This window comes from Alosa pseudoharengus, unplaced genomic scaffold, assembly GCF_046254945.1.
Source record: "Alosa pseudoharengus isolate Yale_2024_CS ecotype anadromous, Long Island Sound unplaced genomic scaffold, YU_APseudo_1.1 YU_APseudo_1.1_scf_4, whole genome shotgun sequence".
In the NCBI taxonomy this organism is placed as follows: Eukaryota; Metazoa; Chordata; class Actinopteri; order Clupeiformes; family Clupeidae; genus Alosa; species Alosa pseudoharengus.
Window position 1 is genome coordinate 36,710,966 of NW_027468774.1, and position 71,494 is coordinate 36,782,459.

The 71,494-nt window shown below is 43.2% G+C and overlaps 3 protein-coding genes and 2 long non-coding RNA genes across 8 annotated transcripts in view; 3 read left to right on the forward strand and 2 right to left on the reverse strand.

Annotated features, from left to right (window-relative positions):
* The window catches only part of grapa (GRB2 related adaptor protein a), a 9,326-nt gene extending 8,584 nt beyond the window's left edge, over window positions 1-742 (reverse strand). Inside the window, exon 1 of the mRNA XM_076266134.1 lies at window positions 79-742. Coding sequence (XP_076122249.1) covers window positions 79-156 — 78 coding nt within the window. The 5' untranslated portion in view covers window positions 157-742. The remainder of the gene's footprint in view (window positions 1-78) is intronic.
* The window catches only part of LOC143102510 (uncharacterized), a 1,426-nt gene extending 305 nt beyond the window's left edge, over window positions 1-1,121 (forward strand). The window contains exons 2-3 of the long non-coding RNA XR_012982599.1: window positions 727-813; window positions 1,033-1,121. This is a non-coding gene — a long non-coding RNA (uncharacterized LOC143102510). The remainder of the gene's footprint in view (window positions 1-726; window positions 814-1,032) is intronic.
* A 9,519-nt stretch (window positions 1,122-10,640) lies between these two features.
* Window positions 10,641-18,081, forward strand: LOC143103269 (uncharacterized). 2 transcript variants are annotated; one of them, XR_012982760.1, is made up of 4 exons: window positions 10,641-10,970; window positions 16,823-17,024; window positions 17,563-17,653; window positions 17,801-18,081. It is a non-coding gene; the product is annotated as an uncharacterized LOC143103269 (long non-coding RNA). The 2 variants fall into 2 exon arrangements; XR_012982759.1 differs by lacking the exon at window positions 10,641-10,970 and having other exon boundaries at window positions 16,639-17,024.
* A 3,111-nt stretch (window positions 18,082-21,192) lies between these two features.
* Window positions 21,193-52,518, forward strand: epn2 (epsin 2). Of its 2 annotated transcripts, XM_076266135.1 has the most exons (10): window positions 21,193-21,407; window positions 26,206-27,104; window positions 31,855-31,896; window positions 35,460-35,572; window positions 39,085-39,180; window positions 40,191-40,314; window positions 46,575-46,739; window positions 47,275-47,361; window positions 47,936-48,136; window positions 48,627-52,518. In XM_076266135.1, the coding sequence occupies exons 2-10, from the start codon at window positions 26,510-26,512 to the stop codon at window positions 48,953-48,955; spliced, it is 1,752 nt and encodes a 583-aa protein (XP_076122250.1). In that variant the 5' UTR covers window positions 21,193-21,407; window positions 26,206-26,509; the 3' UTR covers window positions 48,956-52,518. The 2 variants fall into 2 exon arrangements, with proteins under 2 accessions (XP_076122250.1, XP_076122251.1); XM_076266136.1 differs by lacking the exon at window positions 31,855-31,896.
* A 136-nt stretch (window positions 52,519-52,654) lies between these two features.
* Window positions 52,655-57,753, reverse strand: b9d1 (B9 protein domain 1). 2 transcript variants are annotated; one of them, XM_076266137.1, is made up of 7 exons: window positions 57,574-57,753; window positions 54,798-54,866; window positions 54,601-54,709; window positions 54,376-54,472; window positions 53,954-54,016; window positions 53,460-53,527; window positions 52,655-53,049 (listed from the first exon to the last, which is right to left on the reverse strand). In XM_076266137.1, the coding sequence occupies exons 1-7, from the start codon at window positions 57,676-57,678 to the stop codon at window positions 52,898-52,900; spliced, it is 663 nt and encodes a 220-aa protein (XP_076122252.1). In that variant the 5' UTR covers window positions 57,679-57,753; the 3' UTR covers window positions 52,655-52,897. The 2 variants fall into 2 exon arrangements, with proteins under 2 accessions (XP_076122252.1, XP_076122253.1); XM_076266138.1 differs by lacking the exon at window positions 57,574-57,753 and adding an exon at window positions 55,227-55,493.
* Between the last annotated feature and the right edge of the window lie 13,741 nt (window positions 57,754-71,494).

The following is a 71,494-nucleotide window of genomic DNA, read 5'->3' on the forward strand; positions in this document are numbered from 1 at the left end:
GTGCCAGTGGGATGTGTGATGAATTTGAGAGGTGAGAGGGCTGCTGATGAATGCCGGCGCTGCAGGCCTCGTTCTTACCTTGAGGATGTCGCCCTTCTGGAAGCTGAGTTCGTCGCTCTCTGTGGCCCGGAACGTGTAGAGCGCCACCGCTTCCATCCTGGGACCCACTCCGGTGTGGATGCTGGAGTCCAGGGAGAGGGGCGCGGGGGTGCGGACACGGGAGTGGGACTGGGAGCAGCCTGACCTGGTCCTGGTCCTGGTCCTTGTCCTGTCCGATTCAAAAGCAGCAGGAGGGACAGAGGGGAGAGAGAACCGAGAGATCCACAGCCTCAGAGCGGTGCCAGGCTATGAGCAGCTGCAACAGCGCACACAGTGAAGAGAGAGAGAGAGAGAGAGAGAGAGAGAGAGAGGCAGAGAGAGAGGCAGAGAGAGAGAGAGAGGGGGGAGAAGAGAGGAGAGGAGGAGAGGGCATCCGCGCTGGCTTCGCTGATGAACTGGCGTCCGATCCGTCACACACCACACACATACATACACACACACTGAGAGAAAGAAAGACTAAGCCGACGGAGGCACATCTGACTGTGAGTGAGTATGTGAGAAAATCAGGGAGAGAGAGAGAGAGAAAGAGTGTGTGTGTGTGAGAGAGAGAGAGACTGACAGAGTGTGTGGGAGAGAGGGAGGGGGAGGCAGTTCCTGTCTGTGTTATGTGTGTTCTCTCTTACACAGATACAAGTGGTGAACTGAGAAACAGGAAAAACAGAACAAAGAGGGAGGAGAATAGAATGCACGACCCCACACAAAAACTTCCCTTACGTGAGTATGAGCACTAGGCTGGGCATCACACAATAAGACCATAAATCACTTCATCATATTAAGAATGTATTGTGTTGTATTAAGCATGTTGTATAATCATGTTTAAATATTTTTTATTTCATATTATGTACGTACATTACATATTACTCATGGTTTCAGATTTTTCATGCATTTACTTTTTATGCATTTTGTTTTGTTCTGTTTTGTTTCTATTTTAAGAAACCCAACCTGAAACATATTAAAAGGACTGTTTGGAGTTACGTCATTGATGTATGGCCAGAGACAAAAATATTTTGTTTTCAAAACAAAAATAGCTCCTTTAAGAGAAAAAGATTGATCCAATTACTGAATGTGTTTAAAACTACCCGTGTGAGAAAGAAAGAAGTGCACTGTTTTCTCCAGTAACTGTCATTTTCAGCTCATTTATTTGATTTTGTGAGGACACAATATTTGTGTTATTGTATTTTCATCTCGTGATGTCTGTATAATTGTATCTTTTCAGTATGTCATTCTTATTCATAACTATATGTGTAGTTTAAAGCGGATGCTTTTATTTATCAGTTGACAAACACATGTCCATGATGTTTGTGATGGTAACTAACAATGACTACTGTTGAAAAGATCTGGTTTAGTTACACTTGACCTATTACACACTTCTGCTTACTCCCCCAACAAAAAAGCCCTCAGTGTCTACAGAACTGTTCCATGTAAAATTCTGAACATCACTTTTCACACAATAACAATGTCTGACCCAAACAAACGTTTGTATTTGCTTTTCATAATACATGATATACAGTAGTTTTGATCTGACTGACTGATTGAGAGCAAATGCCCCTCTCATAAATGAATGAGAACCTAGCTGTCCAAAAAGCAACATTACTAAAATTAGCCACTAAAGTTATGATCTAGCCTACACAATGGCTGATAAGCACAATTTATTCCCATACTCACAATTATGACTATGTGACTATCCCTTGCTTTGGAGAAAAAATCTCCATGTAAGTATCAAAGAAAATGTATCTGCTCTACTTGCTAGGGCCCTCAAGGTAGACTGTCCTCCCATGTGGCATGACGTAATATGTTGAATAGTCATCCATAATAATTTCCCCTCTTTTAATGGATCCCAGCATTGGATGTCATCAATAAATGATCCTCACCTCATCTGCAGGAATCTGATTTGATCTATCCGACTCCATTTTAATCTGCCCACCTGGAACAGCATGCACAGGACAGCAAAGCCCTTATAATAGATAGATAGATAGATAGATAGATAGATAGATAGATACTTTATTGATCCCCAGGGGAAATTCAAGGTCACAGTAGCATACAGACAACACACACACACACACACATTCACTAACAGCAGAAAGTAATTAAAAGTATATAATATAAAAACACAACTAAGCAATAAGGACAGTAGAAGATAAATATATACTAAATACTAAATATACTAAAATACAAATTATACTAAATAACACAATTCTAAAAAAAAAAAAAAAAAAACAGTATCCACATAGTGGGTGATTAATCAAACAAGATGCGCTTGCAATGACTGAGGCAGCTAATGCTACATTCATTAATTAAATATGTAATAACATTTGACATTTCCCGTGCCAATATGGAAATCTTCAGAAAGAACTTGATTATTCTTTGAGTCCCTGGAGATTGTGAAGTTAATGCTCGCAAACCACTAACAAGGCCTGTTGAACCTTTCATCAATTCTCTTTGGTGTGTGCCTTGCAGGCACAGGAACGCAATATGATGAATGTGTGGAGCTATACTGAGCTCATCCTGAGGCTTTGCATCAGCTTGATTTAGTGCTCATATTAGATGGAATTGCTTGTTCAGTCCATGTTTGAACTGTAGAAATACTGCAGATATCTGAGTTGTGACATATACATCTACTTTCTTACTACTTATTGTCTGCAAAGCATTATGACTCAGAGGATTAGTGGGTGAAAAGGCTATGAAAAACCAGGATAATAAAACTGTTATGGGTAAAAAAGTAAAAAAGAGTTTAGAATCTGCAGTTAAAGGTTATGGGATAATTCATGTTCCATATCTTTGAATGAAGCTGAAGACTGAAAAACACCGGAAGCGTCTGGGGGACTAGAGGTCTGTCCCGAACCAGATCAGACATCAAAGGGCAGAATGTATGGGTAACTCTGATTCATTAAGTATTCAAACTTCACATAAATTACCAAGCAACCTACACACCCCACTAGAGGCGTCATGCAAATAAAATTGGTGCGAACTGGCTTGAAAAAAGGTTTCCTTCAAATAATTTGGCTTGGAATGGAGGGGCCTGTCCACAAAAAAATTGTTAATCTGTGAAGGAGGGTCTGTCAAATCATGGCACGAAAGTACTCTATCTGTGACACTTCTCATTTGCCACTGCTCTCTACCTCACTGTGCACTGTGACTCACTGGTGTGTGTAAAAGGATCAAACCAGTCAAAGAGTGAGTGTTCATACACACACACACGCATAACCCCCGCCCTCCCCCCCCCCCCCCCCCCACACACACGCATACCCATACACACACACACACACACTCGCACCTACACACTAGCACACACACGCACGTGCACACACACACACACACACACACACACACACACACACACACACACACACACACACACACACACACACACGCATTGTATCTGGACTGTAAAAGTGTGTGACTACTCACAGATGGCTGAACAATACTAACGTGTGCTCTCTCAGGTACAATGTGAATTGCTGGCTGAACAACGCAAGGCTGTCATGCAACAGTGATGGGACTTGCACACAGCGCGGGCAGTGACAATATATAGACATGTGAAAAATGCAGGGGGTGAAGGGAGAAAACCGTGTTTCCTGTTAAAAACCACATCCAGGGGAACATTAAAGGCTGCCTAAATACATCAAGTGAAAAACAGATAGTTTCTGCATCACTCTAGACTGTCAGGATTAGTCACTCACTCCTCTTCCTATTGGCTGACTTAGCCTGACATCAGGCCCCAATTTATACAGAAAGGAATCCGACATTCGGATTTAGTTTTTAAGAACGGCAGCAAATCAATGAGAACAGGGGTAACAATACATAACCGAACCTAGGCTTGCTCACTTAGCCTGTTGGACATTGATATATTTTGATGTCCTCGTTAGACTGCTACTGAGCTACATGCCAGACATTTATTTTTATTGCCTCAAAACAACCCAGTTTCCCCTATGATACGCTTAATGTGGGGGTGGAGGTGAAAAAGCCTGGGAGCAGGAAGCAGAGTCTGGTTTCTTGGAAATCAAGGGGAGGTAAATAACAATGCAGTCACATCCCATCCGTGAAGTCCTCTCCCACAACAAACTCCTCTACCAAATAACAACAAAGTCACAACAGGAAAGTTTGCTCAAAACAACAGGCGTGGTTGTGTTAGAGATGAAATAGACGCTGTACTATGTACAGCCATGTGTCAATAAGAAAATGTATACTGAAAAACAGCTCATCTTGAACACCATCGCACCAATTCTGAGTTCCTTTTCACAGAAGCAAATCAATTTTGCAAATGAACAATTGTGTGTTGTTTTTTGTGTGGTCTGTATAAGTGGGTGGATTGTTTCTCTGGTTTCTCATTTGACCTGTGGCAGTGTGTGTGGTGTGTTCATGTGCGCTGTTCACATCCTGTCAACAGAAGCGCTACGCCACCACAACTTCACCTTTCAATGTATCAAGCCGTACTCACAGTGAAGCCGGATACAGATCTGTAAGGGTCTCATAAAACTGAGGCATCAGTGGGAGTGGGAGGAACAGAGTTTTACTGCCCCCATATGGTAGCTGAAGAGTGTTCAATTGCAGAGGTATTTTCACCATTCAAAATATATAGTGCTACCAAGATATGGTGGTAGACATTACATACACTGTGCACCTTGCACTCTATGAATACCACAACACTAATTGGCTTCTCTGTTTTAGAGAAATAAACATTGCTTGGCATCCTGCCAGTTAACCATGTTATTCTCTAGCAAAAAACTGAGAGAGTACTTTGTGTGTTGCTCTCTTCTGGATGCACGACTTGTTTGGCTTCATGCTCCAAAGGGTCTGTCAGAAGATGAGCACCGCTCACTTTCCGAATCTCATGGCGCTACTCAAATGAATGTGTGCCGGGGAGAACAGAGCAGAAGAGGCTGGAATTTTCTGCACCCCCACCCCCTTTATGTTTTAGACATTAAAACAACAATAAGAAACCAACAAAACAACAGAAATATTAGCCAAGATATACATGTGTCATAAGAATGGTGGTAATGGAACACATTCTTTGAAGTGTTGCTCCATAAAAAGCTTTTTTTATCTGTTGCAGTCTATTTTTATGCTATTAATATGCGCCATTATTTCAGAACCACAGAAAGCACTGTTGTGCACCATTAAGCAATATAATTTTTTTTCAGTGCAGGCAGTACATGATGTGATACAAAGTTAAAGCTCATTGACACTAGTTTTCTTGATAATTCTTAACCATATTTCATCTATGTTGAATGATGCCTTGTCAACACTATCCACATATAATTCTAGTCAGTTTTTAATCTACTATTGAATTGGTTGATTACTACAACAACAGGAGTAATTGTAATCTTGTAGTTGTAGTAGTAGAAGTAGCAATAGAATTATTAACACATATGCATAACCCCTCCCTCCATGCCACAGCCGGCCACACTTATACCTTTTCTTAATATAGTTTTATATATATATATATATATATATATATATATATATATATATATATATATATATATATATATATATTAGGGCTGTCAAAATAACTGATTTATTTCAATTAATTAATTTGAGAAAAAATAACTGATTAAAAAAATTAGTGCAGATTAATCAATTCCGTATGACCTTTGACCCCGAGCCGTTCTAGTCAGTAAAAATTAGACTGTAAAATGAAGGAGAGAGAAGAAAACGTGCTGCCTGGATCATTGATTGGAACATTTACGTTTAAAAAATGGCCTGATGGTGTTGATAAAAATAAAGTGTTGAAAATAAAGTCCTCTGCAATGTCTGCAGCAAGGAATTGCATATCACCGGAGTTCATCAACTCTATAGTCGCACATCAATGCAAAGAAATAAGTGTTGACATTGAGGGGAGTGTTAATTTATTTTCATTGTATAAGTATATATACTTTTGGTGAATTAGTAAAACACAAACAGCACACAGTGAACACACAGTGAGTTGAAGCACACACTAATCCCGGCGCAGTGAGCTGCCTGCTTCAACGGCGGCGCTCGGGGAGCAGTGAGGGGTTAGGTGCCTTGCTCAAGGGCACTTCAGCCACGGCCCACTGGTCGGGGCTCGAACCGGCAACCCTCCGGTTGTGTCCCCTAGGTTATATCTGTGGCCTGAAATGCCTTGTATGTGAAAAAAAAATTTCTTCCCAAAGCACTGTTGAATTTATTTCCTCAGCATATTAGGTCATATCATAGATTATTATGGCCATTATTTGAACAGTGAAAATAACTAGATGTACCGCATAGCGGTACAAAATATGACCGCCGCTCAGTCCTGTACAGCTGTTCCGCGAAAATAAATCACACTTCAATTTGCCTCCATATTTTACTCCATCCCCCACTCTTGAAACTTTTGTGTATGCTTGTTTGGCATGCCTGAGTGTGTGTGTGCGGCTGCACAGAAAGTAGCCTACTGGTTCTGAAAAGTTGAATAGATTGTAGAATAGCCAAAGAAGATGTAGCATTGTTATAAAACCTTTAAAATCTCTAAACATTCACAAGTAGGGCAGTTCATCACAGTTCATCCATTGCAACTGATTGATGAAAGGTCATTTACACCTGTAGGCTACATTGTATTTGGGAAAAGCAAAAGGTATCAGCATAATGTTTTTTTGTGAATGTTTCTTCTTCTACATAAGATTTTAGTCATCTTTAGTTAATGTAATACTTCATTGTCAATGCAAAAATTAAGTAACAGTAGTCTGAAACGTTATTGTTAATGCACAAATTAAGTAACAGTAGTCTGAAACGAAATGCTGTTTTACATGTAACCAGTGGTGCAAATAACTGACATGTCCAAATGGGCCTTGATGAAATGCGTCGCTAGACTGTTCATACACATTTTAAAGTTTAAAATTTAAAGTTGAAGAACTGTTGTCCGTTATTGTTCGTGCAAATATAGGCTGATTCATTTTCCCTTGCATTGTGTAACTGAGGTCCATGGCTAGTCTGGCTTTCACCAGACCAAGCTCAATCTTTTAAGAAATCAAAAAATAAATAGCGGGCAGATCAGGCTGGGTTCACCCAGCCTAGTCCATGGCACCCGATATTGTTTAATTTTCCGATTGAGATATCCACGCTCTGGCTATTCTAAATGCAAAAATGCATCAGGGAGTTATGACAAAACTGTAACTAACAAACTAGATCCTAATAGAAAGCTGTTAGCTTCCCTAAGCAACAGGTAGGCTTATAAGGTAGGCCTATTTACAACATAAATTGTCAATAGGCTATGCTGGCGACACAAATAAAATCTCCTTTGGAAACCAATGGCTTACGCCTTACAGTATCAAGCGGACTTATTGCTGCCATATTGTGGCGAAAAGTTGTAATAAAATTCATGCAGCTCCATGAGTTAAGGAAAGCGCGAATGACGTAGCCACTTCTAAATGGGACCCACTACACAGTCGCTTAAGGTGTGTTGCTAAAGCAACCATAATGAAATGAAGGTGTCATTGTTTGGATACTTCACACACACGTGCTTTTTAATTTCACAGACTACAACTACCAAGCTGGAATCAAAGCACATCGATTCCCCTCTCACACACCCTGCACGCACTTAAAACGAAATAAACAGGCGTCTTAGTCTCACGCATGTATAGGCAAAACTGTATGTAAATCTTCCATTGCACAGAATGATTTTTGTAGCACGTGCAACAAATGAAAGTCGAAAGATACAATTACAGTGCTGCTATCAATTTGCTTGGTATATCCGCATTTCTAGTTTTCTACAAATGCAATCAATCAAATTGGCCTCCATCACTCAACCAACGCTAACGGTAACATTAGGTCCTTATTGATATTATAAGATTAACGTACCTGCAGTAAAAACCAAGCATGTCCGATAAACATCCTCAGATTTATGTCGGCTCCAAGGAGAAATGGGAATTACATTTCATGTGAACATCGTCCTATCCTTATTAGACGTTCTCTGCGGTAAATTACAGTCCTTGTAGGAAGCGTCCATTGTTTTTTTCAACCCACTTTTAACTTCCAACAAAATTACGTCTCACTGCAACGAAGCGCCATCTAGTGGACAAACGACTTCTTATCGCCAATACTGGAAATGCAGCCATGATGATGGTGATGAATATTTATTATGGCTTTCTTTTAATCCTACTGAATGTATCGGCCGTTCTAATACCGATAGTATGTGGGTGCCTGTGTGTGTGTGCATGTGTATATGTGTGCACCGCCATCTACAGGCCAATGAGTGTACAGTCACTAAATGTACACATAACCTAATTTTTTTAGACCCCCCCATGGATGAAATTCTACGAAACTTGGCATACCCCCAGAGAATGCCAGGTCAATCATACACATAAAATTTGGTGCAGTTCTGAACATCTTAACTGAAGATAGGGGCGATTAAAGCAGAATAATATTGCATTTTAATTTTTTACCGGGGGGGTGCAAATCACAAATGAGTGATTATGGGCCAGGTTGATGTGGGCCCTTGAGACCAACATACCATAAAAGATTCTTCATCCTCAGTGCCATGGTTCAGGTAGTTATTTAGGAAAAACTGCTTTTTTTGCGGTTCGGGGGGCCCAGCACGGGGGTGGAGTGGCCCCTGGGGACGAAACGAAATTTTTCCGTAAAAGTCTAGTGGGGCTACATACCCACCAAATTTCATGTGCCCCGGTGGTTCGGTGAGTAAGATGAAGGGGAAAAAAAAATATATATATATAAAACTTTGACAATCCCTATATGACCGCTTCGCTAGCTTCGCTAGCGGCGGTCATAATAATGAAAGAGTTTTTGAACTTTAATGTCAGTAATGCTGATTATTCAATGATTCATTTGAATTTAAATATTTTAAATACTTTCACAGCAAAGATTATATATGCGATTAATTTAGATTAATTAATCACAGTATGTAATTAATTAGATTAATTTTCTTAATCGATTGACAGCCCTAATATATATATATATATATATATATATATATATATATATATGTATATAGTTTTTTTATATTACCTTGCCTACTCTACTCTCTGATATGTCCATATTTACTTTATGCTGGTCTCTAGACTTTATTCTTGCACTGTTGCCAGGGTTGGGTAGTAACGGATTACATGTAATCTGGATTACGTAATCAGATTACAAAAATCAAGTAACTATAATCAGCCCAGATTACAATAAAAAAATTGTGTAATCAGATTACAGTTACATTGTTGGGGATTACCTGATTACATTTTATCATGCAAACAATGAAACTTTTTTATGATAGCCAAGCTATCTTTTAATTTGACAAGCAGTTCATTCGGATGTTCACATTTTTTAGACTTTTTTAAGATATAGTTAAGAACAAAATTATTCATACCCCTGGCAAATATTGATTTTCTCCTTACCAATATGTTTTTTCTTACTTAAAATGACACTTGCACATGCCAAAAGGTTGCAAGACAATGTGGTAAAAACATGGAATAAAAAAAGTGTTATCTTTTTTAACATTTTTATGAAAAATTGCGTTTTCAAAATTATTCATACCCTTTTTAAACAATCACTGGAAACATCTTTATTTACCACCACAGCTCTCAAAATGGTTCATATAATACCCACCAAGCCTCTTCATGTCTCCACAATGATTGTAGACTGCACCTTTTTAGCAGCAATCTGGAGTTTGAGGCAGGAACGATTATTTGCCATCACTTTGGCCTTGTGCTCACTTTTTTGACGGATTGAGGTCCGCTCTAAAATGTTGATATTGTTCTCTGTTAACCATTTCTTGCCTTGTTTGGCTGTATGTTTTGGATCATTGTGTGGTTTAATGTTGAAATGCTGCCTTTTGGGGCAGCCATGGCCTACTGGTTAGGGCTTCGGCCTTTGGTCTTGCTGGTTCGACTTCACTAATTCACGGATTGGGATAAATGTAGAGACCAAATGTCCCTCATGGGATCAAAAGATATACTAACTTACATACTATTGGGGCAGGTCTCTCGGTACACTGCCTGATCTTTTCCTCCTAATCTTAATGTAGCCTCTTGTGTTACCGTCTACTTGGAGAAAGTTACCAGGTCCCCCTGGTTGAAAAACATCCCAAAATAATACATTTCTCACCCCCACAATTGAAATGGACATGGTGTAATTTGGGTTTAATGCTTCCCTTTTTTATGCCAATCTCAAGCCATGTCCCTGGGTCACAAAAATCCAGTGAAAGCTAAATTCTTTGTCCAGCTGTGCCCTTATAAAGGTTAAGCTGAGTTGTGCATGTTTGGAGAAGAGTGGAGAAAAATAGAATGAGAATTCTTTCATCAATTCTGTGGTGGTGTCTTTTACTTAATGGGCATATTTATTGAAGCAATCCTAAAGTAATCAGATTACGTTACATGTTTTTGGTAATCCAACTGATTACGTTACTGATTACAAAAATTGCCATGTAATTTGTAGTCAGTAATGGATTACATTTCAAAGTAATCTGACCCAACCCTGACTGTTGCACTGCTGGACTTACTCATCACCATCATCATGACACTCACTTACTCATCACCATCATCATGACACTCACTCACACAGAGCACCTTACCTTACTATGCACAGAGAATCACAGGCTCAGTCCCTGCACTGAAAAAAGTGATTTTGACATGTAGTAATTTTTTCTTAAATGAAACTGTATTTATATACTCAATTTGTTTGTGTTTTGCAAAAACTCATTTCAGATAAGTAATATCTGCAAGAAAAAAAGGGGTTTGCTTCAGATTTGTTTGTGTTTTACAAAAAACTAATTTCAGTTAAGTAATATCTGCAAGAAAAAAGGGTTTTGCTTCAGAGGCAGTGCTGCGCATGCGTTTATTTGGCTGCCAAAAGATGATTGTCCTCCATTTTGCAAACGGTTCCGTTGGCTTGAAGGGATCTGCACTTGAAATCTTCGCTTTTGACTTTTAACGGTAAGTGGTATATTATTAAACGTCATTTGACAGTCAGTTTACCATTACAAATTTGGAGTGTCTTTAATTGCCTTATTTGACACGATAGAGCTGTTTTCTTGAATATTTAAGAAATCGTCTAGCAAGCTAGCTAAAGTTAACTTTACCTAGCAGTTCTACTCCAATATAATGTTAACTGGGCTAACAAGTTCATCTTAAAGTTTACTTTTATTACCTCCTCGACGTAATTGATTGAATAACTTCAAAATGAATATATACCTTAATGTTAGACAATTTAGGTCGTTGAAACTCAGTGGACCCATTAAAGTTTGTACAGTTAACATTAGCTGCTAACTGAATTGGAACCAAAGATTCTAGAGCGCTACGCGCAAGATGGATTACTGGCTGGAAAATACATTGGATATGTTGAAGTACGTTCTATGACTCCATGGGCGCCATTTTAATAAGCTCAGGTGGCGTCACAGACGCTGGCCACCGTGGGAAACATGTGGCGTTATCCTGACATCAGCATAACTTTTTATCGTTCAGAGATATTATACGTGATTATATTAGGAAAAACGAATTATATATTATACATATTCGTTATACATCATTTATCTACAGGAATAGTTCTCTAATAATTTTCGGTAACTTTATACTGAAGGTAAGTTGAGCTACATTCACTGCACTAAGCTCCCGTAGCCTAGGGCTAACATAGGATTTTGACGACTGATTATAGACTAAAATTGTCATTTAACATAAATGTACTTTCTTGAATAGCATAAGCAGTAATACAGAATCGTATTTGGACCATTTTAATATCTGGTCAAATAAATAAATGAACGGTGTTAAGTGTTGGTTATAGTATTTGTCCAAGCGATGGGCTTTAGACAGCAGCACGAGTCTGTTCAGGTTATATTATAACGTTAACGTTAACGTTAGTACAAACTCCAGAAACGTCTTGTTTATTGGCAGGAGCGGTTACGGTTTTAGACCTATATTAATCTAGAATCTAATTTAATCTAATTTAATCTAATCTATCCTCGATGCCGTCTTTTTTATTTGTTATCAACGGAAGCACCGTCTCAGCTGAGGTGCTTTCCAGAGATAGCCCAGCAATTTCGAGGGAGAGGCTTAACGTTAAAGTTGTCAGGCGGAATTCAGGCTTGGGTAAGGTCATTTAATAAAATCACTCTAGAGGCATACATGATAAATGTGCTTTCTCGGAGACTGTACATTTGACCATTTTAATATCTGGTCAAGTAAATAAACGAACAGTGTTAAATTGCTAGTATTTGTCAAACGATGGCGCTTTAGACCGCAGCACGGGGGGTAGCGTTAGCTAACGTTACTTCCCATGGGGTGCTAACGTTAGATGCACAAACTCCAGAAACGTCCTGTTTATTGGCAAGAACGGTTATGGTTTTAGACCTATATTAGTCTATCCTCGATGCCCTCTTTTTTATTTGTTATCAACGGAAGCCCCGTCTCAGCTGAGGTGTTTTCTAGAGATAGCCCAGCGATTTCGAAGGAGAGTTTTGGCTTATAAGGCTTAAAGTTATCAGGAACTGACTCAAGCTGAATTCAAGCTTGGGCCAGGCGATTTAATAAAATGACTAGACATACATTGTCAAATTAGTTTTAGCTAAGAACACAAGGCAGGCACAGACACCCAAATAGTTAGTGAGAAGTCAGTCAATCAAACATTTATTACATATTATTACACAAGTATTAATTCTAAATATAGATTGTACAAAAATATCTTGACATATTTACAGATTTAATGAATTAGAAACATGAAAACATGACATCTTATTTATGAGTAACCTTTTTAAGTTTTCTGCATTGTTTTTGTACATTTTTGTGGCTTAACTCCCTATTTTTGAATTTCAGTGCATACTGCACACGGACACTGACGAATGTACAGACAAGTTTTGATTTCACCGCATTACTGCAGAGTGGTAAACTTTTGTACGTTGCTTGACTATGAATGGCCTGGTTGATTTTAGAGCATATGTTTTCTCTTGTCATTTTTTTGTCATTGAATTCTTCCCTAAATACTTGTTCACATTCATTGCAAAATTGCAGGAATAGATCTGATGGAACTAGAAGTGAGCCGAAATCTGATTGTGTTGTGTCGTATGCCTTGTGGTGGATAAATAAATGTGCTGGGTCATTAATTTGTTTTTCAGGGGACAGGAGTACACTTCTGCATGTGTCACACTCATGTGCAGTTACACAGCGACGACACAGATAACCAGCAATGTAGGCTAGAGTGTTCTGCTCAGGGATGTCAAGGTAGACACTGGTGTATGGCGTGCTTTTTGTTTGTTGCAAGATAGAATTTGCAGATTTTAATTTACTCTGTGGTGTCTTGCCTATGTCTTTCAGTGTTGAGACATATTTGTCAGTGTCTGGGACACAGTTAGCCCCAACAACTGGTCTGATTAGTTCTGCCACCATGACCATCCTCAGTGCACACCTGAACTCCTTTGCCGAAGGGTTATCACGACAACCACCTTTCCTCCTCACTGTAGCAAACAGATTTTCGACGATGTCCTGATTTAATCTGGAGGTGAACATATATTGCAGCTTGTGAGTGGACTGTAGGTGGTCCCACAGCTGAGTGACAGAAGCTATAGCGAGTAACCATCCTTTGATGAAAAGGACATTTTTTGATCCCACTACCTCTAAGTTTTTAAGGACTGGAATGCATGCCTCAAAGAATTTCAGATGGCCAGATTTGTGCGAGAGTGGGCGCTTAAGTGGTTTTGTGTCCCTGAAAAACCTGCCATTAAAGGAGTCGAACAAGCTGTCTATGAGTTCTATAAACTCGGCTGTATGAACAGCTTCTCCAGGGATTCTGCCTAAGGCCACGTAGGTGTAAAGACCTGCTGCAACAGTGTGGCTCAGTACCTGGGCTGCTTTGTTTACCCTCATCTTTGAGAAGCTGTTTAGTTGAAAATGGCCTTTTGTTAATTTTGGTGCCTTTCGAATTGGCAATTGGGAATCAAATTCAAAAAACTTCCGGAGGTATGACCACCTTACAGTTTTGGGTGTTTGCTGTTTAATTCGAAATGTATACTTTTCAAGATTTGACCTTGTGTTTTTCAGCAGGTGTGGCGGATCATGCAATGCAAAGATTTTTTCTTCAGCATGTACAAAGAAAGGCTGCTCAGGGGTGATGCCCAGCAGCTTAAAAAGTGAGACATTACCTGACCCCTGGTCACAGACCACAACTTTTGGAAGTAGGCCTATTGCCCTAATTTTATCCAAACACTCTTTTAGAAGAGCCTGTAAAATGTTTGCTGGGGCAGCATCTTTAGAAAGGAAATACCCCACAGGCTGCTTCCACTTCCCAGTCAAACCCCTAACCATAAACACCAAAGCATGGTTTGCCATACGCGCCGTCTTTCCCTGGGAGCCAAAATCTTCGAATCCCTCCACACTGTCACTACTGATGTTGTATGACAAGCCTGATCTTAAGCTCATCTCATCGAACGTTACCACGCACAGTCGGTCCTGTTGGGTCATGTCATTGACACGACTGGCTAACAAGTCAAAGACAGTGGGAGAAAATCCTGGCCTTATCTCCATCCCACTGAGCCACCGGCGCAGAGATGGTACTGATGGTAGCTTAAATATACGTTGGCAAAATTTATATGCTCGTGGCCCTTGATGGTAAAGAGAAAGTGCAATGACTTTGTCGGAGTGTGTCCATCTCCTCCCTTTCAGTTTACAGCTACGGCTGGAATTCCGCAGCTGTGCAGCGAAGAAGGAGAGTGCTGGTTCCTCCAAAAAATACTGAGCACTTCTAATTAAATGATCTGGTGACATATCTTTTTCTAATTTTACCTTGTTAAGACACTGCTGTAATTTCTGCACTTTTTTTTTCAATCTAAATGTCCTTAGCCGTTCTTTCTTTAAAAGACTTAGATGTTTTTTAGGCCTTGGAGCTGCAGCAGTATCATTCCCTGTGTCAGGAGTTGGAGTCACAGATGGAGACTGAGTCAGACAAGCAGAGGTGGAGGGGGTGACCAGGTCAGCGTCAGTGATGGGCCGGCTGTAGGTGTGATCTGCCGGAAGACCATGCACTGAAAGTGCAAACATAAAGCACTTTCTATTTAAAAAAAACTGTTTATGTGAAAGCATCTTAAAATGTGTCTATGGAAGTGAGTTTAACATTGACATTAAATATTATTTTGAGTTCACCTTTTAGAGATGTTCCTTTTTTTTTTAATATCCTCCGTGTACTTTTAAGTAGTTGAGGTTGGTTGGGCAGATTGAATAAGGTGGGCAATGCATTCCAGTTTAGACGGTTTCTCAAGTGACTTCAGAACTGGCAGGCTTCAAAATGTTCAGCACATAAGCGGCAATTGGCATTTAAGTAACTAGCTGTCCTTTTCACCAAGTCTTGCCTTCGACAGTTTTGCACCCATTTCTGGCACCTAGCAAAAATGAACAGATGTGGATAGAGATGTCACGGTGTGATCAGACCGTAATGGTAACGTTACTTATGGTAATGATGTGTGTGAAAAAGAATATCCTTATAGGACAATAAAGACTCTATATACTATAGGCCTACTATTATTTTAAGCAGAGGTTTTTGGTAACTTTAAGGTAAACTGATGTTATGTTAGGCTATGTCTAACATCATGTCATCATGATGCTCAGTGACATCTCATCTCAACCTTACATGAGTGATACTATCTTATGTGCCTGTGTTTAAGCATGCTGTTAACAAAGGGTTAACTTATATGGGTAGAAAGAAGAATGATGTTAAAATGTAAGGTAAGCTATAACGTTAGTTAATTAGCCTGCTAGCTAACATTATATACGGTCTTGCAATGGGAATACATATGATCTACAATATATACATACAATATCTACATTATCTGTCTAAATAGTATACCTCTCCTTATTCAATGGGAACGTGAAAAATGATAAATCTGGCCGATCGCACTGCCTGTTCTTGCAGTTAATTGCTGAGCAAAATGCTCTGGATGTAACGGCCATTGTTGTTAATGACAACAAACAGCTGGCAACGGCAAAAACAGCTGTTCAGGTGGGCTCATAGAATTGGAACTCTGAAATGTTGCGCTGAGCTTATTAAAATGGCGCCCTGTCGGGCTCAGAGCGTACTTCATGCCTATGACGTGACTGATCTATCTTGCTCCGCTCTAGAATCTTTGATTGGAACACAGATCTTGCCTGAAATATGGTTGACCTTAACGTTGCTAGTTAGCTAACCGAACACGTTATGCAGCAGACCAAACACGTTTTCACCGACCCCTGTGGAGTCAACTGACACTTAACTTGAGCAATGCCGAGTTTGCAAAATACATTTGTTTGGAGACTCAGAATGCAGGCCAAGGTACATGTAAAAAGGAAAGAAATAGGACGCATGTTTTGTGAGTGATTAGGTCAGGTCATAACTCGACAATGTTGGGCAAAAGCCACATTTACGCTAGGTTTAGAAACGTGTTTATTTATTCTGTCAGTAATGGAGTACCACTATTTCATGTCATCGCCAGCGCTGAATATGCATGGTGGTGGCATTTCTCAAACTCAACAGCAGTGCAAGATCTGGACAGGCTGATGCTATGCACCTGTTAAGCAGATATTGCTTGAACATTTTATTTGTTCCATGGTGTTGAAATTCGAAATGTTTTCCCTTCAAGGGGACAGTCAGACCAACAAGCAGGTCTGTGTAGCTATTGTTGGTAGATTGTAAGATAATGTGTCAAATGTCAATTAAATGAAGTGTCAAAATCGTTTGATTAACTAGTACCATTTGTGTATGTATTAAATAAGTATATTTCATAAATGTATACTTTATATTTATATTATAAATGTGTTTCTATCCTCTTTAGTTACAGGTATTGAGAAATGTCCTTGCTTGATGACTGGATCAGGAAATGCCTGTGATGCTTGGGTATTCAGGCAAGCTACAGGTCAAAGATGCGTAACCTTGGATGTCCAGTGACCGCCGTTTTCCAGAAGAAGAAGGTCATAAGTTCCAGAAGAAGGTTTAAAGGACATAAAATGACCAAACATTTGAGGATTTTGCAAGGTGTAAGTTTGTATTACTATTATTGTTTACTTCTCTTACATATTACATACAATGATCACATTGGATCTGTTTCTGCTATTTGCAACTGCCATCACTTATAGTCACCCTACTCACACATTGCTCTTATGTTCCTTATTACAACATAGCGACAGATAGAGGCATTATAATTTTGTGTCTAACTATAACTGGACTCCTCAGGGTTGATACGACTACATGAGTCGTCATACATTTACCCACTCACTCATTTTCCCGTTGCTCACATTGTTCCTTCCCCAACTGGTACACTCACTTATTAGCCTGATGTCGTTATACTCAATTCCTGTCAGAATTTAAGTCTGGCGCTGCTTCGTTGGGACGTGATTATGGGGTGTGTTTCAACCAATACAGGGGAAAGAAATGCTTGCCAAATGGCTGTTTTCTGTTGCAAAGCACTCTGAACTGAATCTTCCGTATTAAAAGTGCTTTATAAATAGAGGTTATTATTATTTAGAGTATTGATTGTATTTTCACAAAATAATTAATATCCCTGTATCTGAACAGACAGAGACTGTACATCTGAGGAGGGAGGCAGCCATCAAGACCCCGTGCCTTTATTTTGGTGAAGATGATGATTCTCTCATACATGTACATGGTAAGTAACACTAACCAAGGGCATGTTGAAATTGCAATAAAAATTGCATTTTTATGCCAATTTTTAAGCCAAAAACCTTTAAGCCAGCTCCCAGCTCGTACCTTTTCTCAAGCATCAACCTAAAGCAGCTTTTTAACTTTTGTACAGGATATCCATGGCAAGGAGGTGTCAAGAGAAAACCACCCCTTGGAACATGAGGACATCGGCATCGTTGTGGATGGAGGCATCATTTTGGAGGAACCTTGGTCTGTTGCACAAGGCTGTGCAGTGAAGCCAGAGACTTTCTAATGAGGAGACACAGCACTCAAAAAATCCTCCAATCATGTGTTGTGAACTCGGTGCTGGAGTAAGGTTGGTGTCGTGAAGCCTTGCGCACGCGCATTTCTGCCAAATAGGATGCCCGATGAGTGCCAAAAAAGCATTGCATTATGGCTGCTGAGTGCAGGGACTTGCCTAAAAGGACTTTGGTGAAGCTAGGGGTCATATACACATTGAATCAATGTTGAACTCTTCAATACTATTACAAATTCATGCAAAAAGTTGTCATTCAGATGGATGGTGATAAGCTCCTACCCAAGGTTCTCAATCTTAAGAACCAAATCATTAGATGGGCAAGTGGGCCTCTTCTTTCTCTTCCCTGCTGTCTCTCTCTTTCTCTCTCTGTCTTTATCGTTCGTCCTCTCTCTCGGCACACTTTTACACACACACACAGTCATGATTGACTTGATTTGAAAGATTCAATAAATGGTTGTGAACCTTTCTTTCTTTCTCACTGTTTTTCTCTCATTCTTTCTTTCTCACTGTCTTTCTGTCATTCTGTCATTCTATCTCGGCACATTTACTTACACACGCACGCACGCACACACACACACACACAATCACTCACTGGTAAGGTGTTTGGCTTTGGTCAAAGGTTCACAACCATTTATTGAATCTTTCTTTCTCTCTTTTGGTGCTCACACTCTCTCTCTTTGGCACTACTGCCTTTGCTTTTGCTTTGGTTTGAGAGCGGGAAAATTATTATTTTTTAGAGCAAAGGGTCACAATGTGTGTTCATATGTGTGTTTCTGTGTTGAACATTTGTTTTAATAAAGACAGTTATACCATTTCTGTTTGAGATTTAAGTTAATACTATTTAACCTGAATTTGAAGTTTAACTTAATTTTTACCAATGAAATTATATACAAATATTAAGCAAATTCAACTAAATATATATGGCTGGATGTAGCTAAATTAAATTGAGTGCAAATGGTTACCTAAAAAAAATTAAGTAATTCTTGCATTAGAGAATATTAAGCAAATTCAACTAAATCTATATGGCTGGATGTAGCTAAATTAAATTGAGTGCAAATGGTTACCTAAAAAAAATTAAGTAATTCTTGCATTAGAGAATATTAAGCAAATTCAACTAAATCTATATGGCTGGATGTAGCTAAATTAAATTGTGTGCAAATGGTTACCTAATACTAATTTTTACTCAAAATATTTGATTGGAGTTTGCTTGGCTTGATTTAGTTGTAACTACTCAATTTAGTTTAGCTTTAATTGCAAGAAAATATTAAGCAAATTCAACTAAATCTATATGGCTGGATGTAGCTAAATTAAATTGAGTGCAAATGGTTACCTAAATAAAATTAAGTAATTCTTGCATGTCATTTTTTTCAGTGTGCCTCAGTCATTGAAAGCGCCTCTTGATTGATTAATCACCACCATGTGGATACTGTTTTTAGAATTGATTTAGATTAGGTGTTAGTTAGTATAATTTGTATTTTAGTATATTCATAATCTTCTACTGTCCTTATTGCTTAGAATGTTTTTTTTTTATATTATATACTTTTAATTACTTTTTTCTGCTGTTAGTGAATGTGTGTGTGATGTCTGTATGCTACTGAGACCTTGAATTTCCCCTTGGGGATAAATAAAGTATCTATCTATCTATCTATCTATCTATCTATCTATCTATCTAATAGTCTGAGCAAGTAGTCTCATCAACAAAGAGATAAGGAGTAAAAATGTAGCCTTCTGAAACTGGCTCGGTTACGCACTCTTGAATCTCGAATCTGAAAGTCTGTGGTGGGTCATTCCACGTCAATTCAACCAGGGCCCACACACTTAGGTCTCAAAAAATTCTGAAAATTACCAGGTGTACCTATGTTACCCAGGATTACATAAAATTACTTTTATCAATACTTTCCTAGATACAGCCAGTTTTACGGGGGGAAGGGGGTCGATTTGGTTCGGCCTTGTGAACTTTGACATAAAAAAGAGGCCGAACAAAATCGAAACCCCCCTCCCCCTGTAAAACTGGCTGTATCTTGGAAAGTATTGATCTTACATAAAAGTAATTTTACAGTGTGTCTCCTGGGTAACATATAGGTACACCTGGTTATTTTTTTAGATTTTTTTGAGACCTAAGTGCGTGGGCCCTGGTTGAATTGACGTGGAATGACCCTGGTCCTAATATCTAGAGCATGCTAATGAAGGAAACTAGGTTCATTATAATAATACAAATGTTAAGTCCTTCTAATTGTTTTTTTGTGTCTTATCAAAGGTCACTTGAGTTAATTACATGATGGGACTGGAGGAAATTGCTTTCAAGTGTTTAACTCATTAATTTGAATACAACACTGCCCTCTATAGGCTTTTCAAAGAACTTACTAGGCCTTTCCCTTAACTGGGGAATTTTCTAGGCCTATAGCCGACCCTGCACCAGGCCAGACACAATCTTACAATAATAGGCAATGAGTCATTGCTTGCCCTAACTTAATGTTTAATATTGTATTTACGTCACAAAAACCTAGCTGTTTAATAAGTTTACTTGACTTGTTGTTTGCAGTTGTTTGTTGTTGAAAATGCTGAAAATGTAGGCCCTTGTCACGTGCATCAATTTTGCTGATCAGTGTTAGTTTGGAGAACACTAACAGTATTGTTTTAACATACACTTAGGTCAAAGTCAGTGTACAAACTCAAAGTAGCTTAGTCTTTATTTGGCTAATCCATGAGAGTAGGCTACACAACACGCTAAAGCCAGTCTGACAATCTGACATGGCCATATTGATTTTAGTCAATGTTGCCATCTGCATGTCAAGAATCTTTTTTTTTTTCATTTGCTGTCATCAACAGTGAATTGCTATTGACAATTAGTTTGTGTTGACCGACAGGGTTATCACTCCTCACTTGTTAGACTCTATAGTCTTCTACGACAACCACTCGAAGATGCTAAAGAAATAAAGCATAATGGGGAAGCCTACTTTGTCACAGAGAATGTTTGTTTGTATTTGCTGTGTAAGTACAGTTAGCCACAACAAATAATAGGTTGCTCTCGGAGCTGCGGAAAGGACCAGTCATGTATAGTCACACAAGTCATGCGCTTTCATGTGTAGATTTAACATTTATGTTTCTAGCGAAATGTCTGACGATTGTTTCAGTCACCTCACCGTGTCTTGCATTAACGTCTATGGTCACACCCTTTGCCGCCTGCCCCCTCCTGGAGCGTATGTATCTGTCTGTCCGCCATGTTGGGCAGTGTGGGTGTCACAACCCAGTGCAACCGGAGACGTGTAGCCTTGCTAGCCCGCTAATCACATAAACACTAATACTGAGCGCCTATGATTTTTTCTCCGAACAATAAATAAGTTTAATTTGCAAGTAAACTTAGATTTTACTTGAATTATTTTATAGTCACTGAGCTACATAACTTATGCCGGGTTGTATTCCCGGGCGAAAACTGGTCTGAGTTTCTACTCGAGGATTGGTAAGTTACTGTTTTGCTTTTAAAGGGGTAACGTTAACATAGCTATGTGATGCTGTCGCTAACAGAAGAAGAGAGATTTGTCCAACAGGCGCAGTGCTGAACAGATTCAGCTAGCATACTGTTGGGTAGTTGTAGTTTTGGGAGATATGTGGGTTTCAAAATCTTCTTTTACTTTGCGTAGCCATGCAAGCGTTTATTCTGAAAGAAGTTGCTTTGCTAACGCTAGCAGGCGGTCCTAGAAATACATGATCAGCTAGCAACTATTGGCTAGGCTAGCTAACTTTTGCCATCGAAAGCAGCCGTTGAAGTGGATTGCTTATGTCGACCAGGTGACTGGATAAATCCACGACGACAGGTCTTAGAATCAATCAACAGATTGTTTTGTGTCGTTCAAGATGTACACATACAGCTGTATGTATTTATTAAGAAACGATTTTAAATCAAATAACTGACATGTTTTCCCTTCTAGCTAAGTTATTAGCACTGGGCAGCTAGCACGTTAGCACGCATCCTAATGTTAGGTCCTCTGAAGTTTTGTTCATTTGTCTTTTCCTAAGTTTCATTGCTTATGCAGTGTTTCAGCTGCGGCTAAGGAGTAACTAATTTGTAGATTATTCGATCTAAATCCATGCTGAACTTAAAGTAACTTAACTTTGAAATGAATAACTCGATGAATTGTCTTGTCTTATCGGACTGCATCTTTCTGAACTTTGATGGGAGTGATGTGTGAATACCCTTGCTAACTACTTGCTCGAGACCGAGCTAGCTAGCGCGCCTTATGAACCTTGGCTAACGTTAGCTAGTGTTGGCTTCCGACGAGAAATGCTGCTAACGTTAGCTTGCTAGTATGCAATCATGGTGTCCTCGCCCTTTCTCCTCCTGATAATCTTCAATTTCAAATAGTTTTAGTGTAGCTTCTAGTATAGTTGCCCAAGAGACATTAGCAGAGAACCTCTGACAATATGGTGATTAACCGTCTTGCCATTCCCAATTTATGACAGGGTCGCAAGGTTGGTTGTGCTTCAACTTGTTTTCAGGATAGTCTAGTATGGATTATCGTTAACGTTAAGTTGATGTGTTGTAAACAAACTAATACATGCCTTTTACATCTTACGATAATGTGTATCCCCAGTTACCAGGCATTTAACATATGTCCTGTTTCGTAATGTTTAAGTCTTTGCGGCTCACGTTAGGCTACTACAGTGTGTGAGTGCCCAGTGATCAATGTGAGCTTTTTAGTACTTCTGCGTCTTTCTTTGGAATGTCTGAACGCACCCGTGTCCGTGGAAGATCTTTGTCTATTGTATGGTCAGGGGGTGACAGATGCATCTCTTGCTTGATCCCGTCCCTGGCTCATTGGCTTTGTCTTGCAGGGCACACGGGTTCTCAGTGAGACAATGGGTAAAGTGAATGTTAGCTTGTAGGGTGGGTAGCCTATGTATGTCGATTCTTAGACACTAGCAAGGAATTTCTGAGAGCTAACAATACCTTGGGGGTTTAATTGAATATTTCAATCGAAAATCTACAGTTTGTAGGTTTACTGACTCTTATATTTATCCCTGAGTTTATGTTTCTATTTGCCAAATAACTGAAAATGTCCATCCCTTTATTGAGCAATAGCAAATCTGAGTAACCAAACCGGATAGATTACAACTTAGTAGTGAGGGGCCACCCAGAATATGATGCAATTTCACTGCAGTTTTTGGTCCTGTCTTCACTGACACTTGCGAATTTGTCTATTGCTGATCCTCTCCCAGTTCTGCCCCATTAGCATGACCATCTACAAGTATCCATTAACTGTTGTTACCTTTCATCTGAGAATGTGTAGGGTGTGGCTGCACACCTCAGCACCCCCTGCCGCCACATACACCAAGGCAAACTCACACACAGGCACAGACAGACACTCGTCTGCTTGATCCCATTCGCCCCCACATGTTGTTCTCGGCAGTAGTTTGCAGGCTTGCAGCCACTTGTCTGTCCGAGAGAGTGTGGATTCCAGCCTTATCAGGGCAACAGGGTCGCCCTTCACGCCTGTGCGGTTGTGGCGCATCAAGCTTTAGCGCAGAGTTGTTAGTATTCACAACAGAGACCTCGGGGACCAATACTGCTCAGTGCCAGATCCTCCTCTTATCTCCACATGTGACCTGTCGAGCCAACAGTAGATGTAGGTTAAAGCACTAGCACTAAAAGTTAATATTGAGTTGGTTATATAGTTTGATTAAATCTGTTGACTCTATAAAAAAAAATCACCTTAACATTTAGCTAAATTTAGCCCTGATAGGATTTCTAAAGATATTTTGAGTTTGTGTGTCCTTTAAAAAGTGAGCTAACTTTTGACCTCAGGGTCCATCAAGTTCTTCAACAATTTTGCAAATATGTTTCAGATTTATTTTGTCATCAGACTCTTATCAGGCTGTGGTTTAGAGTGCTGCATACCTATAAGACAATAGTCCGTGCTTGTTGTAGGCAAATGTGTGACTCACAATTTATTGTCAGTGGAGCAAGCACCCACTTGCAAACTGCCATTTCCCAACAGCCCATGTTAATGACTGGTGTCATATTTAAAGTGAGCCCATACCAAATGTACACCCCCCCCCAAACACTGATGCAATCACTTGCATGCAATCTAATATTTGTCATAACTCTATTGTCCCAGGGTGCACTTGTAGCACACTGTCTACTACATCTCTCTGCTAGGCTGGTAGTGTTGTGCCTTTTTCCCATGCTGTGCTTGGCCCGTGGAGCCACGCACACACAGATCCGGCTCTGTGTGCTCCACTAGCTTCCTGGGTCCCCTGATCCACCCTCCCTCCCTCCCTCTCTCCATCCATCCATCCACCCATCCACCTCCCCCTCCCCTCACAGATTTCTGGGCCAGTAGAGCTTTCTTTCTGCTGTGATATAGTTGCCCCTCTCTTCCTGTTATACGCTGGCTCTGAATAGGTGATTAAAGCAGCAGATGTTTCATTAGGGCCTCGTGGCATTCATGCGTATGCAGGCCCAGGGGAGCGGGATGGAGGGAGGGGGGAGCTAGGGCCCAGTGGCTGCCAGGCAGGGGAAGAGTCCAGCACTTGGTGGGAGTCGCCTTTCAGTGATTCTTAATGAATTTTTACGGGATGTGGCAGCAGACAGCTCTCTGTGTTGTCTTGACCAGAGTGCACGGCCCTGCTCGGGTACTCCGGCTCTGTATCCCTCCTCTCATCTATTTTTCTTTCCCTTGCCCACTTTGCCTTTCTTTTGGTCCTCCAAGCTTAAACACAGGAAGCACACAGTACCCATGGTCTGTTCAGACAGGGGGGTCGTGGCTCCCAGCTATTCAGAGGGGAACTGTGTGGGAGCAAGTTTATCAGCTCTAATATAGCTTTAAGGACAATGTGGTCGAGGTTTCGAAAAGTCAGACGTAAAATACAAGAACTAGGTGAACTGCTATACTAGGTTTGGTTTAACAGAGAACAGGGCAGAGAACACCGTCTAATTCATTGTATTGACATCATTGTACATAGGACAATGAAAAGGCAAACCAGACCATAAAATGGATCATTTTTCCATATCAAGATATTACTGATGAACGTTAATGCGCTGTCCTGTTTGATAAGGGAAGCCATTCAATTGGTTCTTCCTTTTACGCTGTCAGCCTTTGAGCCTCTTAGGCGATGGCACGACAGGGTTTTATTAGAAATTCAGTTGTGCTAAGTCATGCAATGCAGACCTTACTGATGTTCCTTCCCAGGAGCAGAATCAGAATCCGGAAATGGGCGTGTTTGAGCTATATTTAGCTAGCCTGTGCGATGACAATGAGGGTGTCTGCATCCGGAATCTCAGAAGATGCGTGACAAAAACATCAGAATATTCTTTATGCTTTTCATCACAAACACACACACACACACTTGCTCACTCTCGCAGCACGCAATATTGATGTGGTGTGTGCTGCAATCACAAGTGGTAAATGGGTGTCTATGCTCATACGCTGACTCTTGGGCAATGTCTTCACTTACCGTAACAATGCGTCACAGAAACCATGTCAAGCATGGAGCTTCCCCAGCTCTCTATTTCTCTCAGTATGTGTGTGTGGGTATATACACACACACACACAAAAAAATCACTAGGATACTTCAACCCAGATACCTGGATACAGGCCCACATGTCAAGTCTGTGCTAGCTTGGAGAGTGTGTGTGTGTGTGTGTGTGTGTGTGTGTGTGTGTGTGTGTGTGTGTGTGTGTGTGTGTGTGTGTGTGTGTGTGTGTGTGTGTGTGTGTGTGTGTGTGTGTGTGTGTGTGTGTGTGTGTGTGTGTGTGTGTGTGTGTGTGTGTGTGTGTGTGTGTGTGTGTGTGTGTGTGTGTGTGTGTGTGTGTGTGTGTGTGTGTGTGTGTGTGTGTCAACAGCTGTGACCTATTTCTCTTTATCTGACTGGTGGGATCGTTTTAACAGTAGTGAAGTGCAGGTGCAGACAGGAAGTCTGCTATATGCTTTCTTCCTAGCTGCACATATTCCAGTCCACACATTACCATAATTGCGCTAGGACCTTTTCTCTTGCTTTACAGCCTACTTCTGTTGGTTTGTTTATGTTTTCAGTTTTTAAGTGGAAAGCACGGGGGTTAAGACAGAAGTTTCCGCCAAAACTAAATGAACAAGCAGCAGAATTGTTGAGTCAGCAGTGCACTGGGAAAGTTAGATTTGAGTACCCGTGTGTGTGTGTGTGTGTGTGAGGGAGAGAGAGGGAGTAGTGCCTTCTCATGCAGAATGTGTCATTCTGCTTCAGTCAGTGCATCACCTCTGTGCTCTTGTCTTGCATTTCAGGTAATGGAGGAATTTGCTGCGCCGACCCCCTTCTCTGCGTGGAAATGATTTTAACAGGCTCTGCTACAGTGCAGGGATACTCTTAAAACAGGGAACACAGAACTGGACTTCTGAAAGCTCCCAAAACACACACACACACACAAATACATTTTGGAACTGTCAAACCCTTTCTTGTGAACTCCCTATAAAGAAGTCCTTTTTTAATATTTTTGGACAGACAGACAGACAAGCGAGCACTACTTTTATTTTTTTTATTTTTTTATTTTTATTTCTGCACGTACACCTACACTAAAAGACCATCACCATGCCGAGCTCAACCATCCGCAGGCAGATGAAAAATGTAGTGAACAACTACTCCGAGGCAGAGAAGAAGGTCCGGGAGGCCACCTCTAACGACCCCTGGGGCCCCTCCAGCTCGCTCATGTCGGAGATCGCCGACCTCACCTACAACGTGGTGGCCTTCTCCGAGATCATGAGCATGATCTGGAAGCGTCTCAATGACCACGGCAAGAACTGGCGGCACGTCTACAAGGCGCTCACCCTCCTGGACTACCTGATCAAGACGGGCTCGGAGCGCGTCGCCCTGCAGTGCAAGGAGAACATCTTCGCCATCCAGACGCTCAAGGACTTCCAGTACGTGGACCGCGACGGCAAGGACCAGGGTGTGAACGTGCGGGAGAAGTCCAAGCAGCTGGTGTCGTTGCTGAAGGACGAGGAGAGGCTGAAGGGCGAGCGCTCGCAGGCGCTCAAGACCAAGGAGCGCATGGCGCAGGTGGCCACCAGCGTGGGAAACAGTGGCAGTATGGGCTTCGGGCGCGGCTCCAGCCAGCCAAACCTGTCCACCAGCTACTCTGAGGAGTACGGCAGGTCTGAGGGGTCACCCGCCTCCTATCATGGATGTGAGTACACATTGTAGCCCTTAGGCTCTCAGTGTTTCCCAGACAATTGAATTTGTGGTGGTTGGTTTGCAGAATTAACTTGAATGCAATAGTTTTTAACAAATTAGCACAGCGTGGTTATGATGCTAACCAGATTTAAGCACAATTTAGTACAACCTGGAAAATCATTGTGTGGTGGTCAGTGTTGATATTGTGATGGGCCGCCACAAATAAGTCAATGTATGGGAAACACTGGGCTCTCCAGGTTAAGTGTGTCTTTTTTTAATGAAGAATTTTGTGTGTGTGTGTGTGGTGGTATAGTTAAGTGTATCGACTACATTGGCTTGTGTTATAAAGGTGAGGTAAGTAATGACAGAAAGAAATGATTATACAATCCCTGTTTGCTGTCCTTTTGTACTAGGCCTGCATTGGTAGTAGTGTTGAAATTGTATAGTTCTAATTAAGCACTAAGGCGATAGTTACAAACAAAAGACGGAAGTGTAAAGATGCTTTCAAGCCTTTGTATGTTTCGGGCTTTATTGTTACTTGTGGAGTGTGATTGAGGAACGTGGGTGTCCGCACAATTGATGCTGAGCAAAAATGATTGATGCATCAAAGAGAACGAGCCTGTCATTAATCCAGCCCTTGAGGCAGGGCATCCTACAAGGACAAGTGCTCAGACAGACCGGAGTATTTTAAGCCAGTCGCCTGTTGGGTTCAGGCTGTTGCAGACAACATTGTCAGTCATCAGTGCCTTAAAGCAAGTGTGCCTCAGCAGTCTCTGTGTCATTTCATCTGTGATTGATGAGCTCATCTCACTTAAATCACGTCGCATCAGCTTCTCAGACAAAGATAAAGCTCGGATCACAACTGGATTCTAGTTTTGTGATTGAATGAAGGGCCCTCTACACTGAAATCAGACACAGGTCTTTGCTCCGCAAAGGAATCAACAGACATGTCTGTGCTCCGAAACAGATTCGAGAGATGAATCTTGCTCCAAAACATCTCTCAGTTCAGAAGCTGTCCCATTGCGGTATCCCAGAATAAACGTGCTATTTTTAGATCTGGGATAGTTTAGCCTTTTCTGGTGAAAACGCCACGGTGGTTTCCCATGCTGCCATCATGATCGGTAATACCCTCCTAGCCACTGCAGTGCTTCAGATATGGCTGTTGGTTCAGTTTTACCCAACCTGTAACCTCCCCACTCTCAGCCATCCCAGTCTTCATACTGTCTGTTCTCCATGGGCCATGGCCATGACCACACCGGGCAGGCTTTGGAGAGCAGTTAGCTGCATGGGCTAATCCTTTAATCTGCAGCGCTAGGAGACCAGGAGAGACTGCATGTCTGTGGTGGTCTGACGGACTCCAGGGGAGGGAGTGGATGGTGGTGGAGGGGTAGGGGGGTGGAACACCTTTAGCATGTCAGCTGGTGTGGTGTGTGTCGTGTGCGCCCTGTGCTGGGCTAGCGCTGTGATTCGTAGCTCCCCCATCCATACACACTCCCACACAGCTTATGGAAACGGGAGACACTGCTGAAGGCATCCAAGGCTCATGTCTACATATGAGCCTTGGATGCCTTCTGCAGGCCTCGGCTGTCTCGTGGGTCGGTATCTCTCCCCGTCCTGCAGGAAGAGAACATTCCTGAACCCCCTGAAGGCACCGTGCTCTCTGCTCGGGGTCACTGTGCTGAGCCAAACAGGAGGAAGGAGGATCACCCCCCCCCCCCCCCACACACACACACACACACACATATCCCTTCTCCCCTCCATCCCCAGCAGACAGAGACACATACACACACACACACATGCACGCACACAGGCCCTACCCCCACTTCCTTCTCCAAAATCTCCAAGTTCCCCTTCCCCCCCACCATTGACTCCCTACATGACAAAAGAATTTGGTAATCTTTCTCATGGAGCCTCACCACAGATGTCTCCAAGGGTTTTGGCCATACGACGGTGGGCTCTCAGGAGGAGATAAGCATGGCAGCAGCAGGGAAGCAAGCTAGCAGGGGCTGGACTGAGTCCTTGATTTACCACTTCAAATGCTTTCACAAAAGTGGGCCCGTTCAACTGAATTATGCAGAGGCCTGAGAGTTAGTGGGGAGCGGAAAGTTTGTGTTGGCTCTAGCCGTTCAAACTCACCTCTCAAATCTGTGAATGGAGTTCAGAAACCGAGGAGAAAGTGAGAGGGAGTGCTGAAGTTGTCCCTGCACAACTTTTGGCCTTCCTTCCTCCTTCGTGCAACTCCCGAGTGTGTGTGAGAGGGAGAAGTAGATTGCCTGTGACAGCACTTTGGCAGTTGGGGAGGGGGTGGGTTTTGGGAGGGAATTGTTGGAGGGAGGGAGGGAGTGTGTGTGGAGGGGGGCTGGGGGTGCATTGGGAGGTGTTATTGTTGGCTCTGGTGTGTGTGGGTTTTAATAGAAGAGGCTGAAGCTGAAACGGAAGTGCAAGCAGCTGAGTCATTAACAAAGGAGAGGGAAGGTTGGTTGGGGGGGGAGCGGGGTTATCCCTGTGGAAGAAAGGCTGGGGTGTGAACTGTGGAATTTTTCTGCATTCCTGTAGAAGTTTCCGGGTATTGTTCTGCAAATGGCCCTTCAGTTACACGAGAGTCTTTTGGGAGAGGTTGGAAAAAAAGCTGTTTTGGCACACAGGGCTTTTTTTTTTTGGCCTGATCTTATCAGAATTGTTCTGCTCCATATATCAGGCAACAGGAAACTCAGCTGAGTGTGGTTAGTCATTTGCGATACTTCTGGAAAATTACAAAAATCACTTCCACTTCCTCTTTACAAAAGCAGTCCGCGTTTTCCAAAGCCTATTGTAGCAGTGACAGTAGTTCATCTCTCTGTAGTAAAGTATGTTAATGAGTGGATGTACAGTGTACACAAGGGCAGGTTAAAAGTAAGTTGAATCCAGCTTAGTGTTTCTTCCTTACTGTATAGGAGCAATTGGAAAGGCAACATTGTGCATCTCTTTGTCTGTGTGTGAACACAAGGTATGAGCCCACTCAGGGGTGCAGTTCCCAAAACCATAGTTGCTTACCTGTTAGCGACTTAGTTGGATGGCAATGGGAAATTGTATTGCAACCAACAAAGTTGCTGACTTAGTTAGCAACTATGGTTTTGGGAAACGCGCCCCAGGCTAGCCTTGATTTACTGGGTTGGCTGTCCTATGTGTTGTCACTTCCCGCCTTTCATGCTTAGACCATATAAGGTGAGGTGACACAGAACATGGAATGCCGTAAAGAATACTCAAGGTTCTTGGTTCATCACTCGAGGCAGATAAACAAACAAAGCTCACTCAGTCAGAGAGATCAGCGGCTATGTTTAGTTATACCACTGCAAGGGCTATTTGCGTTCCATGCCATTTGTCCTCTGGATAGCATGGGATGGTGACCGTGGGAATGCGATCAAGTCAAATTGTGTGGCCTTGCTAAATGGTGGGCGAATTTGTGACAAATGGAACAAAAATGTGCATATCTATGCAATGGTTGTTTTCTGTTTGAGATGTTGTCACGATCAGGGGAGGAGGTGTTAGTGGTGGTGGTGGTGGTGGTGGTGGTGCTGTTGCCTAGAGACGCCTTGCTGGCGTTATGGAAAGCAGCTGATGGAAACACCTGCACTAGTTGGCCACCGTTTACCGACAAGCCGCCTCCACGAATGTCCGCTCCACTTCCTCTACCCTCACAAAAAGTGTACGAAACACCTGTGAGAGAAGGAGCCACTTTCTGTCATCAGTCTTCCATCACGTTTGCTTTGTGCTTTCACTGCTGTGCTTTCACTGCCGTCTCAGTAGCAGTAGTAGTAGTAGATCTCCTAAGGACATCTTTACAATACCACTAATCCTAGATCAAAGGCCCTTGGCCTGCAAGCAGGTCTATGTTTTGACCACTTGCCAAAGAAAACCCAATCAGTTGTAATGCCTCTGTATTCATACAGACATGTAACAGTAGTTATCTCTCTTATCTAACCGCTACAGAGAGCCTCTCTCTCTCTCATTCTGTGCTATGAGGAAAAATGCAACATTGAGTTATTACGACAGACATGTAGACAAACTCGACTGCAAATGGAACCTTGACTCCGAGCCAAGTGTTATGGATTATAGAACTGGACAGAATGAAGTGCATGATGTTACTAGTACGCCCATTTAGATAACAACCATTCCAGATGACTATCTGTCTCCAGCGTGCATATTTTCCATGTCGCCTAGGTCTTTGTCATTGGTGTTGAACAGCAATGACAGGAGGGACACTGACTCTTGCTATGAGGTGTTCTCTCAAGGAGACTGAAACGAGCTCTGGCAGTGACTGGGGAAAGCAAGAGGGGGACGAAGGAATTTATAAATGGCCTGCTGTGAACTCTGTCTTCGTAATCTGTTACTTTGGCTGCACTTTGCTTTTGACTCACACTCTAGCTATTCCGCTGAACTGGAGGAGAGGTCGGATACAAGGAGACACCCATGACGTTTCACAACCATACATCACGTCACAGCGGTCTACCCCCCTTTTTCTTTTTTTTTTTTTCTTCTTAAACAATTTTCCTGGTTCTCAGACTCGGATGCTTTCAAATGGCCTTTGGCGTGGTTCTCACACTATCAAATGCTTACGTGTTTACTTGCTCCATTAACCACATGCCAATTTCACAGCATACATGCCCATGCCAGGAAGGTCCTCTCTTGCCACAGCTTACAAGTCCCCCTGTTACTTGAAATGGAGTGTTGTCAGGTGAAGCGTAGCTGGTGGGGATGATATTGATTTCTGTTCTGTTCCACAGCGCCCGAGGGACCAGTGGTGACTGATGAGGCAGCTTCTGCAGGTCTGAGCTTTGTCTAGCCACACTCCCCTATTCTCATCTGGTGTAGGGTTCTGCGATTGTCTTCCGAGAGATGGACTCCGATTGTTTGTTCTCTGCTTTCCTTTTCCTTTTTAAAATGGTCGATCCTCTTTCTTGTTTGGATCATAACGGTGTGCATATGGCCTTACTCAGTCTTTTTTTTTCTGGCACACACACACACACACACACACACACACACACACACACACACACACACACTCTCACACACACACACTCTCCCCTTCTCTTTCTCTTTCTTCTCTCTCTCATAAACAGATGTCTAAATCAGTGGGGACCCAGTTCTGTCGTCTGCCATCTCTCTCTGTCCTATGGAAGTGCACTGTAATGGTACACCCCCCCACCACCACCCCCCTTCTCTCTCAGCTTCCTCTCCTTTTCCTTTCCGGTAAACCATCAGAGTCAGTAGCCAAGCACAGAGAGAGAGAGAGAGAGAGATAGGCTAAGCTTTTCCTGCTCCTTTCTGTCCTGCACCTTCTTCCCCCTCCTATACGTGTGTGTGGTGACGAGTACCGATGTTTGTTAAATTTGCCTGCCTCTATTTAGCCTTCCCTTGAGTGTGTGTGTGTGTGGGTGTTTATGAATACATGGACTTATGTGGGAGTGTATTTTGTCTTTTTTTCTAGCTGGCACCCATTTCTTTTACCTCCATCCTCCTTACCTCCCTCCTGTGTGTGTGTGTGTGTGTGTGTGTGTGTGTGCGTGCGTGTGTGTGTGTGTGTCCGTCCGTCCGTCCGTGTCCTGCCTACTCTCATCCTCCTTACCTCCCTCTCTATGTGTGTGTGTGTGTATTGTCTGTCTGGTCTGGCCTGTGTCTCTTTGGGCCCCGAGTCGCCCATGCTTATTTCAGGGCAGCCAGCACATGGCCTCTCTGCCTTAATCCAATAACACGCCAGAGGAAGTGCTGCCTCCATTGGTACAGCCGCAGGCTTATAATCAGGGCCGGCCGCCTGCCACAAGTAGGAGCGCTCCACGTTGGACAGACCCGTGCTCCCTGCTACTAGACAGGCTCCCTGGCTGCTTGGTTGGCTGTCACTTTTTACAAATGTTTCTCCTCTGTGCTGTTCCCTGTATTGTTATGTGCTTTCTCTGTCAACTGTCTAATGCTCTTTAACTTTTATCTCTAACTTCTCTTTGTCATACTCTCTCTCTCTTTTCTCTCTCTCTCTCTCTCTCTCCCTCCCACTCTGTTTTTCCCCTCTCTCACCTTGTCGTTCCTTCATCCCATGTATCTGCCATGAGTGTTCTTCGGCTTAAACGAGATCCCTTGTGCTTGCGCGCTCAAACAGGATCGGCCCAGCCCCCAGATTAGAAGTCTTGCTTTCTACAGACGTAGCGCTGCTGCTTTTCCCGGACAGCCTTTTCCCCCGTCCCTTGTTGTGCACGCCTACCCAATTTAGCCGTTTAATGCACTGCTTTCGTTTCCCCTTGTGTTACTGGCTTAACGCAGGCAACCTGACCCGACGTGACCCTGTAGCTGATTGGGTGTGCGTTCAGAGATGGTTTCATCATGAGAGGTCTGAGCTGAAGTGTGATCTCAGAAAGGGGGGGGGGGGGCGCAGCAGAAGAAATGCTGACTGTTGATATCTATTAATCAGAACCAAGCAGATACAAAAAGAGGAAGCGGTGACTCACGGTCCAGCAGCACTAGTGCCCTCTGGCTCACTCTTCCAGGCAAGGACACTCACTGTCCTGTCTTTGATGAAGTGATGAACACCCCCACCCCCCCCCCCCCCCCCCACCCCCCCCGGCCACATACACCCTCCCTCAGCTCAGCAGTAGTCAGCTTTGCTGGTCAGGCCCGACCCAGCCCTCTGCGTGATGGAAGCATCTCCAGGGATCTGACAAATCCCCAGAGACTGGGTTGGACACAGCACTGATAATAGGCCCGTATGATTTCCGCAATGTGGAAAACGCGGACGGAATCACGGAATCCACACATGAAAACGGAATTCTCTTATAAACACGGAATTACACAGAATTTTGATGATATTCTGTTGACACATTAAATAAACAGGAGTTTTTTTTTTCAGTTTACTTTAAAATGATGGTAATTTTGATACCATAGATTTAATAGAGACCCAGTCAGACCAATAGTATGAAAAATCAGAAACAGAGTTCATTTACAATGATGCGCATCAAGGGAGAGACAGCATGACTTCACCTAAAGATCCATCAGCTGCTCTAACTAGACAAGGAAATAGTTAGAGTTTAAGTATCCTTCCAGGCTGACGGGAGATGGCGTTGGTCATCCCATCTCACGTGGACTACACTGAATCAGACCCTGATTAGTGGCAGCCTGGCAATCCGGAGCAGATAGCTACTGACGCAGCCATGCAGAACAGTGAAACACTGCAAAGTCATAATATTCCTGCTTATCTCTAAACACAGTCACACACAGATATACACAGGAACAGTACAGATATCATACAGTCATTACATAGAATCATACTTTTAGTATCAAAGTGACCCACTAATGAGAAATGCAGAACATTAAACCACATATTGGAATATTGGACATAATGCAGAACATTAAACCATATATTGGAATATTGGACATAATGTTCTATTCCACTTTCTCTCAAAAACAAAAAGCATATACAAAGGTCTCTGCCTAAACCGTGGCCGAAAAACATTGTTGAACGTTTTGCGTAGCCTAGTAATCATATCTCGATTATTCACGTGCGTTGAGTTTGTTGATTGGTGTGTGACAGAAAATAAGCGATTAGTGGCTCCTGACAACAATGGCAAAACACTAAACTGCTTGACTGCTAGATAACAGGGCTGAACAATACCCAAATGACTACTATGAGTCTGAAAACAACTAGTTTGCAAGTTTTGTCAACACATAATTGACTTGACTCGTAAATACACATGTAGCGACCAAAGAAATCAAAAGGGCAACTTAGGAACAAAGCTAAATCCATTGCGGGCAAATCCCTCCAGCCAAGGCAATGACAAAATCAGTAGATGCAAGATGTGAGTTTGTCGAGTTTGTGGATTGTTGCAATGTGTGCAGAAGCTGACATACCGCTACAGTATGTCAGTTTCTTGAAACATTGCAAGCAGTCCCATTCCCAGGCGCAAATGTCAGCAGCCTCAAGCAGACGCGCAGACCCACCTGCTGAATATTTAAAAAGCTGAATTGTGTCTGTCATTGAGTATTTATAGGTGAAGACTGCTTAGAAGTTAAAAAAAAAAAAAAAAAATCTGATGAAACGACTAAAATAAATCCGAAAACGGAATTTGAGAAAAAATAAAACGGAATTTGGAAAATAATAAAACAGATTTTTATAGGACCCTATGATAACTGGGAAAGGAGACGATGGGAATGAATCAGGAGGAGGTTGTAGATGAATGATTTGTATGTGCTTATTTGTGAAGTGTAGGTGTTGATACACACACAAATCATATGTATAAAAAAAGACATTGGAACAGATATTGTGTACGAATGCTTAATGTGTTTGAGGGTGTGTGTGCGTTGAGTCACTACAGATAATAATGGTGTGTTTGTGTGTGTGTTTCAGCTACGTCCCCTAATGCAGGCTCGGAGCTGGAACAGGCGCGGCCCCAGACAAGCGGAGAGGAGGAACTCCAGCTGCAGTTGGCCCTGGCGATGAGCCGAGAGGCAGCAGAACAGGTAACAGATACAGTATGCACTCCTGACCTGTGTACCTTTTTACACACACCTACTCCAAATCAGGCCACTCCCAAACACACACCTACATACTCTACTCAGATGTGACTGCCAATCAATCATCTTCACCTGTGATCTAGCACGTTTTGAAAAATGTTTTCACAAAATGTTATGATGTCTACCTGCATGTCATCAGCATCAGCGAGATAAACAAGCTTGCCATTTGTGTAAAGTCCAGATAACATGAGCTACAACCTAACTGTAGGCAAACCTCCTCATCTATGTGGGCTACTGTCTGCAACCCCCTGTAAATATTTGTGGTAACGTTATGGCCTTCAAGACAGAACAAGTAACAATGTTCTGAAATGGCATCCTTAAAAAGTTGAGGTGGACTACAAATAAAAATGGTTGGTGTGATGCTGTTTATCGCCCACTGGGTTCAGATGTCTTGTACACTCTGCCCTCAAATATGCAAGCTTCTCCCCAGCGGAGTTCAGCCTTGTAGGCCTACCTTATCATACCTGAGCTCCATGCGTTGCTGGAATGTTCTGGAGTGCCTTTGCAGAGATGGGGCCCCACTACTAGGCCCTGAAATGACGCACCGTTTATCTGTGCAGTATTTGTTTTTTTTTCCTAAAACCCGGCACTACTCCCGCCCATCTGTATGTTTATGCTCCTTGATTACAGATTAGAGGATCTGCCGACCACCACACACACACACACACACACACACACACACACACACACACACACACACACACTCCCCTCCAGTGAAAGCAGACAGGAAGAAGGCTAGTGTAGAGTACGAATTAGACTGGAGGGGCTTCAGTGGGGAGGCTGGAAGAAGCAAGAAGGAAATGAGGAGAGCTGGCTAGTGGGCGGACTGAAGGACGGACTGACTCACCTGAGTGTGATGTCTGGTTTCCCTGTGGCTTCCCTGTAGGGACTGATATTTTGCCAGTGGCCTGTGTCTATAGTCACGTGGGCTTGCATGGGCACATGTCAGGCTGAATTGTCGTGTTGCGTGTCTTACATGCTGTGTTTATATTAACTTTACATAAGGTTTGTGTTAGTATAGGTTTGTATATCTTTCGTAGGGTTTATTATGTAGTGTATGAAGTATGGCATATATTATCGGAATTGTTGTTGAGTCTTTTGAGTGTCTGTGTGTGTGTTAACACGCCTGCCTGCCTGCCTCACTGCATGCCTGCATCTGGACATCTGGATTGGATTTCCAAATGGAAATAGGAGGCAGGCCCTGCTGGTTATTGTGTAAAAAGTGAGGCACGTCATAGGAGGTTCCTGCTGTCTTTTGCAGCCCAGACCTCTGCCGCCCCAGGGACCTCTGACACAGGCCTCTTTTGCTCAAAGTTCCTAAAGATTCAACCCCCCTTTTTACACCTGGATTACCTTGAGCCTGGATTGGTAGAGGTCGGTTCTCTCCTCCTCTGGTTTTGTGTCACCAGTGTTTATTCTACTGGTAATTGTTCAATAACATTAACATTACAAAGTCTCTGGTCTTTATGTGTGAGTGGTGCTTAACCCCGATTTTCCCTTTTTTATGGTCTTTCTGACTGTTTGTGCCCCAATGTGCTTTAGATCTACTGAGGTTCCTCTGGGTCAAACCCATTCTGCGCTGCTTTACCCGTGACGGGGAAAAAATCAGAATCCCAGTACACCTTTGAAATCATTGGTCTGATTTTATCCTGTTTGCTTTTTTTTCTATCCTCTGTGCTTTTTTTATTTGAAGAATTGGGGTTAATACCATCCACATTCTGAGGGGGTCCCCTCTAAGGTCTCCTAATCTTGGTGGAAACTTCTCTTATAGTTAACTACTAACTAACTAGTTAACTACTCTTATCTCTACTATAAACTCATCAGCCAAGGAGTCTTCCTGCAACCAGTCCCTTTTCCGTGGCCCCCTCGTTGGCTTTGCATGAATTCAGATGAGCGGGTCACCCCAAACGAGAGTGCCTCCAGCAGCCTCCAACCCATTCTGTCCCAGGGTTCCTGGGTCATCTGTAGCCCCAGTCACCAATCACGGCTCTCCCCCCTTCCTCCTCCTCCTCCTCCTCCTCCTCCTCCTGCCCTTCCCAGCATGACTCTGGTTTGTCCTCGTTTCATGTCCGCCCTCTCAGAAACCATCTCTCTTACTCCCACTTCCACCCCTCCACCATTCTGAATGAAACTCATTATGGCCTATCAAAGCTACTTCCTCTGTCTGGGAAGCCCTGTTCCAGTTTGCGCTGTTTTTTTCTGTGTGCACGTGTGCGTGTTTATGTTAGAGGAACCTACAGCTGACCCCTCCAGTGAATGTAAATGCTGCTTGCAACTCATATTGCACCAAGTGAGCTGTAGCTATTTACATACCTATGTTTTGTGTGTGCGTGTACAAATTAGTGACCAATGTTCCTTGAAAGTGCACCAGTGGTCAAAGAAAAGCTTAACAGAGGCTGGCTGGTGTTGTAGACATCAAGCCCCCATCCCATCCACAGTAAGAAAAGAAAGAGAAACACTCCTAAAGAAAAACAAGGAACTGAGATTGGAGCTAAATTACAGATAAGCCTCTGTAGTCGTTTCTCTCCCTTCTGCCTGCTCCTCCTGTCTACTCTCTCTTTCTCTTTCTCTTTCTCTCTCTCTCTCTCTCTCTCTCTCTCGTTCTCTCCCTCCCTCTGTTCCTTTTCTTCTCCTCGTTCTGGGCCACTGTGAATGGCAGGCTTTGTGTGCCCCATCTGGAGTGGACAGAGGGGAAAGGGGATGCCAGGGCCTGGCGTTCTGACAAATTGAGCGAGCGCTCGAGATGACCCACCAAAAATGCCTGCATGGTGCTCGCCCCCAGCCCCCCCCCCCCCGCAGCATACCCGTCAAAGTGACTTGGCTTGCCCATAATTGATTGTGGTTGATAGAAAATAAACATGCGCTGTTCATAAAGCCTGTGGCAGTTGGAACTGAACAGCTTTGATATTGTAGCCTTTCCTCATAGTTGACCTATTGGGTGGTTGCATCAGATGCATATAAACAGGTTTATCGTGGAAGGGACAGCCTGGGCAGTTTTATGCCGCCCAGTGGAATGAGGTCTTACAGGTACAACAGCTGACTAATCAGAAATAAACTTTATTATAAAGTTCTTATAGTTATTATTTACCCTAACAAGCTTTAGTTCATATTTTTAATAGCTGTTTTTTACCTCATCTCATTGCTAATTTACCTGGTTATTACAGTGAAATATATTAGGTCCTTATGAAATATATTAGGTCCAAACCTACTTTGCTGTAGGTTTGCTCTAGGTTTGACTTGACAAATCAGTCTAATACGTTTGATTGAGGTCTTTCTATTTTGCTTGTGGTCTGTCTACTGTATCATGTGCTCAATCCCCCTAACAGTCTTGAATTGAATAAGAGCTAATTGTGTGTGTGTGTGTGTGTGTGTGTGTGTGTGTGTGTGTGTGTGTGTGTGTGTGTGTGTGTGTGTGTGTGTGTGTGTGTGTGTGTGTGTGTGTGTGTGTGTGTGTTCAGGAGGAGCGAATGCGACGCGGGGATGACTTGAGGCTGGCGATGGCATTGGAGGAGAGCAAGAAAAACTCAGTCAAAGTGACTAAGAAAAAGAAAGAGGTATGTAGTCATCATAAATGCACATACATACACCCTCCTCCATAAACAGACTCTCACATAGATCACTACACAAACTAATACAGACTTCAATTAGATCAGTTTGATTAAAAATGTACCTTTAAACAAACACACATAACATATAGATTAACAATATAACATGTAGATAAACAATGGTAATGATTCACACTTGGAAACAAGTGCACCCTTTACCTTAACTTTGATACTGCAGGGGAATTTGTATGGATTCTGATTCTCCCAGAATTTTAGAACTGTCCAGTATTGTGAAGCGATTGCTGTCCCTTACTTGACTGCACAACTCAGCTGTTGGCCGTTGCCTTGGCTTAAGCTGTGTGGAATTTTAATTATTCTGTGTCCACCATTCTCCATATCCCTGATGGCTTGGCCACAGCCAATTTGTTTTTGTAATGGTAACATAGTTTCTCCTAATTCAGGCTGTCACTGGCAAAGAGACGACATCATTTAGTGCCGTTTCCCTTTGCCCACTACCCAGAGCAAAAAAACACAACAGCAGTTTGCTCAGCTTACGGAGTTATTTGATCAAGCGGTCGTACACAAGTGCAGCCTTTGGGGCACCAAAACATGATTGATTCTGATCACGGCGGTAGCACACAGCAGCGCACAAAAAAACCTCACACAGCTCTGTTGCCTTAAGTCAAGTGCTGGCAACGCGGAGGTCATTCATTTCCCCCCCAAACAGCAGAAGGAGAAATAATAGGAATGCAGTAATGTAATATACATGTACTCACTGGGCCGCAGATGAAATGATCATATAAAGGGGTTGGCAAGAAAGAGTAAAATATTGCCCAATTGAAAGTATCTGCCAGACGATAAGCGTTTAGCTGATACATGTGATTTACTCAAGACAGAAAGTTCACTGCAAATATGTGCCTGGGAGTTTAGAGAGTGGTATTAAGAGCGTGTGTGCGTGTTTACTCACACACTCATTTTCTCTCTGTGTGTGTGTATGTCCGCATGTGTGTCCTCCACAGCCTCAGTCGTCTCTGATGGATCTGATGGCCCCTTTGCCCGAGGGGTCTGCTGATCAGGCAGCTGACCCCTGGGGACCACCACCAACAGGAGCAGCTGCAGCACCAGACCCCTGGCAGGCATACGGTAAAGATTTGCAATACACACACACACACAGATTGACATGCGCACACACACACACACACATATACAAACTGACGATCACACACACACACAAACTGATAACACACATACACTCATGCACAAGCTGATACACACACACACACACAGAAACTGACACGCATATACACACACATTGGCACACATAAACACAGGACATACAGGCAGATAAACACGCATTAGAGTCACAAACAAATGACACATAAATATACACCTAATAAACTTTTCCAAACATGCAGGTTACTCTCACTAGCAAAGACACGTTGATAAATACCCAAATGGTGTGCACGGCACAGAGAAATTCCAGACAGCAGACTTATCCTCGCATAAGCTCCGGCACACACAGACCACCAGTAGGCACAAGTATGCAAGAGCAGTCCTACGCACCTACTTCTCAATAACACACACACACATACACACACACACAACATACATTTCAAATAAACACAACCATATTTATCATAAATGAACAGGTATCACACACTAATTCCCCATAATAAGTCACATACACAGACTTTTCAGAATTGGAGGCTTCTTTCCAGTCACGTAGATGTAAACAAACATACAAACACACAAAATTTCTTGATGAACTTGTTCTTAGTTGTGGTCATATACGATCGATGACAAATGTACACACACACAGACAGGATTGTGTCACAGCCTAAGGGCTTCTACATACCTGACGCACCTGACCGGTAGCGCGACACCATGACGTCAAAATGACGTAGATCTTGCTGGCGCGCCAGGATTTTAGCCAGGTAGCGCGAGGTAGCGCACCACTCATTTTTTTTCAGACGAGAGCGACAAAGCGGAAACAGGAAGATGGACTAGTTCGAGGGCAAGCGAGAGTTGCAGTGTTTTGATACAGTCATGAATTTTTAATAGTTTGCTGGATAAGTTAACAAAGTTACCAGCGAGAGTTGCAACACATGGAATTAAGAGGAAAGAATAGAAACGATTTATTTTCAAACAAAGGATATCTATTAAGGCCTGAACAAAATCTCTTTCCACTTCAGGAAATTACACAAACTTAGCCAGCTAACTAAACTGTTAAAATTATTAAAATTTCCCTCGGGATGACTAAAGTATCTATCTATATATCCATCTATCTATCTACCTGTGCGCACACCTTGGAAACTAGATGATAATGATGGTGGTAGTTGTGAATAGTAGCAACCAAAGTCTGAAGTACCATCACAGAGGCTAGCTAATAGCAGAGCCCGTTTACATTCCCTGCTACTAGTGTTTCCAGAGAATGTCTAATAAGGGGAGAACCGCCACTCTCGGGAAGCTTCCGGTTTCTGAACTGGTTGCAGTTCCAATTCTGGTTCCACATGAGGGCGCTCACGAATAAGTGCAGAATGAATGGAGGGCTATGGAGCTGTACCCCTCAAATCCACTTTTCTCGGGATATAATTTTTTGGCCAGAAATTTGAATGTTGCATGCGAAAGAGAGGGCAGAGAAAATACACACCGCTGAGTATTATATTTTTTGAGTCACTTATTTGTTCTAAAAAGCCTTTCAAATGTGTCAATGACGTCATTCATTAGCAGAAAGCTAGTGAGTTGTGGGCAACAACGACCCAACCTGTAAGAAATTGAAAGGACGTAAGTACTCGTTCATTCAACTTTTGACCTATAATCCATATTGATCTTGCAGAAACCACAATCCAATCTTCGATTTTTCAAGGACAACCAGGTTAAAGAGACACATTTAGCTGTCTAGCTCCATAGTCCCCCATTGTTTTTGCACTTATTCGTGATCGCCCCTAGCGGAACTGCAGCAGATTGCAGGTACAATGGAGTTAATAGGGAGTGATCCGGCTCTCCGTAAACGGGCTCTGGTGTTTCTTAATGCAGCTTCTTCTGCTGTGTAACGTAGTTAGCGTTAATCTTTTCACAACAGCGACACCTCTGTTCAGGAGAATATTGCAACTAGTGTCGTGACCACGACGCGCGAGTATAAATGGTTACGGCGCTTCTGTGACGTCACATTGTCGCGCTACCGGTCGGGTGCGTCGAGTATGTGGAACGTTTAAGTAGTTTATGTTCAGACGTGTGTAAATGCATCAGGCCGAGTACACACACTCAGACCCTGCACTGTGTGATGTCTTCTGTTATGATCTGAGGAGAGGCTAAGAATAGCGCAGTGATAAGTGTGTGTGGTCTGAAGGAAGAGGTGTGTGTGTGTGTGTGTGTGTGTGAGTGAGTGTGAAGCACAGATGTCACGTCCAAGATTCGCAAACATTCCTTTTAAAATGCTCCTTAAATTTGTGTAATAGATCCTTATTATTAATAAGCTTATCGTTGCCTTTAGTGTGTGATATCCAGCCATTGTAGGACTGATCTGCCCTGCTGCTTAATTTGACTAGTATAAAAAGTCTGGTTATTATTGGGACTAACTAGAAGGGCCTTTGGGGGGAGCACAGAGCCAGTATGCCAATATGTTTTTGTATATATCTCAGTATTAAAGCAAGCGAAACAGATCCACTCCAAAAATGTAATGGGTTCCTTGGCCCATGCAACACCACCAAGTTTCCTAAAAATCTGCCGTATAGTTTTTGCTTAATCCTGCTGACAGACAAACAGGAGGAGTTACATGACACCGGGGAGGGAAAATGGCTAATTGGCACAATGGCACAATTTGGACATTTTCACTTAGGGGTGTGCTCACTTTTGTTGCCAGCGGTTTAGACAATAATGCCTGTGTGTTGAGCTATTTTGAGGGGACAGCAAATCTACAGCTATACAAGCTGTACACTCACTACTTTACATTATAAGTGTCATTTCTTCCGTGTTGTCCCATGAAAAGATATAATTCAATATTTGTAGAAATGTGAGGGGTGTACTCACTTTTGTGAGATACTGTATATGACGTCCTCATAAATGTCTGATGGTTTCAGGCACAGGAATGTTCATTGCTTTAAGCCCTGTAACCTCCTACCCTTCTGCTCAGGGGGACACACGTCAAGATGTTCAATGACTGTTATAGCTTTTACCAAACTGAGGTCTCCATCCCAAGGGTATGGGGTAGGGGTGGGCGATATGGCCTAAAATTCATATTGCGGTATAATTTGGGACACATACGGTAAACGGGATATATTGCGGTATAATTTGGTGTGTGAATTTCAATATAGGTCTAGCAGGTTCTTGCATAAAATAGTCAAGATTGTTACTTATTTAAAAATGTATTGGCTATAAAAATGATCAAAGTTTTATTTAGCCTATTCACTGCAGTAGACATCACTGTATGAAACATTACAAAAACATGAAACATGACATATTACATAGAACTGTAAATCATCTGATCATCTAATATTTACAGATATCTAGGCTATAACATTTATTTTATATTTGGCCTGTTATAAAATCATGTATTGAACAATTTAACCACAGCTCAGCTTTTAAACTCAAATAGCCTAGATGCATGCTTAGCATTTTGTGATCATTAGGCTAAGGCTACTTTCACAAACTCAGTCAGCTGTCCTCTGATTTACCAATATCTAAGCGATATTTGTAACATTTATTTTGTATTTGGCCCGTTATGAAATCATGTGGAACAATTTAAACACATTGTAAAACTTAAAGCCCAAATTTGGAGACATCCATGCATGTCGAAATTTACTGCAAATTCAAAACTGGATTAGTCTGAAACGGCTAACTGTACAGGGGACTGCTTTACACCTTTGTGTTCGGTAAGGTCTGCTGTTTATTTTGATATGAGGTTTGTCGTGTGTTAAAAGAAGGGTTCGTGAAGTATCCGAGATGAATGGGTTGGGAGATCATGGGACGCAAAACCTTCAGTAGAATGTATGATTAAATTGAATTATATTATTTACTTTTCTCGCGAACCGTTCAACTAAGCAATTATCGGGTAACATCGTTTAAAAGCTGAGAAAAAGCTCTTTCATGTGATACTTGTGATGTCTGTGTGATGAATAGGCTACTTCGCGAGTAGTTCAACTGAGATGAATGGAATTTGGACGCACTTTCTTTCTTGCGCTGTCACTTTCTCCACTGCGTAAAATACTCAATTAATTTGTGCTGTGAATGCTTAGATTATTTTGACAGGCCACACAGGCTAAATAAAAATCGCTATTAGTAGGACGCAAAGCAGAATATTGAAAGAAGGGGGCACCAAGGCCACCGTGGCCTGTAAACCTCTGATTTTCAAAGGGGCCTCACGGCCAACCAACGACGTGGCCGCCGTGAAATTCCTACCCTGTTTGGGGGTTTATGTCTGTATTTCTCCTAAGTTATAAGTCTAAAGTTAACGTCTTTATCGTGACACGTTTCCCTTTTAGTTCTCCCTCGTGTGTGATCCTTTTTGTGTGGGGGGCTGCGTCCACCCCTGTATGTGTAGCGTGTGTGTGTACTTGACCTGCTCCGTGTGTATTGTGTTCTGGGTCTGTGTCCCTGCTCTCGTTCTCAGCTAATAAACCTTTTGATTGGACAACTGTCTGTGTCGCTATCAAATCGTTACAATACATTCACCGCTCGCTGCCATTTTTCCACACCTGTGGCCTCCTCGTGGTTGCTGCCGGTCCCGGCAGGCCAATCGTGTTGCAATTTGATGACATAATGACCTATCGCAATATGCCGGTATAACAAAAATCTCTATCGTTGGCCAAATTTTTATCGCATACCGCTTATACCGTTTATATTGCCCAGCCCTAGTATGGGGCAAGTGCTGGCTTTTCTGCTAAATAAAGTTGTGTCTTCTGCAGGTGTGTGTTTGAAACTCGTGGGGCCATTCTGAGATATGTGGAATAAGCCAAGGCCAAGACTAGAAGGGACCTTCGGTGGAGACTTCCATTGAAAAAGGCCTTTTAGCTAAGGACTGGATGTAATCCATATACAGGGAACAGCCTTTGTTGTCTTGCTCAGAGGATGAATGAGGGTTATGGATGAGCCAGTCTGTCTGTCTGCCACTGTGTGGGGACGGGCTAGCCTTTTGCCTGCCTGTGTGTGTGTGTGTGTGTGCGTCTGTCTGTCTGTGTTGGTGTTTTTGAACAGGGTGTTCTAGCAGATACTGATGGCGGTCATCCAGGCCAGCACAGGCACTGTCTGTCTCTTTCTCTGTCCCTCCCTCCCTCTCTCCCTCCCTCTCTCTCTCTCTCTCTGGCTTTCTTTGCCCTTCTTCCTCGCGATCTCTTCACTGCTCCTCCCTTGGCCCATCTATCTGTCAGTTTGTCCTTTGCTCTCGTGTGTCTTCATCTGTTGCTGGCTCTCTTTCTCTCTTTCTTTCTCTGTCGGTATCTCTTGCTGTATACATTGTATATTTGTATGTATATTCTATTTCTCTCTTGTTTATCTCTTTTGTCCTGTATAGCGTCCCTTTCCTTCTCTCCTTCACCATTCTGTGGAGGTGAGACTGTGTGTGTGTGTGTGTCAGAGAAATGTGGCCGGGCCGGTAGAGGCACATTCCAGTGCGGGCCACAAACAAAAGAGGCTCAGTATGCAGATCTGCAGGTGGAACGTCCGCCCGCTGTGGGGCCCCCGCCACTGTCCCTCTCGTGCGTCACCTCAAAAGCGACCCCTGCCTGCCTCCCTCAAAAAAGGCCTCATCAGACAGACGGGCAAGGGGGCACCGCAACCACAGGGGCCACCACTGACCCTCTGTGTGGCATCTACTCTCACTGGAATCAGAAAATGTACGAACCAGTTCAGTCATTATTCCATGACTGCTTGTGTGAAGTAGGCAGGCGTGGCGTCTATGCCTGGTCCTGAATGCACTCCGAGATTAGCGGACAACTGGTGCCACTTTAGCTTTGCTACAGCTAACGGAGTGGAAGCTGTGGAAAGAGTGCCCCTGTGTGGCGTAGTGTGGTTCTATCAGCAGATGGCCATGGGTGGCGAGCTGGTGGAGGTCGCCAAAGTGTCTGTCGTTTTCGTTACCACTGTATTAAAGGGCCACTAGGGTTCGGTAGCCAGCTGCCAGATGCGTCCCATTACAACCCTTTGATCCAATTGCCATGCTTGCAGCAGCGTGAAAAAAACATGTCACAAGCAAACACAATCAGTTGAGCGAACAAAAGGTTTGGGCCATTATCTGAACATAAACAGTTCTATATGGCGCCACTGATATTAAGATTTGTTTTTGTCCTGCTTTCTGACCTCCTCTTCAATTTCCCCTCTCTCTCTCTCTCTCTCTCTCTCTCTCTCTCCTTCCCTCTCTGTTTCTCCCTTCATCTCTTCTCATCTTTTTTTCTTCTCCATCTCTCCAGGTGCTGCCCCTAATCCAGCTCCCCCTGTGGACCCATGGAGCCTTTCTGGGCCCGGGACCGGGGCCTCGGCCTCAGTCACCCCAATGAAGAATGCTGACCCCTGGGGGCCAACTGCTGCTCCTGCAGCTGATCCCTGGTCCACTGGCCCCAAAGCTTCTGCAACAGGTTCTCTCCTCTCTTTCTCTCTCACACGCACGCACAAACACCGATATTCTCACACTCATATTGATGTGAGTTATTGTGTTCCTTTAAATTATTTAATTCTGTGTGCTGTTGTGTACTACACACATTACAATTGCAATCACCTCCCCTGAGAGACACACACACACACAGACACAGACACAGACAGATAGTCTAGCTATTACCATAGGTGATGAATGTAAATCTTGTATCCTGCAGCTGTCACGGTTCAGTTGGAGCCACATTCAAAAGACCAGCTCAGATAATCAAATTAGGCCTGGATTTGTATTCCATTTCAGGTTGACACACAGGGCGAGTTACATAGGAAATTAAATTTGAGTCCAGAATAGGACATGAATCACGTTACCACTTGGCAGCATTGACGTAATTTCTGCTTACAACGAAGGTACAGAACGTTTTGTAGCCAGGGACTCTGCTACGCAACGCTTTGGTTTCCGATATGCTGCTGATGACTGCCAATTATGACAATGTTTTTTTATTTTTTTATTTGCCTTTCCAGGAAGCTTCGACCTGTTCAGCACATCAAACGGTACTTCCAGAGAAGACCTGTCCGAGTTTGACAGTCTCCGCAACTCGGCAGCAGCTGGTGAGTCACTCATCGGTCCTGGCTGGAGATTGCATCTCCCCACACACACACACACACTCCTTCTCTCTCCCTCCCTCCCTCCATCTGCTTTGGCTGCGGATTGCTGCATCCTGTGGAGGTTGGCTCCTGAGGTAGCCGCCTCTCGTGTGAATCACCCATTTCATCATGCCTACCTGGCTGACTCCTTTCCTCTCCCCAGCTCTCCTCCCTTCCTTCACACCCCGCTCTGTACCCCTACCCACATCCTGTTTCCTCTTGTTGGTTCAAATGATAATGTGTGTGTGCTGAGTGAGTCAGCACAGACTGAATGACAGCCTGGTAAGATGAGCCAATACAGACAGCAAGGATCAGCCCCAATCGTGTTGGAGTTCAGACTTTGATTAAATCATTTACCAATTTGTAAAGCGGCTTATACAGGGAGCTTATGCTCCTATGTAATACAACTTGTAGTATTGTTGTTAGTGCTGTGTCTAAAAATGTAAGATGTGATCTACCTGTCTGGCCTGTGTGTGTGTTTGCTTGGCTTGATTTGCCGACCTGGACCGGTGCCTTCTTTTTTCCCCTTCCCTGGCAGGCGACCGCAAAGGCAGCTATGGGCTCCCCTCGCAGACCAGCATGTCTGGCAGTCCTGACCTGTTTGACATGCAGCCCGGGGGCTACATGAGGAAAACCCCCGAGTCCTTCCTGGGCCCCAACGCTGCCCTAGTCAACCTGGACTCTCTGGTGACCAAGCCCCCACCGCCGGCCCCTGGGCCCAATCCTTTCCTGGCAGCAGGTAGGTGCAGCCACCTGGCAGTGAGCCTCTGACGACGCCGCCATCACAACACACCTGGGTTGCCAGGTCCCTCCAATTAGTAGCCAGACTTAAATGGACGGAATTTCCCACTGGATCAATAAAGTATCTTTCTGTGATATCTATCTACCTGTCTCTTTCTCTCTCTCTCTGTCTTTCTCTGTCCATGTACACATAAAGCCAGGTACAAATAGGCATATTTAAGGTAAAAACCATCTCCGGCCATATTATCGTTCTCATATCGTTTTTCAAAAGTTTTGCGTCCACACGAGATCAGTGAAACACCATAGAAGTGTTTGTTGTTGTTGGTGGTTTCTGGAACACCAACTTTTATCAGTGTCACTCTTCACACAGTTTTCACAATAGACAATACAATGCGCTCCTGACGTTTTCAAATTTATGGAGCAGCCAGTAAATTAGTTCTCTGTGACTATTAGAAGGTGTAATTGTCTGTCTGTCTGTCTCCTTGTAGGTGCAGCCCCGGCCCCTGCTCCTGCACCCCAGAACCCTTTCCAGATCAACCAGCCGCAGCCCCCCACCCTCAACCAGATGCGGGTCAGCCCCATGCCCGGTTTCGGCGGCCTGTCCCAGCGGAGTGCTGACCCCCTGCCCCTCTCCTCCATGCCTCCCGCGGCAGGCCCCATCTCCATGGTGCCCATAGCCCCACTGGCTCCCATGATGCCCGCCATGGGCATCCCGGCCTCCATGTCCCTGCCCCAGCCCCTTATCAGCGGCGGCATGCAGCCCACCGGGCCGGCCGCCCAGGCTGGTGGCGGCGCCACCAACCCCTTCCTGTTGTGAGCAACACTCAGAGCTCTATATGCACCCCTTGATTCCCTGAACCATGACCCCCGAGCCCTGTGAACCACACCCTAACCTGCTAAAGCCACCCTTTTACTCTCTCCCCACTGATATGGTATAGACAGCATAGTCTGTCTAATCCCCCTGGCCCCAGTCTTCCCCCCCTCAGCTCAGTCCAGACCATTGTGCTATTTGAAGACTTTTTTTGGAGCAGCAGCACTGGTGTTTACAGTTTTTACACAGGCAGGGGAGCTCTCTTCTGTCTGTCAGAAGCAGGTACCATACATTGATTTGGTATTTCTTTTATTTTGTTTGAATTTCGTTTTTTTTTTTCTTCCTTTTCTAAATTTTCTCAAACCGTCGATGATAACTGTGTATCTGTAGGTGTTATTTCTCCCGCCCTCACACTTTCCCTCTGAAATGTGCTGCAGCTTTCCGTTAAGCCAGCACTGAATTCAGAAGGAGTGCCGATTTAGTTTTCTTTCTTTTTGTTTTGTTCTTCTCCAAAAGAAATCTAGAGGGCTTTTTCTTTGTGTAAGAGGCTTTGAAATTCAATAGTTATGTTTTTAATCGTCTTATGAAAGCATTGTATTCACTAAAGCTAACCCTTTTTAATCAAAGCAAAACTATATATGTTCTACGTCAGTGCATATACACTATGTGTATTTACAGGATACTTAGGTAGACACCGTATAGAGAAACCCTATCAGTTTACAGTGGTATTGATTTTAATGTTCTACGCAGGGATTTTGCACACGCTCTGATTTATTTACCCGTTCCCTTCTGATACACTCTTCAGTTTTTGTTTTGTTGACTGTTGACTCACCATTAGTCCTTAGCCTGAGGAAAACAACGATCAACTTCTTTGTTAGGATGTGGCACTTGTACCAAGCGTGACTAAAAATCCCTCGGCACACACTGTGTGTTGGTTTGATGAGGACTTGGAGGAAGTGTACGCTAGCATGAGTTAGCAAGTGGTGTCCAATATCCGAAGTGTTGGGGTATGAACTTCACAGTGAAGTTAAAATGAGTTCTATTTTTTTCCTTTTTGAATGCATGTTAGGGAATCGGTTTGCATACCCCAATATGGCTCTACTTTTCTACAAAAAAGCCTCTGTTTTGCTACTGCTTGCAATCCCGAGTGATTGTGAATGGGGTGAGTGGGTTTCTTTTCGATTCAGTGCTATCGTAAAGCTCGACTCTTTGCACAGCTTTTGTTTCTACTTCTCTTCTCTTAAAAAGGTTGACTGTTTGACAGAGCTAATCAATACTAATTTTTAGTGTTCAACTGCCTAGCTTTTCATAAGGTGAACTGTAACAAGTGAGTTATCAAAAACATTCTGAAAGGTTTATTTTCAGTAATCCTCATTTTATTTATATGTCTGGAAAAAAAAATATATTGTTGTCATAGAAGGAACAAAGGGAAATAGGGAAAAGCTGGTATGTGTTAAAAAATATCTTCATCAGGTCCTAATTCATCTTACTCAACATTATTAGCCTACTAATCACTCCTATCCACTCCTACGGTTTATGTAGCTGTAACTGTATTTTGAGAAATAAATACATGAAATAAATTTCGCTGGTTAGTTCATGCCATTATGACAAGATCTGATTGGGGTGGAAATATCTTAACCAGTTGACATTGTCATCTTGCAGATGTTTGTTAAGTGTATGGGCTTTGGGACTCTTTAAATCGCTTACAGGAAGAAGATTGGTATGATGAAGAGTTGGTGGGGGGACTCTGTTGATAGATTTGATCATCTTTTTTGTCTTTCTTTTTTTTAAATCATGCTTTTCTCTTTCCGTTATGTCATCTGATCCATCATGAATTGTAATTCCTAAAACTACCCCCACCCCCCCTTTTTATTTTTTTTGTTTATCATTTCTGTACTGATATTTTATGGGCAGAGGTGGCCCATGTTTTGATATCAACACTTGCTCATGGGCCAACTATTTATCCTGAGGCTGTTTCAATTTTTGTGGCTGTGAAATTGACCTTTGTCACCAAGGCTCCTGTCATGGGGTCACACACGCGTGCAGTTATACCAAAGGGCTTTGACACTCACTAGCCTATGTGAGATGGTCACACCATACACTAGATTGCCTTTTGGAGACGCAGGCCCCAGGGACTTAACTTTTTCATTCAGTCACATATGAACAGTTTGTTTTTTATGGTTCTATCCCTTTTCCCCATCAAGAAACACATCTTTAACGTTTTTATTTGACCCTAAAGCATACCTGACATTTGTTTTTTGCCCCGTTTCTCTGTTACAGTGTGTTTATGATGCATTTAGAGAAGTAATTCCCTTTACACCACTGTGGAAAAACCTACCGATGCACCATGTCAGTTTGGCACCTCGTGGCTATGTAGTGTAATCTTACAAGCACAACCCTCGCAATGTCTCTTAAGTATCTGTAAGGAAAAAAAATAGCTACCAAAGTCAGAACCGTTGTGATTTTATTTAAACGAGGTGCTGTAGTCTGAGAATTTTCTAACTCCTATGTAGATAAAACGGTTCATGGGCCCGTATGACTTCTCTGAAAATCACTGCCAATTTATAAACCGTAACATTTTTTTCCATGAATTGTAAGCTAGTGGCCTCTACAGGAGCCGTTGTGGTAGTGCTGCCCTTGTAGAGCTTAGCAAAAAATACTGGGTGTAATCATGACCTAGTGGAAGATGCACCAAGGCATGTTCTGTGGCATCTTGGGGAAGATTGCCGAGAGGTAAGCTCTGTGCGGACATAATGCTGTTGATCTGTGTTTCGCATAACACACCCAGAAACAGAGGTGGACATCCTGACTTCAGAAAGTAAAAGTCCTACCATACATTGGTTCTACTTGTGCTTGTTAACACAGGGGATTTAACAAAAAAATGGCTCTTCTAGCTGGATGAGGGGTTCTGCTAACTAGAAGCAGCTGGTTTAGTGAATTGTTGGAACAAAAATGTGGTAAAACTTCTACTTCCTGGAGCCACATGTCCACCTTTCCCCTCAAAGCAAATGAATCCCTGCGGAGGATCATCCTAGAGCTACGCAACAAATTGGCTGACTGCATTATTATTGAAATCTGTCAATAATACATTGTGATGTGTGAAATTTTGATTTCTGCAGCATTTCCTCATTTCCATAACAAAAATATGCATTGCTCATCCTGGATCCTCTTGTTTTGGATGTCTACCTGTGTATCACCTGTTTCTGTTACAGTGTATTAATTATGCATTTCTTGTGGTGAACTAACCTTATGAACATGCATAAACACATTTTATTTGATTTTTCTTTCCCCCTTCCATGTTACTGTGTCTGTATATTTACCAAACTGTTTCATATTACTGGGAGCAGGCTGCTTTTTTATGGATATGTGCTCGACTTGTTGGCATTATAACTGTATAATATAATTTATCATTTGTTCTATTGTAACATATTGTTCTGTACCTTATTTCTGTGTAATGGTTTTTGTAGGAAAGTCACATGGGACGGTGTGATTTGTTTTAATGCCATCTAAAGCGCAGCAAGCGATCAAGGACCTGTAGCTGCAATGGTAAAAATAAAATGTATCACTCACACAGGGCTTGAAGTCTGTTGATATCACCAACATAGGAGTACAAATAATGACCATAAAAGACACTAGCCTAATAAATGTTACATGGCTATTGAATGATGCAGGATAAATATGTTAGTAAGTCAAACATTACATAAGTAAGAAATACAAACCACAATTTAATATATAAATATATACAAAAAAAAAACTCTGCTTCATCAATTTCAGTGAAACACAAACACTGTTAATGTACTACAATAAACAGTTCCTATAAGTTCCTATAATTCGCTGAATTGATTTAAGACATTGTGGATGCACTGGAGCTGCCTCCCTGGGTGCTTAGCTTTTAGTGCGTATATCGTAATTGGTGCCAGTAAGGCTGCTCTTGGTTAGGCAGGGCTATCACAATGTGTATGGCTGGTCCGTTCCAGACAGGCCTGTGATGGGAGGCGCCTCGGAGGATCCGGGGGTGGTGTCGTAGCCCAGTTTCTTCAGGTCCTTGGTCACGATGTTGAACTGAAGCGTGACAAAGCCTTGAGAACGCACCCGCGTTACTGTATACAGACATTGATTTCATGAGTGAGCCAACAGTCTGTTGCAGTTTATTACAAGGTAAATTTAAGCAGTTCTTTTTTGTTACTGAAATTCAACAGTAACAGTGCAATTTGCCCATTATAAATAACTGGACTAACACGTTCAACACTTTAGTATAATCTCAACAGGGAGGCTTAATCCTTTTGAGCATCAATAGAAACTTTATAAATTATGGATAGCACTTGTAATTATCCCACACACTCACAGTTCTTTTTTTACTTTTTTACTCTCCACGGATATTTCGAGCTAGACGGCCTTCTTCAGTGTGACTGAGGCGATTAGCAACATGAGTCAGGGCGTCTGGCCCAAAATATCCCAATACTTTTGTCCATATAGTGTAAGTCTAAGTAATACTCAAAATAGTTCCTACCTTCTCTTCCTTCTCCTTGAGCTACCACTTTTGGGTCTGTGAACTCAGGACGTCTTCCCATAAGCCAGCTGTAAGAGGACCCATTAAAAACCCATTTGGTATGGGAGTTACTTTCCTTCCCTAAATGAATTCTGAGAGCCAGCTCAGACCACAGACATACAACAATCCATACTGCGGCTTTTATTTCCATATAAAGAAACCATAAATGGTTCTGAACTATTTGAAAAAAAATTTTAGTGATCTATTAGTGATGTTTGTTTGTGATTCATTGATTTTATATTCAGTGGAAATCCATGTGTTCCACAAGATGTTTTATTTGCCTCAAGCTTCAATCGAAATGGTTAAATGTAAAGTAACCACCAAACATGATTCACACTAATGTCAAAAGTACTTCAAAAGTTTCCTTCATTGTTTCTTTGGAGCCGTTGGTTTAGAGAGTACTTTTAGGGCCATTGCCAATATCTTCATACATCTTTCAGAATTCAATATTTTACCTTGTAAGCTTTTGAAGTCTTGTTGTGGATTCTGGAACAAACATTGGTATAGTTCTTGTGTGTCTGGGAAAATAATTGGAGTCATGTTATACAAGACCATGGGCCCTAATTTAAGTCATGGGCAAAAAGCAGTCACTCCGTGAGTAAAGTGTCTCGTGCATGAACTACAGCATGAGATATGTGGGAGCATTGAGGTCAACCAAGTATGACAAAATAAAACGCTAAAAGTTAAGTATTTCTTGACAGTTTTTTGTCCTGCACCTGGGATGTGCACGATGACAACCTCTAAATGAGCAAATAGAGCAAATAGCAAATAGATTTTCCTTATATGAAATTAGCTTAATACTTTACCTGCCTTTTAAATTAAGGCCTACTGTTTTGTTTATTTTTGTTGAAGTTGACTATTTATATTAAGCACTTACTTTCCAGGGGTGAAAGGGATGTGGGTGGCACCATAACCTCGGACAACATCATTTGCAAAGACGTCGGGACCATAGACACTCACCACAATCTGTGGCCCTGTGAGAATTGACCAATAAAGTAAGACTATTTGGCCACTTCACCAAAGACAAGATGAGTACATTTCTCTTCATTGTAGGTGTAGGTGCTTCATATTTAATTACAACATAATGTGTTATCAAACTCACATCCAAAAGGATTGGTGCTCTTAAAGGTGATATCCAGGGGGAAGTTCCAGATCAGCTTATGAGATTCTCTGCTTTTGCATGTTATCTGAGAGATGCCCTCCTCCAAACCCTGCGGGAATGAAATGATAAGTGACCTTCCATCCATCAAGCAGTCAATTGCATTAACGTTATAACACATTTACAAGCCGTTAACTCACCGACGTGGGAGCCCAGTCGTGTCCATACACAAAACAATACTTGCAGTACAGGTCGTCGTACTCTGGAAACTGAAGAAAAATGTTAACGTTATGTTTCTTACAAACAAAGCTAACAGGTTATTTACTGTATCGAAATTAATTTACGATATCTAGCATTACATGAGCAAATCTACAGTTTGTGAGGACTAACGAAGTTAGCAGCTAGGTAGGCAGACAAGTTAATTAGCAAGCCTTCGGGTTGGCTAAATTTGTGTTGTACGTTAACGTTACTCAAGCCACATAATACAACCAAAAACAGTGATTTTCAAGGGCATGTTGTACATCACAAAATGAACAAAGGCAATTAAGTTGGACACTTAAAACGTTAACCAGAGAGCCCTTTAACGTCTTATCCAAAAAGCTAACCTGAATAAATTAGCCAGTGCTTACATTGCCTCCCTCTATTTGCCCGTTGATCATTAGAAGAAATACAGACGGGTTGCTTGATGCCATTTCCAACGATGCAAGAAAATAGTCAAATGTGTCCTTCTATAACTACAAATGAAATCCTAAAACCATCAACATACTTTTGCTGTCAAGAGTTGGTATAACGTTAGCCAATTAACAAGCCAACAGATTAACTTTACATGCTACGTTTGCTTTCGTTGCCATCACGGACTCTGCTGCCAAGGACGCTTGGGATACGGTTCTTCGTAAGGGCCAAAATACTCGACAAATAAAGCGATTAGTAATTCTCTTCTCCACTAGGTGGTTGTCATGGACAAAGCAACACAATCCTTCAACATCCCAATACTTTGATTAATTCCATTGTTGGTATTAGGTAGTATAAATTTTGTCAACTGTTGGCAACATGCAGGTAAAATCATGCTATGTATATTGTTTGAAGCATCATCTTGTTTGTAATTGGTTGTAGGATTAGGGTTAGAGCCATAAAAGTGTTATTTAGAACTGTACAATTCCTTGAGGAAAGAATAGCATGAAATAGCTACAAACTGAAAGAATTGATGTTACAACTGTTTATGCAGAGAGGTCCAAAAATATGCTACCGAAAAAAGTATTCAATATAAAAACCCATGTTTAGGCATGGTAAGAAAGTTTATTGACACTTAAGATTTTGTAATCCCTCAAACAAAACTGAAATCCCATCTTTGTGTGTGTGTGTGTGTGTGTGTGTGTGTGTGTGTATATGTCATGTCATCCTACGGTTGTTGAGTGACATTCAAATGGGTTGACGGTCATATTCAAATTTGCGGTGGTCTCTTAATTTTGAACATGACCGTCAACTCATTCGAATGTCACTCAGAAACTGTAGGATGAAATCAGAAAAATATGCAGTGGTCTATTAATTCTTTCCAGAGCTGTATATGCACCCTTAAATCCCTTCTTGTCCTCATCTTTTCTTTTCATGTGTCAAAGTTCTGGTTTATCGTGACTACAGTCACCCTCCTCCTCCTCCTCCTCCTCCTCCTCCTCCTCTACTGGCTCCTCAGCTTGTGCTCTGCCAGTGACTGGGCTGGGCTCTGACAGGAGACAGCCGTGGCCCTAGGGGTGAATCAGACCTTTCCACAGTATCAGCAGCCCCTTTGCCATTTTTTGGGAAGCGGTTCTGAAAACGAACTGTAAATAAACAACAAGCACCACACCCCCAAACCGAAAAGGAAAAAAAAAACACCTCAGCCTGCTCAAAATTGTGTGGGCCATGGTGGCAAATAAGGTTGGGGACATATATTTTTCATTGCACACTACTCTCAGCCTCTCAAAGCTGTCCAAGGGGCAAATGCTCACTCTTCTGTGACATTTAAAATGCAACAGCTGAATCACTGATACCACCATGTGAAGAAGGATCCTTTGGGGTTTTTTCTATCCTTGCTGCCTTTTTTTGATGTGTAGGAACATCATTACAACTGATGATAATGATAATATGGATGAATGGCAAGTGTCCATTGTGTGTATCACAGATTTTTTAAATGGCAAAATCAAGATGTCTTCCTCACTGTTGAATGTCACCAGAATTGGCTGCACTTAAAGCGCTATGCCATATGGCATTACTTTGAGGTGAAGGACTTGGGGAATTTCTGTGTAGTCAGAGCACTCATTGCTTTGCTCCTTATCAGCAGTTAAAACCCTACACACACGCACAGAGAGAGAGAGAGAGAGAGAGAGAGAGAGAGAGAGAGAGAGAGAGAGAACAACAACAACAAAAGCAAACTATAAGAAATCCCAAGAGATATGACTGTTGTTCTCTATGCTTCCCTAAGGTCTGTGGGTAATAGTCTATTTCCGTCACCTCATCTGTGCAGAGAGAGGAGTTGGGTCAGCGCTAGTTACCCTAGTCACTGAACCAGACTGAGGTTACGTGACTGGGGTAGGGAAATGTTTACTTAGTATGCCATCTCATTGCTGATTGGACACTGATGCCGCATGGTGTCCTTAACTAAGGGATGATGTTAGAAAGAAGAGCAGAGTCTAATCACAACAGCGAGAGACAGGGAGAGAGAGAGAGAGAGAGCGCCTGGCAGGAGATTAATGAACAGGCCATGTGAGAGACTCCACAAGCTGCTCTGCACCTGACAGACCCATGAACGCAGAACTAAACAGGACCAGTGAGTCAGCTTAAAGAGAGAGAACAGGAGTGGAAGAGAGGAAAGAGAGAAAGAAAGCGATAGAAAAATCATGCCATGCATCAATATACAACATAATAACTAATGTTTAGATATGGTAAGTGAAAGTTCGTTGGTATTTTAGCCTTAGTAATTCGAGGATCACTCAGACAAACCTGTCTATGCCTTGGTTTTCTTGGCACTAACAGGGCCTCCGGACTGCACAGCGGAATCGATATCACCTTCAGATGTAAAATGTGGAGCTTGTGCTCCCACTCCATCTCAGCTCATGATGAGCACAGTTGTTTGGGTTTATGCACAATGCACAGTGTCCTGAGAACAGGGCCCAACTGGCTCTGTGTGGCCTGCTGTCTGATAGTGTCCCAGTTTGAGCAGTCCTCAACTGTTGCCAATCGTTCTTCCCTGGGACTGGGTCCCTGACTCGCAACACCTATTTTTAGGCACATGCTTGTCTGCACTACTTAAAAGTCCTCTATGGAACCTGCGTCTACCATTTTTGAAGTCAAGATAAGGCTGTTGTAGTCCCCTGCCTGTTGTCACCTCCCCTGTTATTTTTGGGCCCTTCAATTTGGGAAATTGTGCGGAAGTGAAAGTGTTTCTAACATAGAGTGGGCCACTCTAATGCCGCCCTTCAAGATGTGGCATGGTGCGAACAGGCTTATTGTTTCATCACACATATCGATAAATGTGGGAAGAACCATATCCATCTCATTGACATTTCTCATCTGCTGACATTTGCCATAATATCCAAACCAACCACCAGCTCGCCATAACAAATACCATGGAAATGTCATGTGCCCTGGGCAGTGTGGGCTGAAGGGTTTGGTCCGCGTCGCCAGTCTTTTCATTTCACACGACAATCCCTCGCTGGCTTCATGGCTCCGTGTGTCCCGTCGCAGCTGTGGAGATGATTGAGGGCACACTGATGTCCTTGTATGAATGTTCAAGTTTTACGCTGTAAAGTTCATATGCTGTGTGCTTCTGTTGATTGATACATGAATATGAACCAGAAAGCTACACAAATCAGTTTGATGAATTGCAGAGTGAAATGACTGGCTTTAGTCCCAAGTCAGTTATAGGGCATTCTTAGTTTACCCTTCAAAAGAGCGCTCATTTTCTCTGCTGGAGCATCTGACAAAGTAGATTCTTAATGTATGTCATGTAAAATTGTCATCGATTTATGTTCTCCCAGCTTCAATCACGTTAAAAAGCGGAGTGCAATTTATTCCGAGAGGCTAATCATTAATATTGCTTCTCCATTAGGCGAAGTGCAGCAACGGGACAGCATAATGGCCGACTTCTGTCTGGGAGTGGGTCACCGCAGCCTACCCTGCGCGTCAGATTATGCTCATCTTCCACTGTAGGGACAGGATGTGGGATGTCTCTACTCTGGCCGGTTGTTAATTATGCATGCAGGGTAAGTGAGTGGTCTCTATGCTTTCAGGATTTTTGTTCTTGTGATAAATAATGAACAAAATAATTTGCAAAGGAGTGTGGGAGTGTACATGCATGTATGTTTGTGTGTGCGCGTGTGTGTGTGTGTGTGTTTGTGTGTGTGTGGTGGTGGTGGTGGTGGGGGGGGGGTCTTTTGTCGTGGGGGTGTCGGGCATCACCATACGTGCTGTCTCATGACTTCCTGGTGCCATCAGGGTAAAGCTTTTCTCAGGTGTGCGCTAGGTGTCGTTGTGAATAAAGACGAGCAGGATTTATTGCAGCCCTTTAAAAGGTTTATGGCTCTCACAAAGCGCTGCGTTAGTGAGCCGAATACTATTGGATTCATCGCCACGTTACGTGACCTTTCACCCTAGATCACTGGAATGGGATCCAGAGGACACTGAGACCCATGCGCTGATTTAATTTAATTAGATTGGATTGCGAATGGGATTTCGTTACATTGCTGCAAGGTCCTCGTCGAGCACTGAATAGCAGCTGCACCATATGTTACACATCATATGCAGTACAATGTCCAGGATATGTTTCTATACATCCTATGATAGAAGGTGTATGAGCTGATTGCTCAGGGAGTAGTAAACTGACTTGATTATGGAAGGTGTGGTGTGGAGCTGTGAGTCACAGCAGCAGGCCATAAAACGTCCACACGGTACCCACAGATTCACCTCACTGTGGGTCTTAGTTCAGTCCATTTGAGACGAAGCACCAGTCCATCACACAGCAGGGAAATGAGGGAGGGACGACCTGCACTTTACCTCTGACCTCGCCATCATTTCAAATTAACGACTCCTCTCTGAAGTGGGCTGCCAGCGACCTTGTCACCGTGGCCTGAATCACTGTAAATATGGACCCCGTGCAGGAAATTCTCCGCCAGCCCACCTTCGCCCCAACCGCCCCAACCGCCCCCCACCCCATCCACCACTTTCACTGCTTTTTCTTCTCTATGGCTCATAGAACTGTGGTCTGGGGTGTTTCAGGCCTCCCTGCTGAGAAAGGCGGAAATAAAAATGGCGACTCACACCTTTCGGGTCAGCCACGTTGTGCGCTGTTGCACTGCGTTATCTCCCGTGTGAGGCGTGTGTGCCACACAGGGTGACACAGAGAGACACACTGCTTTTACGTACCGCAGTACCTCTGCTCAGGCCTGGATGAATGCTGACATACAGCCAACCCATAACCCGGGAGTCACTCACTCTCTGCCCTTGCTTGGCAGAAGACCGTCCTTCTGCAGTCAGATAATGGAAAGGCTGGAAAGTACTGTGTGCCTACTGTGTAAGTACCTGTCAAGAATGTGTTGCCTCTTTCCAGGAAAAAATGACTGCAGGCAACGAGTGGAACTCCCATTGGGTAGAAAGCTTGGATCACCCTCCAGATGCATACATCGGGAAAGGATCCAATAAAAAGTTCATAATATTGAGAGACTGCCTGAGGATAAACTTTATTAGAGCAGAATATATAGTTCTGCATTAGCCGTCCCAACCAACCAACCAAGGCAAGGCTGGGTCCTGGTGAATTGGCTGATATGAGAGGGAGCAGGCAGGGTCCCATAGGCAATCAAATCTATATTCCACGATGCTAGACGGCCACTGAGAGCCTGGCCTGCCTGTTTTGAAGACGGGGCACTGAGAGCTGGGAAGACTGGCTCCTTTGAATAGCCTGCAGTGGTCATGCCAAATTATTGTCTGCTTTCTCTCTCATAGGCCTGGTATAGTCCTGCATCTGTGTCCCGAGAATTGCGTCATCAACGCAGGCATGCGGGGAGTGTCGTGTGCCTCCCAACAACTCCCATCGCGCAAAAAAAATGTGCACAGAGAAGCATACCACTTTCTTAAATGTCTCCTTGTCAAGCCATACTTTTTTCCCCTTTTACATTTCCAGGAGACTAATTGTTGTAGTACACACTATCAGTTGGAGAGAGAAGGTGTTCCACGATCTCATTGCAAGGCCCTCAACAGATGGTAAATCCCTCTCGCTGGACAAGCAAATTAAAACTGAACTGCTACCATTATTAGGCTGAGGTTGTGTGTATGCGCGTAAGTGTGTGAGCGTGTGAGTGTTTGAGCGTGTGTTTTCTCTCAGTATCTACATCTATTTATGCATGATGTGCTGTTGTCTGTATGTGCCCGCCTCTGCCCTCTTGTGTGTGTACGTGTGTGTGTGTTTGGGCGTTCTGCTTATGTGCTTTGACAGCAATAATAATAATACACAAACACACAGTCCCCAGTGTGAATTAACCTTGTCAGCAGGCACATTTGCCATCACTCTCCCAGCCATCCATCCCCCACTCCGCGGCCGCACTCTTAGAGACTGGATGCACATAATACCTGCAGCCAAATCCTGTATACCTGCAAGCGCCTCTACATTATTGCTTTTCTCACGCACAGATACAGCTTCAGCATTTCTGAAAAGAGGGCAGATATACCACAGAATGTTTGCAATTACTGAGAATTCTAAAATAAGAAAAAAAAAAAGGGAAATGGTGAAACGGAGTAGATGCAAAGCGGATTAGAAACATGACCCTGTTTTCTAACCAAACAGAAAGAAACGAGTAGACATCTTCCATTTTAAACTGCTTGATACCCATGTTGGTTATGTTGGATATTCCAATTATCTTGACAAATTTTCATTAAATTATGTTCAGAACGTTCAGTGTTATCACACTGAATGAGGGGGAAGCTTCCTTTTAGACATTCAGAGAGAGAGAGAGAGAGAGATTGAAAATGGCATGGTTAATAACATGTCCAGTGCAGATTGGCACCCATGGGTCAATGTGTTGACATGTCTGTGTCCTTGGTGCAAAAATGTATGGGTAATAGGCTGGAGGGAGGGGAGGGGGGGGGGGTGCTGCTGAGATGGTGAGAAGTTTGACAGGTGAATCATGATAGTACAGCTTTTCTCTTTCTCTCTCCCTCTCTCTCTCTCTCTCTCTCTCTTTCTCTCTTTCTCTCTCTCTCTGACTGTCCGATTGTCTATGTGTGTGTGCTCTCTGCTGCCAATGCTTACACGAATATTCCTGTGTCTCATCATGTGTATCAAAGCTAAACACAAACATTCCCGCATGCACAGTAAATGAAAGAAAGAATGAGTGACGTGAATGACAAGTCTGATGAATTGTTTTTGATGATGTTCTCATGAAATTTGAAAGGGATATAATATATAATATATTAGAACCAAATAAGAACCACACCTATGTTTTTTAACTGAGTGATATAACACCAAAGCTGTACCATTAAGGGGGTCGAGATATGTACATAATAAAATACTGACATTTGGAAACAGAAGATAAGGCAGCGGAGGATGCAGGGGAGAACTGCTGAATGACTCTGTTATTGGTGGAGGGTTTCCCATGGGAAAAGTGGATAATTGCAACAGACCCTTTTTAGTCCACTTTCCTTTGTTCTCTCCCCGAGGTGTCATTGACACACACACACACACACACACACACACACACACACACACACACAGTAACTTGGATGCGACACAATTCTAAACCCTGCCGTTTTGATGATATTGAGGCTTGTTTGAAATATGTCGACTACGCACTGAAGTGCCGCAGCATTCAGGCAGAGTGCATGTTATCTCAGCACTGAAGCACCCTGCTTTGCCTCTCCCAGGTTTCTGCACGGCGAGGATGGTAATGCTTTCATACAGAACCGTCTGGTTGCATAGCAACAAACTTATCAGACTGAGCACCCCCCCTTCCTTTCTCCCTAACCCCCTCCTCCCATGCTGGTACAACTACCACCGGCGAAAAAAAAAAAAGCTTTACTAAAGCATCTCTTTCAGAAGGAAATTGAATGACATTTGATACACTAACCTCCTTAGAAAAAATGTAAGTTTTCAACTTTTGTACTCTGTCCTTCACCATTGAATGATAGAAAGAGAGAGAGAGAGAGAGAGAGAGAGAGAGAAATAGACAGAGAGATGGAGGGAGGGGGGCATTGGGCGATTCAGAGCACAATGGGTAACATCACTGTGCTTCTGCAGAAACACAAATAAATAAATAAACAAAGAAGAAAAAGAAACAAACAAAATCAACATTTCATTTTGGTGTATGACTGTCAGAGGGAGAGAGGAGAGTACTGTACTATCGCTCAAAAATCGAACATAATGTTTTTTGTCTTTAGAGTACAGGTTACATCATCCAGGACTGTTTCTGAAGACTGTGCATTTTCCATCTATCCATATTTTGTTCTCTCTTATATATGCACTCCGTCCCTCCCCCCTCTTGGCCTAATTTGTCCCAATCTGCACACTGTAGTCTCTCCTGCTGGTGTGAGGACTCAGCTGTGCTGAAGACCGTTGAGTTGAGGACGCACGAGTGTGTTGCTCTGGGATGAGTGGTGGTGGAGGGAATTGTGGCGTTTATGGTTGCTGTGCACAGCGGCTCTGCACTACTCCTAATTGTCACTTTAACTCTTGCGTCATGAGCCTTTTCCGTGTGTGTCCCCCTCACCTTACAAAAACACTCATTCACACACACACATACACATGCACGGACACAATTGATTCCTGGCATTGAGACTAACACGTATTGGCCAAATATTACTGGAGCTTATAGTCTAGATGGAACAGTTGAAGAGAGTTGGCCTGAAAAAAGCAAGGGGAGAAGGAGAGAAGCATTGAGAGAGAGAGTGAGAGAGAGAGAGACAGAGAGAGAGTAGTGAGGGGGAAGTAACTTTTTTATTTAAACAGCTGAAACTCAAAGTGAAAGAGGACAGAGAGAAGGAAATGAAGAGAGAGAAACAGGGAGAGAGCGAGAGGGAGAGATAAAAAGACAATGAGGGCAGCACAGAGCTGGGAGGAGTAGAACGAAAGGGGAGAACAGGTAGTGAGGTATAAGGAAAGAGGGAGGGAGACAGAGCAATAGAGTTGAAAATCAAGAGGGGCAGGAAGGAATAGAGAGGCAAACTGAGAGGCTGGCAAAGAGGAGGAGAGATGTAGGACAAGACCCAAAGACAGAGAGGGACAGGAAGGGGTATGGCTGGTAAACAAGCAAGAGAAAGAGGGAAAGAACGAGATTTAGACACAGATGAGAAGGTGGAAGCAAACAGAGGACAAAATGTATCTCTACAGATTTTGAAGGAAAAGTACGGTGGAGGGGGAAAGTATATGAGGGAGCGAGATGAAAAAGAGCCGGAGCGAAGCCCTGAATGGGGAGGAAGGGCGAGAAAGAGCTCTTCACATGTGAAATATAGCGGCATGGGTCCTGCGTGGCACACTCCACCTTGCGGCTCAGTGCCAATTCCCAAGGACACCGCCTGGCCTGACACACACAGCATTGCCCACTCCATTTGTTAACCAGCCACAACCTACATTAAAGGCACAATCTTTGATTCTAATGTGATAGACTTTAAAAGCACATTTTCCATACGTGCCTCTAGCTCTCGGCTCAGTGTGAACACTCATAAATAAAAGTCTGGTGTTTGTGCCCAGTCCTGGCGCTGTAAAGGGGAAATGAACATAAACAAATTCAGGCAATTAAAATGTTCCTTCACAATCAGAGAGAAGGAGAGGTGTACTTTGATCAGCTGATGAGCGGAAATATCAGCATTCTTTCCCCCAAATCTGTTAAAAGGGCTGTAAAGAAAAAGGTATACTTAAAGTAAATTTTATCAAGTAAACTTAAGTGCAGTTGAAGTATAATTCCCTAGTTTACTTTAAGGTTATCAGTATAAATGTGCCTGTGGTATACTTGTAAATGTACAGTATAAACTTGCCTTGTCGATAGGCAAGCCAAGTTTATTTATGTAGCGCATTTCATACACAGGGGTAATTCAATAAGCAAGCAGTTTAAAGATTAAAAGTAAATAACAACATAAAAGGACAATAGTTAAAGTGTACATAAATTACATAAAATAGAATAATTAAAAAGCATTAAAAGACACAAAGTGGAATAATTAAAAGACAAAGGGCCCTATTTTTGCAACGCAAAACCTGGCGCAAAGCGGATTATCATCCCGACGCAAAGTTTATTCCTATTTTACACTTGAGTTTTGCGCCATGTACTTCACTTTTATTAAGCTTTGCGCCCAGGGGTGTGGCAATAACGGCCTAAAGTGGGGTCTGGCGCATTATCTAAAAATCGCTATCTTACACCTAAAAAGCATTACGCCACTGACAAGAAGTTGGTTTCACAGTGGAACCGCCATTTAAAATAGAGTATCAAAGTATAAAAAAGTATAACGTATCAAATATAGCAGCTGCAGGGGCGTAGCACAATATCCTGAGCCCCTGCATAGGCAGTCCTGATGGGCCCCCATGTTTTTCAACCCAGGTAAAATAAAATATATTCCAGACTTTTCAAGGGGCCCTCTCTCCCCATGGGCCCCTATAATCAGTAGTGGTTTTACCACCAGTCCGACGCCCCTGAGCAGCTGTAAGCATTGCCTACACAAATGGCATGTAGGGCCATCACCAGTTGTCGTGACTACAATGACACATTTTTCTGAATGTGGTTAGTGAAAATAGTACCAAACTGTGGGAAACAGTGTCCCTATTCCCTAGTTGTGGTCTAATATGAACTTGTAATTTTTAGCTGCCAGTGGTCAGTTACCCGAAAGACATTGGGCTTCCCGCACATAGGTAAGAGAAGTGGTTATGGTGCTCTAGTTTCTGAAGTATGTGAGTTGAGGGGACCAGGCATGCATCCGGTTATGGTGTAAAAACACTTTTGCTTTCATTACACACATTTTTTCTAGGTGTTGTACATGTGTGTTTGAGCTATTTTGAAGTGGTGCATGGACAGGTGTTTTTGGGGTCGGCTTAGGCAGGAGGCTTGAAGCGTCTGCAGGGTCAACCAAGGGGGATACACTTCAAAGGTATAGAAGAGAGCTCCCCTCCCCATATACTCAACTGTTCCCTCAGACATACACACACACACACACACACACACACACACACACACACACACACACACACACACACACACACACACACGAGTCCCTCTCTATCTCACACAAACACACAAAGCACACTGACTCACAAATAAAGCTCAAAATATGCACATAACAAAATGATATATAGTTATTAAAAGGATATATTAATATATATAATGTATTAAGTATAGATATATATTAAGGATAACCATAGCCTCTACACACACACACACACACACACACACACACACACACACATTCATCAATCTGCTGCCAACGGGGCTATTCAGAGCTAAGTGCCAAGTCAAGTCACATACATTTACCATCCCAACCAGCACTCGCCAAATTAATCCACTTGCGCAGTAATTGGTTTTCCCTTCAGTATCCATGAACATAATCCCTCTCTATGTGTTTGGAATGTTGATGTTGCCATACAACCACTACCTCCACCCCCTCCCCCCCTCCCCCTTCCCCCACCTTCACCTCCACCTCCACCACACACACTGTGTCTTTTTTTTACTTAAAATAGACCTTTTATATATTATCTTCCAGGATAATATAATGCTTTGTAATCCACATGTGTAACTGAATGGATTGATAAGTGCCGTATCCTGTAAGCCACATGACCACTATCGTGTCTGAAACTTTCCTCAGTCACGTGGCCCTTTTTACTGTAAGACTTCTTCGTCTTCAGGTTGGCCAGGCGACCGAACACGAGGGCCTCGTTTCCAGCGAACGGCCCCGCTGTGAGCGCCACTGGCTGCGGGTGTCAGCTCCGATCAGATCATGACAATGTGCAGAGTGCGAGGGAGAGAGAGAGAGAAAGAGAGGGAGAAAGGGGGAGAGAGAGAGAGAGAGAGAAACTGTGACCTGAGAGAATGAGTTGGTTGGACCTGTGCTCGGTTTTGGTTTGGCACGCAGCATAAGAAAATCCAGAGATTTTCTGCGCTTCTGAGGAAGTGTGCTGCTACTGAAGTGTTTACAAGCGTGAGGTGTGTGTGTGTGTGTGCGTCCCATTGAGGTGGGGGCAGAGGAGGAGGAGGAGGAGGAGGAAGGAGGACAAAGAGAGTGCTTTTCCGCCCCCTCTCAGAATTCAGCACGGAGGACTGGGTCTTGTTTGAATTAAAACCTGTAAATAAATGATGCCTGGTTGTTTGAGGCACAGCAGTCCCACGTGAGACACACGGTCCTTTCCTATACTCTTAAAATGGTGGTGCAATCCCATAGCATTCCAATTCATCGGTCTTCGCCTCACTCTCTCTCCATGACCTCATCCTTCTGGCCCTATTGGGCCATGATATCTGAATGAGTGTGTGTGTGTCTGTCTGTCTGCGGTATTCCTCGTGCCATTGTTCCCATCTGAATAGGGCATGGTGTGACAATGTACCTTTTTGCATCTGCGGTGTGTGGGGGCAAGCAGGCTCCTTTGGCCGCATTGACCGCTTTAATGGTGATTATGCCTCGGTGACGTGGGTGTGTGGGGGGATATCTAATTAGGACCTTTTACAAAGCCACCTGCCCCCTCTGCGCCCTGGTCAGCATTTGTGTGTGTGTGCTGGTGGTAATGGAAGGTTTCGCAGGCTGGCCATGGGCGGGGGTAGACAGAGAGGGCTGGAGACGTGAGGGCCCATAGCTCAGTGCTGCTGTTGCTGCCTCTAACCCCCTCGTCCACCCACACACTGTCCTCTCACATCTGACGAGTGATGGCTTCTCTTGCGGTGATGAAAATCCCCCTTCCCTCCCTTCCCTCTTCATTTCTCTCTCTCCCTCTCTCTCTCTCTCTCTCTCTCTCTCTATCTCTCTTTCTCTTACTGGCTTTCTCTCTTCTGTATTTTTTTTTCTTTCTCTCTCTCCCCCATCTCTCTCTCTATCCCTTTTTTCTTACTCTCTTTTTGTCTATTCTGTCTGTGCTTTGTCTCTGTCTCTCTCTCTCTCTTTCTCTCACTCTCCTTCACTCTTCCCCTCTCCTGCTCTATTTCTCCACCTCTCCCTCTCTGCTTCCCGCCCGCTCCCCCTTTCTCTTTCACTCATGCCGCAAACCATGGCAAGACTGCAAATACAGCCAGTGATTATGTTCACGGTGAACACAAGGAAAACGAGTCATTCTAACGGCATGCAAACCACATGCGATTGAATATGAATGTGAAGGGGCGAGAAAAGGATTTTGTGTCTGTCTTAAAATTGTTTGTTAATACATTTTGAGGGGAGGGGTGGGGGTACAGAATATGATTATGTATTCATCCATGGTTTTGTTTAAATAAAAGATGAGTCTTTGCATGGCACCCCCCCCCCTCCCTTTCCCCTCTACTCCTCTCCCAACTGCAGCAGTGTGGGGAGTTGGGAAAAGAGCGAGAGAGATGGAGAGGAAATGGGGGAGAAAGAGAAAGCTTTAAAGCATCCAACAGAGAGTAAGAGAATGTATGTGTGAGGGAGAGGTAGAGAAAACCAAAGAGAGGGACAGACAGAGGAAGAGAGAGAGAGATAGAGAGAGAGAGAGAGAGAGAGAGAGAGAGAGAGAGAGAAAGAGAGAGAGAGAGAGAGAGAGAAAGAGAGAGAGGGAAGGCAAACCTTTAAGCATTCCAACAAACGCTGCACACACACGTGCTGCCGGAACTGCAGGGTAGAAAGGCACAGGCAGGGGGCTGGCTGACCCATATTGGGTTTGATCGGTGTAAACGCGAGGCAGGCGCAGCACAGCGCACGGGAGAACGAGGCAATTTCTACCGCGCTTACCACACGCCCCCGCACATCAACCCTAATACTCACCTCATGCGCTTGTCTCGTTTTCTAAATTAAACAGGCGAATCAAAACACCAAATATGTAAACAACAAGAATGTAACCCCATCAAACCCTATTACACACACACACACACACACACACACACACACACACACACACACACACACACACAAAATATCTCTTAGCCACCCTCATTTCGTCTGTCTGTCTGCCTGTGTTTAGAGTGTTGAGTTTGCATATAGCTCACTGTGCACCCACCCCACCCCACCACACTCCACCCCACATCACCTTCCACTGCAGTTCCCTCCTTTGCCATCTGACATGGACCCCGAGAGGGGTTGATTGGCAACAGATGCCACCAGGTTAAAGATGCAGGTGGATTAGTGACTGATGGCTTGAGCACAGCCAGTGGCATTTGTCAGGGACTGTCACATCACGGCCCGCCACCGCCATGCCACTCCTCCGTCGTCAACGCCTGCCAGCGTGTCCAACAGCCACACGCTGTCCAATTACCCAGGAGGCAACACTGCTCCCAGAGCTGTGTTTGTGGTGCGTGTCCATTGTTCTCTGTGTGTGTGAAGTACAGTGAGTGCAGGGCTGAGCGACAAGACTGAAATGGGCTAGATGGAGATTGTAATGATTGATTTTTCAGTTGTAGGAAATTCGAACGAAATAATATGATCATTTCAATTATCATGTGGCCACTTCCTGCTTTCGGTTGTTAGCCAGAGGGATGTCACTTCCTAAGGGCTTGAAATTTGATTTGAAGCAAAGATTCATGTTTCACATGAGGATTTGTGGTTAAATGGATTTCTGTAAGCACACAATCACAGAAAGGTATTCCATTTAAACCCTGCTCTGGTGGAAAAGAAAAAAGTCACTTCTCTCTACTCTTGTCCTGTCTAGTCTCCTGTACCATACAGCATAAACCCATCATCAATCTCAGTGTGGCCTAAGATCATTGAAATCCTAAGGATACACATAACAGATACTACAACGGTCTGCTTTCTCTATGTTGTGTTCAGTTCAGCTCAAGACTAGTAACAGTCGATTCCTAGCTAAGGAATTAGGTCCTGATATGTGTGCCACGTACGCCATGCTGGAATTTCAGCGCAGTTCCTCTGTGGGATGATGAAATTACTGGTGGGCTTGTCAGCAGCATGAAAAGATATTTCAAGGACAGATCCTGGACAGTGGTTTCATCTTACAACTGTCCTGCTTGTGCTTACAAAATGGCCACATTGACCTTCCTCTCCAAACAATTCAAAGAATATTTTTCCCTCCTGATCAGAGAAACTTCTCCTCTGCGGTTCTCACGGCAACTCTATTAACCTTGGACTGTGTCACGACTTCCAGCAAGTCAAGGTGGTGACAAATAGGTTGTCTACCTGCTGGCACAACTGTGGAGATTTTTAAAAACACATCAAATGTTCCCGGTATTGCTGAAGCGGGGGAGTTTCTCACGTAAATTAAGACGTCCAATGTCCACACGACAGAGTAGATCCAGTAAATCTACACGGCAGAAGTGTGCGGTCATCATATATCTGCGAGTGGCTTTGATGACATTGAATTACTCATGGATGACGGACTGTCCTCCTCACGACTGTGGAGGATGGGGTGTGGGTGGGGGCTAAAGGGTCCCACTGGGGGAGCCATCCATCAGTGAACAATGATTAAACTAAAGGGTGGAGCAGGGGTACGTGACCCTTTATCACCATGGAGCTCCGCTGATGACCACATCATGGACAGGGCCATAAACCTCTCCTACCTCTCCATAAACCTCTCCTACTCCTACCTGCAGACGCATCAAAACCCAGTGGTTTTGTGCTGGACAGCGGAAGAAGAAAGCGGAGGAGAAGAAGAAGAAAGATAAAGAAGAAGTAGAAAGAGAAGAAGAAGATAAAGAAAAGGAAGAAGTAAAAAGAAGAGAAGATAAAGATAAAGATGAAGAAGTAGAACAAGGAGGAGGAGAAGAAGGAGAAGAAGAAGAAGAAGAAGAAGAAGAAGAAAACACAGCTTTGGTGTTTGTCCATATATTATTGAGGGTGGCTTTCTTTCTTTTTCCGTAGCTTCTGAGGTCCCGGGGTTAAGAAACAGGCAACCTAGTTAACGTAGCGGGCTGATGATGTCATCTCACCCTATAGAGCACCAGCAAGTGGCATGGTGTCAAAAGGATTATGTCTTTTTCATGTTTGTTTGCGTGCAAGTATGTGCATGCAGCCATACGTGTGTGAATGTGTGTGTGTCTGTGTGTGTGCAAGGAGTCATACATGTGTGTATGTGTGTATGTGTGTGTGTGTGTATGTGTGCATAAATAAATGGTTAAAATGTGTGTGTATGTGTGCATATAGTTTTTCTTGAGTGTGCGTGTTTATGAGTTGGAGAGTATATGGATGCAGGATGATAAAAAGACATGACATTTAACTGTGTGTGCTGGAGCGGTTATGTAATCACCACAAAGCCACTGCTCTGACAACGCAGTGAACTGTCCAGAGATGTTGCTGTGCATACTAGATTATATCTGCATACATACAACACTCACACACACACAAGCACAAACATTGGGTAATCCAGTTTAAATTAGTCAGTTTAATTGGTGTATGTTACACGTAAGCTGGCTAATCATCTGATTTAGCCCTTCTAAACAAGCAGCTCGGCTCGGAGAGGGTAATAAAGTGTGGATGGATGATGGTCCCCATGATCTGGACGGCATGTGTGGAATGCTGTGTTTACACACGGATGGGCCGTTGCACAGACCTGCAAGACCCTCTCTCCCTCAAGGTCTGGACATCCCTTTTGTCTGGGAAATCTCTAATGGGCGACAGCTCGAGAAAACAAATCTGCTCCTTGAGCCCTGCGCTCTCTCTCTCTCCAACCCGCCACCGCGGCATTGACACTGTCCATCTGCGCTGACGCGCCCAAGGAAAACAGGAAGGAAGGATGGCTCGCTCGCTCGCTCGCTCTCCACCTGATGGCGAGAAGGGGCGAGGTATCCAATCGGACTTC

Excerpts from the sequence above, each read along its gene's own strand:
- epn2 (XM_076266135.1), top strand. The coding sequence starts at position 26,510 with ATGCCGAGCTCAACCATCCGCAGGCAGATGAAAAATGTAGTGAACAAC. Across the intron at positions 40,315-46,574 it reads AGACCCCTGGCAGGCATACG|GTGCTGCCCCTAATCCAGCT; the intron begins GTAAAGATTTGC and ends CCATCTCTCCAG. Across the intron at positions 48,137-48,626 it reads CAATCCTTTCCTGGCAGCAG|GTGCAGCCCCGGCCCCTGCT; the intron begins GTAGGTGCAGCC and ends GTCTCCTTGTAG.
- b9d1 (XM_076266137.1), bottom strand. The coding sequence starts at position 57,678 with ATGGAGTGGGAGCACAAGCTCCACATTTTACATCTGAAGGTGATATCG. Across the intron at positions 54,867-57,573 it reads GAAAACCAAGGCATAGACAG|TTTCCAGAGTACGACGACCT; the intron begins GTTTGTCTGAGT and ends ATTTTTCTTCAG. Across the intron at positions 53,528-53,953 it reads AGACTTCAAAAGCTTACAAG|CTGGCTTATGGGAAGACGTC; the intron begins GTAAAATATTGA and ends GTCCTCTTACAG.